Source organism: Muscardinus avellanarius, assembly GCF_963383645.1.
Source record: "Muscardinus avellanarius genome assembly, chromosome: 2".
Lineage (NCBI taxonomy): Eukaryota > Metazoa > Chordata > Mammalia > Rodentia > Gliridae > Muscardinus > Muscardinus avellanarius.
In genome coordinates, this window is record NC_137787.1 from 111,679,038 (window position 1) to 111,749,226 (window position 70,189).

At 53.3% G+C, this 70,189-nt stretch overlaps 1 protein-coding gene across 15 annotated transcripts; it reads left to right on the top strand.

The window, feature by feature from the left end:
* Window positions 1-2,525: 2,525 nt before the first annotated feature.
* Window positions 2,526-54,332, top strand: BIN1 (bridging integrator 1; the record flags this gene model as incomplete). 15 transcript variants are annotated; one of them, XM_080688875.1, is made up of 19 exons in its annotated part: window positions 2,526-2,609; window positions 27,603-27,683; window positions 33,949-34,003; window positions 34,098-34,192; window positions 34,473-34,568; window positions 35,372-35,479; window positions 36,000-36,092; window positions 38,201-38,286; window positions 38,460-38,535; window positions 40,343-40,425; window positions 45,252-45,396; window positions 46,548-46,676; window positions 49,567-49,674; window positions 49,979-50,002; window positions 51,247-51,354; window positions 52,099-52,188; window positions 52,434-52,544; window positions 52,777-52,878; window positions 53,998-54,332. In XM_080688875.1, 19 exons carry the CDS (start codon window positions 2,526-2,528, stop codon window positions 54,103-54,105), a joined length of 1,782 nt encoding a protein of 593 aa, XP_080545001.1. In that variant the 3' UTR covers window positions 54,106-54,332. The 15 variants fall into 15 exon arrangements, with proteins under 15 accessions (XP_080545001.1, XP_080545009.1, XP_080545010.1 ...); XM_080688883.1 differs by lacking the exon at window positions 51,247-51,354; XM_080688884.1 differs by lacking the exon at window positions 46,548-46,676.
* Between the last annotated feature and the right edge of the window lie 15,857 nt (window positions 54,333-70,189).

Here is a 70,189-nt window from a genome sequence, read left to right on the forward strand (position 1 = left end):
TGGTTGACAATCATAAACTGATGAGAAAAGAGACCAGGAGCTGGAAGCCTCTCTAGGAATCCATAGGTTTAGGGTATGTTTTGGGGAATCATGAATGGAGTGTGTGTTTATGTCCCCACTTAGTACTGCGGATTGAACCCAGGGGGTCCTACCACTGAGCTATACTCCCCACACTTTTTATTTGGAAGCAGAGTTCTATTAAGTTGCCACGTGCTGGCCTGAAACCTGTGCCCTTCAGTACAGCCTGCGCAGCACTGGCACTGGAGAGCGCGTCTATAAAGACGTGTGTCTTTTGGAAGTGTTCTACTCAGCGGTTGGTGCTTTGGGGGGCTGGATCTGTGCTTGTCCTTTGCTGTGTGACTTTCTGCAGTGTTGCCGGGGGCCAGAGAGCTTGCAGGAGGCCCCTCAGGGGTGATATGCACCTGAACTAGTACCGGTGGAATCTTCATTCCTGGGGCCTCAGTTTCTCCACTATGCAAGGCTTTGGCACGAGGTCTGCAAGAGCCCTTCCCATTCCTCCAGGAACCTGCTGGAGTCCTGCGAGCCTCCACGTCGGGCCATCTCTGTGCCTCTGTGATGTGGACAGATGTGCCCTGTCCTTGCTTTGGACATATCTAGCTTCCTGAGCAGCGCTCCTTTCTGTTCAGTTCAGTGCACCGTGGGAAGCTTTCAGGGTGGCAGAGAGCCCCAGCACCCTTCACACCTCCTGCTATGTTTTGTGGGTATCAGCAGACTACACATATGTATTATAGTTGGTCCTCAGTTTCTGTGGGTTCTGCATCCCAGGATCGAAATATTCAAGAGGAAAATAGCATCTGTACTGAAGATGTACAGACTTTTTTCCTTGTCATTATTTTTGAAACAATTCATTATAATGACTATTTTCATAGCATTTGCATGTGTTGGGTATTATAAGTCACCTAGAGATGATTTAAAGTGCACAGAAGGCCAGGCGCGGTGGTTCATGCTTGTAAGCCCAGCATTTGGGAGGCGGAAACCAGAGGATGTTCAAGGCCAGCCTCAGCTACTTAGTGAGGCCCTTTGCAACTCAGTGAGACCCTGTTTCAAAAATAAAGAATAGCCGGGCATGGTGGCGCACGCTTGTAATCCCCGCGCTTGGGAGGCGGAGACAGGAGGATCGCGCAGGTTCAAAGCCAGCCGTGCTGGCGTAAGAGACCCTGTTTCAAAAATATAAAATAGGTCTGGGAGTGTAGCCCGGAGGAAGAAGGGCTTCCAGGAACCCCAGTACCACCAAAAAATAAAAAAAATAAAAATTAAAAAAAAAGAATAAAAAATAAGACTGGGGGTGTAGCTCAGAGGTAGAACGCCCCTGGGTTTCATCCCCAGTATATATATAGGATGTGTATAGGTTACACACAAATACCATGCCATTATATCTGTGGGACTTTAGCGTCTCCAGACTTTTATATTAGCTAGGTTCCTGGGACCAATTCCCTTCTGACATCGAGTGACTCTAGTTTATGATAGCTGTCACTGGTCTATTGCAAAGCTGGTCAACAATCACCTCATATTCTTCATAAAAAATGATCTGTTATCTCATTTTTCTCTTTGGAAGGAATCAGGAAGAAACTTAGCAGCCTGGGGTGTGGTGGTAAGTCTCGAGCCTGGCATTTTAGTGTGTCCTTGGTAAAATGGGAATGATAACACCTACTTGATAGGGCTGTCTGGAGACTGAAGGAGATGATGCTTGTCAACAGCTCAGCACTGTGCCAGGCACGGGGTCATTGCTAAGATAGAGATCACTGGCAAACTGGAAAGATCAAACGCTTAGCACAGGGCTAGGCGCGGGTGTGTGTGAGTGTGTGCATGTGTGAGCCTGTGTGTGAGCGTGTGAGTGAGTGTGTGTGTGAGTGTGCGCGCGCGCTGGGGGAGACAAGCAGGGAGGAGGTGGAGCCTTGGGGTGGGGGACAGTGCTCCTCTACCAGGTCAGGCCCCTGGATTGGAAGGCCAGCACCAGTTACAGCACATTATGTTTTTTTTTTTTTTTTTTTGTGGTATAGGGGATTGAACCCAGGGACATTTTACCTCCAAGAGAGGCCCCTAGCCTTTTGTATTTTTTGTTTTGAAACAGGTCTCAAAAGGTTGCTGGGAGCTTTGCTTATTTGCGAGGCTTAGCCTCGAACCTGCGATCCTTGTATCTCAGCCTCCGGAGTACTGGAATTTCAGGTTTGCGCCATCAAGCCCGGCTAGCCCAGCATCTCTGATTTTCGAAAGCACCGCGTCCCGGGGCCTCCTTCTGGGTTGCCGGCGGTGACCCCGCGGAGGGGGCGGCGCGGCGGCGGGGCGGGCCGTCCCCGCCCCGGGGCGGAGCCTGAGAGGTCGGGAGTCCCTCGGCGCGGCCGGCGCCCTGGCCGGGCTCCCTGCTGGCGGCCGCGCGGTGCGGGCGAGGGGGCGCTGTAAAGGGCGGGGCCGGCGGGCGCTGACCACCGCCCCCGGCGCGGCGGCTGCGAGCGCGGCGGCCGGCGGAGCGCAGGGTCCGCGCCCGGCGGGCAGCCGGCGCCGCGATGGCCGAGATGGGCAGCAAGGGGGTGACGGCGGGGAAGATCGCCAGCAACGTGCAGAAGAAGCTCACGCGCGCGCAGGAGAAGGTGAGGCCGCCGCCCGCGCCTCTGCGGAGGGGCCCGCGCCGCGGAGAGGCAGGGAGGCCGGGAGCGGGAGGAGGCCGCGGCCTCTGCGCCCCGGGGCCTCCGAGCGCCCAGACGCCCGGGCGCCGTCCCGCAGCGCGCTCCCCGCCGCCGGCCGGGGGGGTGGGGGGGTCGGGTTTCCTCGCGAGCGCTGCCCGCGGCCTGGACGCTCCGGGGCGCAGAGCCCCGCGCAGCCCGCCCGAGCCCGGCTGGGCGCTCCCCGCGGGCAGCGGGCTGGGGGCTGGAGGCAGCGGGCAGCGGGCAGCGGGCAGCGGGCTGGGGACCACGGCCGGCGGCCGGCGGGTCCAGGGGAGCGCGTGGACGGCGCCGCGGGAAACCCGACCCCTCTTCGCCCCGAGAGCCTCCCGGGCGGAGTGGGGGATGGGCCGGGGATCCCGCGGCCGCTGACTGCAGGAAATGCAGGGGGGGCGGGGGTCCTCGCTCCGTCAGCTTTTATCCCAAGCCATCTCTGGTTTATTACATAGGATCACGCCAGCCGCTGACGCCACTTCCCCTGCCGATTCCGCCTCTGAAATCTGAGATTGCAGAATCCATGTTTCTGCCAGGGTAGCCCCCCAGTGCTCCGTGGCGCCCGGGTGGGGACCCGGGGACAGGCCTGCCTACCCCCCTGCGGCCTTGTAGCTGTTTATAAACAATGACTTTTGCAGCTGAGACCTGCAGCTCCCTGAGGATGCAGCCACGTGATGGGGGAGCGGGTTTCCCTGCCTCCCCAAGAGCCCTGCTGCTCACCGTTGTGGTCCCTGGAAGGGTCTGGGCCAAGCTCCAGTTCTCCGGCCCCAGCTCCTACCCCCACCCCAGCCCAGGAGGAGGAGGAGAGCCCAGCTGGCTGGGGGCTGGGGAGGCTTTGACAGCCCAGGTTGGTGGGGTAGCAGCAGATGCAGCCCCTTCCCCCAGGACTCCCCAGCAGGCAGCCCTGGGCTGAGCTGGCTTCCTGCTCCTGGGGGTGGAGGGAGACAACTTGAACTAGTGCTGGCCAGCATAAACCCTGCCCCCATCCATGGATGTCCTGCATTTCACAGCAGCAGCAGCAGCAGCAGCAGCAGCATCTCATCCTGTTTAAGGAGAGTAGTCCCATGTCCCCTTCTGGTAGGTGTCACTGAGCTACCATCCCTCCCCCTCAGGTCCTGTTCTGTGCCTCTGGCATTTGGCTGACAGCTGGGGGCTGTGATCCCGCCCTGCCTGAGCCAGGCAGCACAGGGCTGCAGTGCTTGGTGCCACAGCTGCTCTCCAGCCCACCGCAGGGCGCTGGTTAGGGACTCTTATTCTTTTAGAAGCCAAGACAGCTTGACAGAATCCTGGCTGTCTCTGAAAGTAGCAGTTCTTCCATCCCCTCCTTTCTTGGCCCAGTGCTGGTGTCAGGGCCCCTCTAACTCCCTTTGCCAAGGAGACCTTGCTCCTACTCTCCTATGGGCACTACGAGCAGCCCCACCACTGTCAGTCAAATCAGCCAGCAGTGGGAATCCCTATTTCCCTATTATCACAGGAGGGCATTTTCTTCTTCTTCTTCTTGTTTTATTTATTTATTTTTGGTACTGGGAATTGAACCCAGTGATGCTCTATCTCTGAACTACACACCCAGCCCTTTTTATTTTTAGTTGGAAACAGGGTCTTCAAAGTTGCTGAGAGTCTAGCTAAATTGTTGAGGTTGACCTCAAACCTGCTGTCCTCCTATTTCAGCTTCTCAGGTGCTGGGATTGCAGGCGTGCACCCCGCACCCTGCTCAGGAAGGTATTTTCTGACCAAGTACAGCAGGAGCTCTCCTTGGTGGAAGGGCTGGGGAGTACTCATGCAGGAAGAACTCCATCATTCAACCTCTCTTCTCCCCAGTCTTCCCATGTCCCCTCTTACCCTGAAGAGCCACTGAGACTTGGACGATGACAGTGTGGCCAAGGGCAGCCTGCCCTCTGGTGTCCATGGATCCTTTGGTGTCATGGCGCCAGCTCCCCTCTGTCCCTCCATGGAAACATTGATGCACTTGCTTTGACCACTGGTCTGGGCAGATGAGAGTGTGTATGTCTGGCCCCTTAAGGGCTTAGTAAAGAGCTATGAACAGGCGAGGGCATTTGAGGGCATGGCTTGGGAGACCCGACAGGGGCCTGTGGGTGGGTCGTTTTGTGCTCTGGGCTACTTTGCTGTTCCTTTGTCATCAGATCTTGCCTCAGTGTGATCCAAGCACCTTGTGTTGGGCTGAGCCCTGGATGCTGTCTCTGGTGGGGGCCTGGTACTCAGGCCTGTGTGGAGTTTCTTCTTGTGAAGTCTCTTAACTGCCATCGCTGGACTCTCAGCTGTCGGTGGTGAGCCTGGAGCCCAGGCCTGTGTACCATGAGATCATCTTCCCATTGCGTTTGGATTGTCGGACCCTCTATAAATGACTGTGTCCATTTTTGGGCCTCAGAAGGGTGGCTGGGTGAACCCAGTTTAGGGTGGGGCCTGGGTCAGATGACAGAGGATTAGAGGTTGGCAGGCTGAGCAGGAGGACAGCTGGGGTGGGGGTGGGGTCTGATCTGCTGGCTCCCAAAGGTCCATGGTCTGGGAGACTTCATGCAGTGTGTGCTAGGGAGGCCAGGCCTGCTGCAGGGGAGCTGGGCTGGTAATGGCAGGGTGGGAGCCTGCGCACTGTCCCTCCCACTGGCATTCTCTAAGTGTGCTGAGGGGTCCACGGATCGCGGGCTGGACAGTGTGAAGCAGCAGCTGGGAGGGGTGGGCCTAGGGCCCTCTGTGCATGGCGCTGCACTGGCACACCGAGCAGATGGTCGCTAAAGGAAGAGGCCACGGTGGTTATTTATAGAACCCTGACACCTGGCCACCAATCGCACCGTGTTCCTCTGAGCAGTCAAGGTCTCCCTATGTGGTCAGCCTCCTCAGTAGGACTCAGGCCCGTACACCACGCCTGTCTATGCTTGCAGCTGCCTTAAGTGTAGCTGGTGATGCCTAAGAACAGGTGCATGGCTACAGGGATTGAACCCAGAGGCTTTCTACCTCCAGCTATATGCCCAGCCCTGTTTTCGGATTTTTGGAGCGGGTGTGGTGTCCCATGCTTGTAATCCCTTGTGGCACGTGGCTTCTTGAACTGGAGAGCCTCAACTGCTGTTGGAGTCTCACAGCCTGGACAAAGCTCAGAGCCGGCCTGAGCTGCTGATTCTGCAGGCGCTTTTCCCCTTCTCAGGCCCCAGTCCAGCATCCCTGTCTCCCCACCTTGGCGTCCACTCCGTCCTGAGTGTCTGAGGCCCTTTCCATGTCTCCTCTCTGCCCCTGGGCTGTCGGCCCTTTTCCTCTGCCCTGCTCTGGGCCTTGCCCCTCCGAGCCTGCCTAGGCTTGTGTTGCACCTTTCATCCTTCCCCGAACTCAAGTTATTTCTGTAAATGGCTCATCACCTGCTGGAGGAAGGGCTTTGTAGCTGGCATTGTCTATGGGGTGTGTATGGGGCGCTGTGGGGGGTTGGAGTCATGGTCTGTGGCTGGCTTTTGGCAGGGCAGAAGTCAGGCAAAGCTCTTCTCTCCTGGAGAGGGGCAGGCAAAGGAGAATTTGCTGCTGAGGTACAGGGAAGAAGGGGTCCAGGAGACGCAGGTGTGGGCTGAAGTGGTGTGTGTGTGTGTGTGTGTGTGTGTGTGTGTGTGTGTGTGTGTTATACCTCTTGGAGAGAAGGGGTGGCTGGGTGGCAGAGTCTTGAATGCTGGGGAAGCACACCCCAGGGACTTAGGGACCAGGCTTGGCCACTCCTCCTTCCTCATGCTAACTTGGGGCTCCCTCTCATCTTTATTGGCTGGCATCTGTCCAGGCCTTTGCTCCCTTAATCCAAGGCTTGGCCTCTCCTGGTTCTTTTTATGTGTGTATCGTGATATTGGGGATTGAATGCAAGGGTGTTCTATTTTCAAGCTCTACCCTCAGACCTAGTTTTATTTTTATTTTGAAATAGGGTCTCATTAGGTTGTTGATGAGACTCACTAGGTTGATGAGAGTTTCACTATTTGCTGAGGTGCTCCTCGAATGTGTGATCCTCCTGTCCCAGCCATCCAAGTGCTGAGATTACAAGCATGTGCCACCACGCCTGGCTCACACGGTTCTTTTTGCCATGAGGTTCTAGACTCCTGGATTCCCATCTTCTGCTTTAGGCCTCTGACCCATGCATCACCCTGTACGTGATACAGACAGCAGGCAAGCTCTGGGTTCCCACCTGGCTGCAGGTTGTATACAGGTTGCAGGACCTTCCTAGGCCTTCATGTATGAACTGGGGGTAAAGATGGTTTGTCTTCAGGTATGTGTCACAGCAGGTGCTGGGCACATAGCAAATGCTCACTAAATGCCAGCTTCCTGGTGGGCACCCAGCACTGCCAGGCGCCCCCGAGAGCCCTCCCTCCCCACACAGCCCTCCACCTGGGAGTGTCCATTACAGGCCTCTGTAGACAGCTAATCCCTCCTGAGCCCTTAGCTGATCGGGGCTTAGGATGTCGTCCCTGCCCCCAGGCTGTGTGTGTGTGTGTGTGTGTGTGTGTGTGTGTGTTACAAGGCACCCTGTGGCAGGTGCAAGGCTTGGACTCAAGAATCAGACTGCTTGGGAGTGACTCTGGACTCTTACACATACATTCTGTGACTCTGTGGACATTTCCCACTCTCTGGTCCTTTCTGGAGCCTGCATATTCATTCATTTATTCTCACAGCAAGTATTCAGTACTCACTACATGCTGAGCACTCTTCCAGGAAGTGGGGACTCAAGGATAAGCAAACCAAGCCTCTGCCCTGGTGGAGAAGGCTGGGGACAGACCTAGGTATAGGAGCTTGATGGGAACATAAAGGAGTCTCTAAAGGACCAGAAGGAAGGTGCCAAAGATGGCTGGACCAGGGAGGGCCACTTGGTAAGACTTACACACCAGGCAGTGACTGGCTTGGTGCAACGACACAGCCTTCAGTAGAAGGGGGACTGAATCTCTTCCCATGTATTATTATTATTATTATTATTATTATTATTATTATTATTTTTCAGTACTGGGGATTGAACCCAGGGGCACTCTACCTCTGAGCTACACCCCCAGCCCTATTTTTTATTCTTTATTTTGAAACAGGGTCTCACTAATTTGTGGAGGGCCTCATAAGTTGCTGAGGCTGGCAGTGAACCTGTGATCTTCCTGTCTCAGCCTCCCAAGTACTGGGATTCCAAACGTGTGCCACCACATCTGGCTTCTCATGTATTTTTACCCTTAGAAAAACTGTGCCAACCTCTTTGATCCTCAGTTTCCTAGTTTATAATAAGGTAGTAGTTTCTGTCACCAGGACCGTTGGAAGATGAAATAGAAACATGCAGGGGAGGCTGATAGTCTAGGGTAGGGCCCTAGAGCCACTAGGAGGATTCAGAGTCTCTGTTGTTGTGTCATGGGCATACTTTGTGGGGAACCCTGGCACCTGGGCTTCTGCACAGTCCCCCCCCAGGCTGCACCTTCCAACAAGCAAGGCCACCGGCTGCGTGCTTGCAGGCAGGGGTCAGGGCTGAGGAATGAAGAGGAAGGCAGGGTCTACCTGCCCAAGGGAAGCTTAGTCAGATATTAACTTCATAATAATAGCTGTGGGTGACTACATACCTGCCCGGTGCCACAATCCCTGCAAACAGGTGCGGACAGTAGGAGTCCCATTCAGCAAAGGAAGAAATAGAGGCTTGGCCCAATGATGTGATTCCCCAATGGCTGCCTGTGCCCGCCATCTGGCTTACCATTTCTCTGGTGGTGAGTAGAGGGGTTCTGCTTGGGGCAGGCCTTGGGGACATGTGGATGAACTGAGATCCCCAGCCTGGGACTCTATCTGCTCCCCCTTCCAGCCCACCTGGAGTCCAGGTTCAGACTTTCGAGTGTGTAGTGGACTTTGGGGTGATGAGGAGTGGGAAGATCCAGGGTTTCCAGAAGCAAGTCCAGAGACAGGGGTTCATTCATGCACATGAGACAAGTCAGTGTGTGTGTGTGTGTGTGTGTGTGTGTGTGTGTGTGTGTGTTACCAAATTACAAAAGCTATATTCAGTGAATCCATCTAAAGGAACATGCTTCATTCTGAAATTGTATCTTGTATATAGGCTACAATTGTATTATATACTTTTGTTTTTGTCATTGCTACAATGTGTCTTTGATGGAATGCTAGTGACACTAGTCATTTGTAAATGTGCATGGGAGGAGATAGGAGTGAGGTTGCTGACTACACATGGACACACTGAGATTTTCCCTGGGGTGGGACCCCTGCTCAGGGGCCCTGTGTCCTGGGTCCTGGCTGGAGGCTCTTGAGGGCAGAGCCCTGCCTCCTGCAGTCTCAGTGACATCCACACCCCCAGCATGGCATACAGTAGGTTTTTTGGGCATCCAGTTTTCCCTTGATATCCTTGGGTGGTAGACTCTAGGGCCTCTACTTTGTGGTACCAAAATATTCTTCTCCCCAGGTCTCTTACATAAAATGATATACTACTTGGATATTACCTGTGCTCATTCTCCTTTAAACTTTCAACCATCTCCAGATTACTTACAATGCCTAATACAATGTAAATATGGTGTAAACAGTTGTCATGCTACATTGTGTAGGAAACGATGTTGATAAAAATAGCCTGTACATGTTCAGTATGGACACAGTTTTTTCTTTTGAATATTTTCACTGCGTGGTAGGTTAGATCTGTGGGTGCAGATGGAGAGGGCTGATTGTATTTCTTCCATGGATGCGTGGCATCTTCAGGCAGCAGGAGACAGGCTGATGGCTGGCAGAGACCCCCATGGCCGCCTGGGTTTCAGGGTGCAGAGCTGGAAGCAGGGAGGGATGCTGAGCTGGAAGCAGGGAGGGATGCTGTGCCACAGGATTTGGGCTGGGCTTGGAGGTGCCTCTCCACCCTGCCTCTACCACCCTGGTGATGCAGGCCTTCCTCCTGACCACCTCACTTGTGTTTGGATGACGTGATGATGAGTAGAATGCCCAGGTCCTTGGTGGGACCCAGCCTGAGACAGTAGCTGGAGTATTTGGTGCCTGGTTTTAGTCCAAAAGATTGGCTTGGCTTCTGTCTTCTGAAGATGGATGTTCATAAAAGAAAGGCTACAGATGACAGAGGTGCTGAGCTTTAGTGGTGAGAGGCCATTGTGCTTTGCTATGACTCTGTTCGGATCTACAGATAGGGCTCTTGGGTGAGCCTCCTGGACTGGCACCTCTGCTGACTCCCTGACCCAGATCCTGAGAGCTGGAGCAGATGCGGGGGATTGGGGTCATAGCATAGGATGGGGGAGGGGTCAGACCTGGCAGCCCGCAGGGACAGGGCTTTGGGCTACTGAAGATGGTGCAGCAGTGTCCCTGGGAGTGGGCATTCATGTCCCTATACTGTGCCTGACCCCTACAGCTGCCCCTGTCCCTTTGGAAAGGCCATGAGCTGAGGACACCTCACCTCTGTAGTGTGAGCCCCTGATTGTCATGGGGATGGCAGAGTAGGTGGCCACAGGCGGCAGCAGTGGCAGGACTGAGCTGGGTAGCATTCTTGTCTGCCAGGGCCCTGGGCCACTCTCAGGCCGTTTGTCCTCTGTGGTCCCCAGGCACCTTGGCAGGAGTGGCCCACTGCGTCAACTTTTTATCCTGGATCAGATCTCACTGCAGCTCACCTGGGCACAGAGGTGGGGGTGCTCAGTGTACACATCCTGTTTGTCATTCTTTGTGTCCTGGGGGTTGAGGTGCTGGAGTGCTGGTGATGGCACCCTGGATGGGGGCCAGGCAGGGTGCTGGAGCCCTGGGAAGGCCCCACAGAGGAGGCAGGCCCGAGCTGAATCCCAGGGCAGACGGGCAGGTGGCGGGGGCAGGGCTGGTGGGAGCCGCACTTTCAAGCCTTTTGGGGTGGCTGGTCTGGGTGTGAGTGGGTTGGGGTAGGACCAGCCTGAGTGTGAAAGGAAATGACCTAGGCCGGGGTTGGGCTCAGCGGCTTTCTTCCTCAGGATCTGTCTGGACCATTCCTTCCTCTTCTGGTCTGGGCTCAACCAAAGACATACTGTCCAGAGCACTGGGAGCCTCTGGCTCTCTGAGGAACCTTTCTTCTGAGGCCCAGGGAAAGGTGGTGAGCCCTGGGTCCCTGGAGGGAGGGGGCCCCAGCCAGAGTTGGAGTCCAGCCATTTGCAGGAAGGCCCAGGGCCAGCACAGGCTTGTGGCCATGCTCTGGGAGTCCACCTGAGAGGGCTGGTGGACAGCATCTTGTACGGCTGTGTCACACGCATGCCTGCTTCTGTCTGCTTCAGGGCCCAGGGTGACATGAAGAGGGTGTGACACTGCTGGGCCCGAGGGCAAGTCAGGAGGGCTGCTCCCTGTGCCCTGTGCTCTGCCTGGACTCAGCTTCCCTGGCTCCTGGGTTGGTGCAGGCCTGCCAGCTGTAAGGACCCCAGCTGCAGTCCTGGGTGGGGAGTGGGCACGGGGACCTTGCTATGGGGGTGGAGGCTCGAGGGCAGAGACTGGCTGGTGATGTGGGTTGGGGCTTTCAGTGGCCACAGGAGCGACTGGAAGGGGGATGGGAGGATGGGAGAGTCATTGCCAGCCCAGCTCCTTTTTCCAACAGCTGCAGCTGCTTTCTTTGGACCCTGGGCTCAACTTATCCTGTCCCTGGGGCTCCAGCCAAGATGCCTAAGCCCTGGGTGAGCCTGGGCTGGCCATGGGGCCCTAGGGACTGACCTGGCACTGAGAGGTCCAGGCCAAGACAGGAGGTCTCTTAAGAGGATCCTCGCTTCCCATCTGCTTAGCAACCCCCCCCCCCCATGGCTTCTTTGTTTCTCTGGCCCAAGGTGGCACCCAGCTGTCTTATTATCTGTGGTCTAGTCCATGGACAGCTACTTTGGGGGGCTAGATAAAGGCTATGGGGGTGGGATGCTGACTGCTTATTTGGATCCAGGATACCTTGTAGGTGGGCAAGGGTCAGAGAAGATTGAAAAGGGATGGGGAAAATTCAAGGGCATGTTGGGGAAATTAAGAGGCTGTAACCTATAGAGAGACCAGGGAATTTGTCCTGGGCCCTGGAGCCAGTTGTCTGTCTGTCTGTCTGTCTCATGCACTATAGTGAGGCTCAAGGGGATACAGACATACGTGCACACACGGCACTTGGTGTGTTTCCCTCCAGATTCTCCTCTCTCCCCTCCCCACACGCATTGGTGAGATAGGCATTTCATTTAAGGACACGTTGGTTGGATTGCTTCCTTCATCAGCCCTCCTCCTCTTCCTCTTCAGCTTCCCCAGGCCCCTCTCACTAGTCCACTGGTCTCTCTTTTCTTTTATCTGAAGTCCCTTTGTTTTCTATTTTCTCTCCAGCTTCCACATATGAAAGAAAAGATATGACCCTTGAATTTCTGAGACTGGCTGATCTTACTTAAATAATCTCTAGTTCTTTATGGCCGAGTAAAATTCCATTGTATGTATATACCACATTATCTTTATGTGTTAACCTGTTGATGGACACCTAGGTTGATTTCATAATATGGCTATTGTGAATTGTGCTGTTTAAATAAATGAGATTCCATTAAATCAAAAGCTTCTATGCAACAAAGGAAACAAGAGTCCAAAGAGAAAGCCTACAATTTGGGAGAAAATCTCTGCCAGTGACTCCTTTGGTAGAGGACTAATGCCTAGAATATACAGACAGCTTAAAAAACAACACTAAAGCTGGGCGTGGTGGCACACGCTTGTAATCCCCGCGCTTGGGAGGCTGAGTCAGGAGCATCGCACAGGTTCAAAGCCAGCCGCAGCTGCTTAGTGAGGCTCTCAGCAACTTAGTGAGACCCTGTTTCCAAGCAAAATATAAAATAGGTCTGGGAGTACAGATCAGAGGCAGAAAGCCCCTGGGTTCCACCCCCAGTACCACAAAAAATAACAAACAAACAAACAAACAAAAAACCCCAAAAAACTTAACACTAAAAAATCCCAAATATACCAAGTGCTGTGTGCATGTATATTTGTATCACTTTGAGTCTCACTATGATATACAATAAAACCAATAAAATATGAAAAAGCAATAAAATGGGTGATTGAATGGAATAGACACTTCTCAAGAGATACAGATGGCCAACAAATATGTGAAAAAATGTTCAACATCATTAGCAATCAGGGAAATGTGAATCAGAACCATAGCTAGCCCTCTCACAGCCTGTTCTTCTAGAAGTAGGGCAGTTGGAGGCCCTGCCCCCAGGGGCGCCGCAGGGAGATCTTAGGGACGCTGCTGACAGGAGCTCCCCTCTGTGGCTTTAGTGTTTTGTCTGTGCTTAAAATTGCACTGCAATCCCTTAATTTTTTTCTTTTTTCCTGTAGAGTCTGAATTCAGAGCTAAATTCAGAGGTGGTGGCTTCGCTTCTCCAGGGAATGAAGTTAGAGCTCCCCCAACCTAGACCCTGATGGAAGCAGGGCCAAGGGTGTGTGGTTGCAGGTGGGGCTGTAGGTGAATGAGGCCAGAGGAGGTGCACTTAGTCATTCATTCATTCATTCATTCATTCATTCATCCATTCATTCACTGGGGGAGCCTGATGTGCAGAAGAGCTTGAGGACCCTGGCACAGAGCTCAGTGTGCCCATCTGGGTGGTCTCTGGCTTCTCTAAGGGCTAATGGCAGCGGCGGAGTTCCTGCGGGCTCTACTGGGTCTGGACGCTCAGTTGGACAGGACTACCTTAGCATCTCTGTTGAAGTTTCTAAGTTACTAAGAGTCATCACACCCTAAGCCTGCCATGCACTTCTCTGCCCTGTTGAGGTAAGCAGAATTGACATGTAACATTGGGCCAGTGAGAACCTGGGATTGGGGAGACCCTGGACTTTCCTCCTTCCTGGGCCTCAGGCTGGGCCCCAGAATGGCTTTTCCCACCTGCTGTGCCCATTTGCAGTCCAGGAGTAAGAGGCTTGAGGATTTCCTGGCACTTGTTTGGTGGTTGGGGCGCCCTCTATTGCCCAGGAGGCGGGCAAACCAGAGGAGAAGGTGCCACTAGAGAGCTCGGCCTCTCACTGTTGGGAATTCTGCAAGGCCCTGGGACCCCAGCAGTATCCCCCATGAAGAAGGCAGGTACAGGGGACCCGGAGGCCTGCAGGAACCAAGGGGCCCTGGAGGCTCAGGGCTGTACTTGAACAAAGCTAAGAAACTGTGCTTTCTGAGTCCCATACTTGCCACTCTCATGAAGAGAGAGTTGGGGAGCTTGGGGGACATAAGCAGCCCAGGAGGCCACTTCAGGACAAGATAATAGCCAGGTGTATGAGCTGAATCTTGTTCTAAACTGAGAAACAGAATCCACAATTAATTGGAGGCATTTGCCAGACTTGGGTGTCTCCTTGTCTCTCTAAGGACTCAGTGGAACCTGTGTCGTGGAAGTGGGCCTGGTCAAGCTACAATATCCTGCTTTTCCCCAGCCTGGGGGCCAGCTGGGCCTGGCTTGGAGGGCCATGGAGAAGGCCCGGGCTGGCGAATGCTCTCGGCTTTCTCTGAGGACACGGGGCTGCACTGCCCTGGTCCTGGTGGGCCCTGTGAGGTTGATCTAGGCTTGTCTGGGGAACAGTGCGGGAGCTTCCTGAGACGTGGGTGCAGGGCTGGCTTGGGGAGCTGAGTCAGCGCTTGGGAAACCACGCTCAGCGTGAAGACAGAATCGCTGCACTGAGGGTCACCCTGCCGCTGTGCTGCGCTGCGCTGTGCTGTGGGGACCTGGGAGGCTGTTGGAGCACTGTGGTGTGGAGCAGTGACTGGAGCTGCCTGCTTTGCCAAAGCCCCATTGCTCCTCCATAAAGCAAGGTAACAATGCTACTGCTTGCTGGAACCCCCTCTTCAAGAGTAGCATCCTACTGTGCACCTGAGCACATAGTAGGCACTCAATAAACCGGAGTGTGGGGCTCCAGGGCATAGGATGGGGAAGGCTTTGCAGAGTGTGACAAAATGAAAGATGGTGACGTTTTGCACCTCTGAGGTGAGGTTCTAATCCTAGCTCTGCTGTCCTAAGCCCTTTGCCCTCGGGCAGTTTCTTTGACTTCCATGGGCCCCGGTCACCCCATTTGTAGAATAGGGGTGATTATCCTCTGCCAGGAGGATGAAACAGGACAGTGGGCATCTCCATTGCACATTTGAGGACTCTGAAGGCCCCGGTGGGTCTAGCCCTGCTCCAGGGTGGGGGTGGGCCTTAGATTGCTGGGGTGGGCTGGGCACACTGAGCCTTCTGTGTGTGACCATGAGTTGTCATGGCTGAGTCAGGCCTCCAGGAGCAGTGAAGTCCAGGCCTGCTGTGGGGTCTAGATGTCAGGGTCTGAGGGCTCAGAGGGGAGGAAGAGGGGGCCTCAGCTTGGCCCCTGTCTGCGAGGGCAGCCCTGTGCGGGGTCCCCAGGGGCTAGCCTCTGGGGCCTGAGGGGTGGATGTCCACCCCGGCCTTGCTCCCTGTGCCCCTGTTCCTGTGCTTGGCGGCTCTGACTGGCTTCTTGGGGCCCTGATACTGCAGAGCTGTGTCAGTCCTGGTGAAGAGGGCCTCTGGGAGGGACAGTCAGGCTGAGCCCAGGGCGGCAGGCACACAGGGCAGCTGGCTTCTGGTGGCCTCTGTCCTGCCTTCTAGGTGGGTCCCTGCTGCCCAATTCCTGGGGCCTTTATAGAAGTCCTGGGTCACACCCCTGGGCACCATCTCAGATAGTGAGACTTCACACGCATCCTGAAAGGTTGGAGTCTGGGGACCTGCCCAGGGTGGTAGGGTAGTGACAGTGCTCTGCTCCCCTCTGCCCTGTCCCCCTGAACCCCGAGCTCACGGCAGTGCCAGGGACTTGGGAAGAAGGCACACAGGCACTCAGTCAGAGGGCGGGCAGTGGGCAGCCTCCCTGAGCCCCTTGGCTTCTGTTGCCTTCCTTGGAAGCCAGCAGGGCCGAGACTCTGGGCTGGCACCTGCTGAAGTCACACAGCCTGTCAGAGCGGGGCGTGGCAGCCTCCTTTCCCTCTGTCTCACTGTGTGCAGACCCCCCATGCTGGGTGGAAGGGGGGGCATGCCTCACCCTGGCCTCTTTGCTCCAACTTCAGCCTCCCCTTGCCCACCACATCCCTAATACCATTCCTTCTCAGAACCAGCAGTGGGAGGCCTGGAAAAGCCCCTCCTTGGCCCTGAGCACTGCCAAGAGTTGGCACAGTCGGGGACAGGTGGAGGCGGCGCGTACCACCTCCCTCCTCCGAGTGCGCCTCCAGCCGTCCCTCCTGTGGGTCTGCCTGCTGCCTCGCCTCACTCCCTTGCAGCCTCCCCCACTGAATTCTAGAGGAGGGCAGGCCTGAGCCTGCCTTTTATTGTATTTATTTTATTTTTGGTTTTGGGGATTGAACCCAGGGTTATTCTACCTCCGAGTCACACCCCAGCCCTTGTTATTATTTTTATTTTAATGTGCTTTTATTGCGGCGTTATAGTCTCCCAGCATAATATAAATCACGTTGACAGTGCTCGCAGCACTGGGTGGGCCCTGCTTCCCCCTCCCCCCTCCCTGTATAGAGTACTGAGACTGACATCGGTATATTCACATACATACACGGAGTTGATGCTACTATTGTTGTTAACGATCCTCAGTCCTTCTCCCCTTCCTTTAGACCTCCTCTCTGGCTTATTTTTATTTTTTAATTTATTTTTGGCACCGGGGATTGCACTTAGGAGTGTTCTACCTCTGAACTACATACCCCAGCCCTATTTATTTATTTATTTATTTATTTATTTATTTATTTTGAAAATATGAAATGTTAAGTTGCTGAGAGCCTCACTAGGTTGTGGAAGCCGGCTCTGAACCTGTGATCCTCCTATCTCAGCCTCTCAAGCACTGGGATTACAAAGCATACTCCACCATGCCTAGCTTATTTTTTATTTTGAAATAGTGTTTTGCTAAGTTGTTTAGGATTTTGCCAAGTTGCTGAGGCTGGCCTCAAACCTTCAGTTCTCCTGTCCCAGCCTTCCAAGTACTGAGATTCTAGTAGGGTGCTACCATGCCCTGCTATTTAAAGTGGACTCTGGGCTTTCAGTCATTTGAATACCAAAAATAGCAACAGTAATATTTAAAATAATAATAGCAGAGTGTTTGAGGTACACAGGTATTTCATCTCTGTGAGGTTCTGCTGAGTAGTTTCAGGGTCTGGGATGTGGTATCCACTCTGAGTGATGAGCGGATAACCTGGTGGCTCAGCCAAGGGCCAAGGGACATGTGAGCCTGTGTGCAGGGGATGAGTTTGGGAGGCTGCCTGGAGGAGGTGACCTGAGGGCCTGGGTGGCCTGGCATCTTCTGGAGGCAGTGGCAAGATGGTGGGGACAGTTCCAGGCAAGTATGTTCCCCTGTGCTCCAGAGTTAAGGGCCCCTCTGCTTGTCAGGCTCCTCCTTGGTTCCCCCGAGCTGGTCAGAGGGGCAAGTCCTATCCCTGGATGGCCCGTGTCCTGCCCAGTCTGAGAATAGCACCAGGGCTGTGTGGGGCACCGGTGGGGCGCTGTGCTGACATCTCGGGACAGATGGGCCCATGGCGGCGGCCAAGGGTGGGTGCATGCCTGTGGGGACAGTCTGTCTCCAGTGGCCTCACCCAGCAGTACAGAAGGAGGTCGCCCTGTGTCACATGTGCCTTGGGCTGGGCGTTGGGGTGCAGCATTGATGCCCTGTGGTCCTACAAGGCTATCCCCCAGAAGGGAAGCCAGCTCCTGTGAGTTGGTGATTGGCCTGTCTTCACTGCAGGTGTACCCTTCTATCCTTATAAAAAGGGGGCCAGAGTAACAGGGTGGGGCTTGCAGGGTGTCTGCGGAGGGTAGGGGCTTCAGAAGCGAGTTTGGTCCTGGAGGCCAGGGGTGGGCTGGTGTTTGCTGTCCTGAGGAATGCCGAGCTTCAGTGAGTCACAGGGGCAGGTGCACGGGAATGGTGCTCTAAGAGGAGAGCGTGGGCTGGGTGTGGAGGAGCTGAGCAGGGTGGGGACTAGGCACTCACACTTTCTGTCCTGGGTGAGGAATCCCAGGTCAAGACAGGAACAAGGGACGGGAGAGGAAACCAGTCCCACTCTGTGCCAGGCCTCTTGTCTCAGCGGTCCCCTCCAAAGGCGTGCACATGGCCGCGTCTTTCTCCCTTGTCTGCCCAGATGTCGCTTACCCAAGGTCTCCTAAGGGCAGGACCCTGCTCCCCCAACCCCCACATCCTGTAGGATTTTTGTTCAGAGATTTCTATCCTTCAACACACTTCTCCGCAGAGCCTGTAGACCGGGGCTGGGCACACTGGGGAGCATTGGCAGTTTCCAGCCACTGGGCCCTACAGCCAGCGGGTCACATCCAGGGCCAGGAGGGGGACTCCTGTGGAGGGATGGTGCAGGGTGAGGCCACGTGGGGGTGGGGTGGGGGGTGGGCTGGCAGGATCACATCAGAGCCGTGTTTGGGGAGCCCAGGGCCACGTGTAACTTGCTGCTTGCCTAACCACTGAATCTCGGTTTCTTCATCCGTGACCACCTCTCTGATGATTTTGAGAACTCTCGGTACCTCTCAGTGCTTTGATTCTGCCCAACCGGTCACATTTCAAGGCACCCTTGTAGGACTGATGTAGATGGCTAAGATTTCCTATTTTTGGTACTGGGAATTGAACTTAGGGGTGTTTTATCTCTGAACTACAACCCCAGACCTTTTTTATTTTTTTGACACAGGGTCTCCCTAAGTTGCTGAGTCTCACTGAGAGGCTGGCCTTGAACATGTGATCCTCCTGTCTCAGCCTCCCAAGTTCCTGGCTGGAAGCCATGTTTTTATTTAGTCAATTGAAGACCTGAAAAAGAAACCAAGTATTGCTTTTCACCCCCCAGCAGCATTTCACTGAGGAAAGGGAAAGTCACTCAAAAGAGGAAGGCGGTGGTCATTCTGGAGTGAAGCAGCGACACTCAGCTTCCTCGGTCAGCTGTCCTGAGCTGGGTCTAGAAACGCAAGACAGACTTTTGGGGCCGGTGGCAGAGCTGGTCATCTCTCCAGCACACCCTGTGGGCGGAGACAGGCTGGGCGCCTCAGTGGGCCAGCAGGGACCCAAACACAGAAATGCTTGCAGATTTCACATTCTGACTCATGGCCTGTCTGTGTTGGCTCTGCCTTCTTTACTAGTTAAGTCCTTGGAGTGTGGCAACGTGGAGTGCGCTTCTCAGGCAGTAAAGCTGTGGGTGCCGCCTGCACGGCCAGGCCTCTGTGGTGACGGAATTGGGCTGTAGAGTCAAGCAGACCTGGATCCTGGCTCTGCTTCTTGTTAACTGAGTAGCTCTTGGTCTCAGTTTCATGATCTACGAAATGGGCCTGACAGTGGCCACCTCAGGGTGACCCAGCACTGTGCACCCACTGTGGGGTGTGGGGTAGTGGTGCCTGACGGTGTGCTGGGGCTGAGGTGCCGGTCCTTCTGGCGTGCACCCCAGCTTTGCATGCTGGCCTCACGGTTGGCTCTCTTTCCCTTCTTTCTCTCCAGCTTGTCTTCCTCTTTCTGGGTTCTTCTTCCCCTGGCCCCTCTTCACCTTGCCTGGTGGTTCCTGCCACCTTCCTGTGTCCAGAGGTGGCTGGAGGGCCAAGGGCAGGGACCCCTGCCAGGGAGGGTATGTGAGCACTCTCCTGGGGAGCTTGCATGCCTGGGTTGGGGTGCTAGGGCTGGGAGTGTTCTTCCTCCTGGAGAGGGACCAAAGACCTGGCTCTTGTCCAAGGCCAGCGTCTTAATGCTTGTCTTATTTTATTTTATTTTTGTGGTACTGGGGATTGAACCCAGGGGAATTGTACCTCTGAGCTATATCCCCAGCCCTTTTTATTTGGAAATAGGGTCTCACTAAGTGGCTAAGAGTCTTGCTAAATTGCTGAGTTTGACCTTGAACCTGAGATCCTCCTATCTAAGTACTAGGATTACAGGCATGTGCCACCACTCTTGGCCTCTGTATCTTTCTTGAAAAGTCATCTTGCCTTTGGAAGGTGGAAGCCACTGTCTCCTGGATGGCCAGTCCCATGCTGCAGGAGCCCACAGGGTCTGTCCTCTGTGTGTTCTGGACGTAATCTCCATGTCTGAACTCCTGGGGCTGGAGCAGGGCAAAGGGCCCCATGGACTGCTGCTTTCCCAGGGAGGCTGGGCCCTTTTTGGAGCCCCTCTTTCCTTGGTCACCCTTCCTTCCCAACTCAGGGCACAGTGACAGCTCTGGGTCTGCGCTCTAGGCCTAAACTGTCACCTGTAGGACTGGCAGCTCCGGGGTTGAGCACTTCCATGAACAGCAGACACCACCCATTCCAGTCCCTTGGGCCCCACAGAGGGACAGGCCGAGCTTGCCTGCACTAGAAGAGACTGGGAAACTGTCCCTTGGGCAGCCACCAGCTGGGGACAGAAGCCGCACCTGTGAGCGGCCTGGCCCAGGTCACTCAGCATCTGTGTCTCTATCTCCTCCCTCACAAAGTGGGACTTGCCATATGCCCATTTCTCACCAAAAAGAAGGAGAAGGAGAGAGAGACTGGTTGGAAGAGACTCAGACTGAGTTCAGCCCCGAGAAAGGGTCCTACGGCCACTGGGTGCCCCTGAGTCCAGCTGCCCTGCTGGGGCCTCACCACACTCCTGTTGTGGCATAGATGCAAACTGGAAAAGAATTCTTGCTACAGTCAGGCTTACCTAGGAAAGCAAGAAATACTTATCCAAGGAGAGTGCTGGTCCTCTCGAGGGAGGAGTCTGGCCCCTTGGCGTGTGCATGGCTGTCTTCTATAGGAAACTTTGTAAATGGTGAGCAAATAAACCCTGTGCGTGTGGGGCCGTGTCAGTTGACTTCCTCTGATTTCGGAGCACAGAACGAGGGTAGTGGTCTACCTGGTTTCTCAGAATCTTCAGGCTGACATTCTCTGGTTGACCAATAGCACTTAGAACCTTCAGGTTGACATTATCTAATTGATGAGTCACTCTAAAAATAGATTTTGTAAGCAAACAAAATGTAAAGGTACCAATTTACTGGGACTTACAGTACTCTAAGATTTACTGAGCCTTTTAAGAATTTAGCTTGGAGGAAAACAGGCCTTTAGAGCGAAGGGGACCATGGAGTTTTTGCACTTAAAGCTACACTAAAATTCCTTTTCTTAACAATCCCTTTTTCTCCCTGTTTGTCTCTTTTCTACCTATTTCTTTTATTTCTTCTGTCTGATCTCATCCCCTCCCCATATATGACACACAGTTCTCCCCTTCCATGCCTAGGCGAGGCACTCCGCCCCCTTCCTGGCTGGAGCAGCCTGCAGGCACCGAGCGAGCGGGGGCTTTAGGGGTCCTGTCCTCGATCTGTCTCACTTCCTGCAGGAAGACAGAATTGAGCAGCACTGGGTCTGGCTGCCACTGAATCTCAACTGTGCTCCTGTTTATCAGCGTGGCCAAGCCCTTTGGTGTCTTTTCCTTTCTTGTCTCTAAAGTGGGAGTAAGATCTGTAGCTCCAGGCGTGGTATGAAGACTAAGTACATGGGAGTTGCAGTAAGCCTACTTCCCCACTAAAGGAAACCAGGGTCCTCAGAGAAGTGGCTGGCTGTAGGGCTGAGGCAGAAGAGGTGCAGGCTGAGCCCGGGGCATTCAGTAGTGCCAGAGAGGAAGGAAGTGCCGGAAGATGAATGGGGGCGTGTGCAGAGACTCCTGCTGTCCACCTTTGGGGCATTTAGACCATCACAAAGAATAATGATGGGGATAAATTTGTAACCCACTGAATGCAAAACAAAGGTGTGAGTTCATAGTGAGCTCCTTACTACCTTTTCTGTAAAAGGGAATCTCTTCTCTGGAATGTCAAGACAGGTGGGGGAGGTAGTTGGCAAAGATGGCAACACAGTGCTTCTCACGTCCATGTGCTTGCGACACAGCAGGGGACTTGTTACAGTGGGAACTGATTTGGCAGGTCAGGGAAGAGCTTGGGATTCTTGATCTCTGCCAGCCTCTAAGAGGAGTAGTTTTGAGTGGCTAAGTGACTAATGGATACTGAAGGTGCTGGGCAGAAAGTTGTTATCTCTGGGCATTCACATGTTGACAGTGATCACCTGTAGATGAGTGGTTATCAAGAGGAGTTACTCCCGAGCGGTCAGGGTAGCAGGCGGGGCCGGCCTGGGCAGTGTTTGGGAGAGCATCCCATGGAGTACTCTGGTCAAAGCAGTGTTTAACCTGCGTGGACTCACAGGGGAATAACAGAATCCAGAGTGTGAGCCAGTGTGCGTACTCTTAAAAATTGTCTAGATCAGCCAGGCATGGTGGAGCGCACTTCTAGTACTTGGGAGACTAAGACTGGAGAATAGCAGGTTCGGGAGGCCAGCCTCAGGCAATTTATTATGGCCCTTTGCAACTTAATGAGACCCTCTTTCAAAATAAAGAATAAAATGGGGCTGAGGGTGTATCTCAGAGATAGAATGCTCCTGGGTTTAATCCCCAGTAACACACACACACACACACACACACAAAAAAAAAAAAATTGCTGGGTGGCTCAGAAGTAGACTCCAGCTTCGTCACAGGCTTGTCCTCTGATGTCCTTGTCCCATAAGGCCTCAGAGCTTGTGCAGGGCAAGACCTGCAGCTGCCCTTCTAGCCTGTGTCTTCCTGGCAGGTGTGTGTGTGTGTGTGTGTGTGTGTGTGTGTGTGTCCAAGAAGGAGAGATTCACAAGAGAAGACATGTGATGTCAGGCGCCTGAACCTGGGGCCCCTGCATAGGTGGCATTGCTTTTGCCTCAGCGGGGTGTCACCCAAGCTGTTGTCCAGAGGAAGCCTGGCTGTGGCCTCTCTCCTGCCATCTCATCTAGCTGCCTGCTGCGAGGGTGCAGAGCCGTGCATCCTGTCTGTGGTCCCTAGCCACAGGTGCTTCTGGGAGGAAGTTGGGGCTCACACCCTGCCGCTGGCCGGGCTCATTCCGTGAGAGCCTTTTGGAGGCTGCAGCTGGGCCAGCCTGGGACATGATGAGGAAGGTGAAGGCCCGGGCCTTTATTGGGTCTCGGCAGCAGGCGGTGAGTGCCTTGGAGGGGACGTGGGTCCGTGTGTGTGTGTGTGTGTGTGTGTGTGTGTGTGTGTGTGTGTGTGTAGAGTGGGTGGGCCTCAACTCTCTACTGACAACAGGTGGGTAAGGGCTGGCCCAAATGGCAAAGGCACCGTCTGCTTCCTGCCTGCCTGGAACATGGGACTGGGGCTTCTGGCTTGGCTCTTCTCTCCAGCCCTGTCTTCTGGAAAGTGCTTGTTCCTGTCCCCGCCTTGCCATTTGGACCATTGGCCTTTTTATCCCATAAGTGTTGTACAACGGGCAGAGCTCCGGGAGGGGACAGTGCCCTCCAGTCCTGCCTCGCCCTGCTCCTGGTTTGCCTGAACCCACCTGCTCTTTGTCGCACGGAGGTGAGGACCAAGTCTTGGTCTCTCTGGGAGGAAGTGCTTGGTGTCTTGGGGTGCATGGGGATGGGAGGCAGGAAGACCTGGGGTCTTCTCCGCTCTGGGTTTGGTGGCCTTGCACTGGTGGTGTGGGGGCCTAACTGTCTCCCTGCTGTGGGGAGACAGTTACCACCCATGCTGGGTGGTAACATGGCCGTACTGGAGCGGGTGGGTGGACCTTTCCTCCCTGAGGCATGCCAGCCCCGCTGGCCCTGGCACTAGGACCTGAGCCACATTTGAGACCCTCCTGGCCCTCCCAGGGGAGTAGCAGGGCCCTGGGAATATTTAGAAGGTTCTGGAGTCTGGCCGGGGGACAGGAGGTAATGTTGAATGGCTCTGTCTGTGGCTGGCCGTCCTTTGTCCTTGGCACCACCCGGGCTTCTGTGTTCACACCAGGTACAGCCGCCTGGGCCTCATCCTGCCCCGTGACAAGGCTCCTCTTGGTGTATTACAAAGTGAAACCTGTGGTAAGTGCTGGTTGAATGTAAATGGCACTGATGACATTGTGGCCTCTCCCTGGCCCTACATGTAACACTGGACAGAGCATGAGCCTGGACCTGTGCCTGCAGGCCTTCCTCCTCCTCCAACTCCTGCTCATCCTTCAGAGCCCAGCGGGGTTGGCCCATATCCCCTGAGCCTCTGCTAGACCAGGCCCTTCCTCTCTAGGGCCTGGTTCCTGGGGCAGGAAGGCCCTTCCTCTCTAGTGGTCTAGCTGTGAGCCCGGCACAGGTGTCCCCATTTACAGTGTGTCAAGTGGGTGGCCTGGAGGGGCCGCTCAGTGAGTATAGGGCTCTGCAAGTGCATGTGCAAGCCAGTGATCTCCTGAGGGAAGGGGCCAGTGGACAGAGAGCCTCACCCCGGGGCGGGGATGGCCCGCACGGTCCAGCACTCTGAGGTGCAGGAACCCTTGAGCCTCAGAGAATAGGGCTCCCTTTCCCAAGGGTCTCTTACGGCTCATGCCTGTCTGTCTCCCCGGGGCTCCTGCCATGTGAATAGGGGAACCAAGCCAGGTGTGTGTCCACATGTGCTGCTTAAGGTCCGGCCATGTGTACGTGGCCTCGCCCCCCTGCCCTGATGGACAGCTGGGTCCTGCCTCTCCCTCGTGGCCCAAGCTGAGCTCTGCATGCTCTTTCCTCTCTGGTGGGCCATTTCCTTTGTTGGAGGGGTGGGACCATGCTGGCTGGAGGGGCGGTCGAGCTGGGCCTGGTCCCTCCTCCACTCCCCTCCCTTTCTGGAGACCTGGCTAGATATGGATGCCGAGGGGGGCAGGGGAGCCCATGGATGGCTCCTAGTGTTTGTGCCCTTGCTAATGGAGGCTCTGCTTTGCCTTTCGTCTCTCTCCCGGCATCAGCCCTGGAGTCCAGTCGCCCTGCCCAAGGGCCTGTGTCATGACTGTTGTGGAGCTGTGGGAAGCTGCTCCTCAGAGCCATCTCCCTCCTGCTCTGCGCCCTCTCCTCCATCCTCTGTGACCTCTCTCTGAGCTTCCGCTGCCCCCAGGAAGCCCTCTGGACTGCCCTCGCTCCCACAGCCCTGTCCCTTTCCTCTGTCTCAGGATTCTCAGGATTGGGACTCCTATTCTGGGGGATGGGGGTCCTTCCTGCAGCCCTGGCTGCACAGGGCAATGCTTGGGGGAGAGGCGGCCCACAGCAGCTGGCCTTTTTGTGGTTCCTGGGGCAGGAAGGCCCTGCAAGGACCAGCCATGGGTGCAGAGTGGCCCATCTCAGGGGCTTCAAAGGGTTGATGTGTCTGAGGGCCTGCGGTGTGTCCCGCTGGTCTCTGGGGGCCATGAGCTGGCTTCCTGTCCCGCCCTCATGGAGGACTCGAGTTGGGGGAGCAGAGCCCAAGGAGGGAGGATGTCAGGGAGGACCTGCTGGACCCCAGTCTTTCCCACCTCCTGCTCTTGGTTTTCCCTCTTTGCCTTTATCTATTAGGTCCCCATCCTCCCCTTCCTCTCCCAACACAGCTTGGGAGGGGGCAGCTAGCTGGATTGTGAGAGCTGGCGCCTTCTGGGTTTCCAGTTGGAAGTAGAGCCTGAGGCTGTGTGTGTATATGAATCCGTGGGTGCAGTCACAAGGCGGCCCAGCATCATCTGCTGTGCTGTGGGGGAGGAAGTGGGTAGCACCTAACAATCCAGCTGGGCGGGGTGCTGACTCCAGGCATGCTACAGCCCCTACCCTCGCTGCCTCCTCAGTCTGGGGCCGTCCCCTGCCAGCTCCGGGCCTGCTCTTTGTCTCCCTGTGACAGCTGTGGGCCTGGAGGCCAGGCCATGGAGTCCCTGCCGGCCTTCCTGCTCAGCTTACTTTTAGGCACTAGAGTGGGCTGGTGTTCTGCGAGCCCAGTGTGTGATCAGCCAGGAGGGCACTCTGTCCCTGTCCCTGTCCCAGTGCTGACTCTGAAGCCCTCCTCATTTCTGCAGCCATCCTGTACTGAGACTCCTGGCCAGTGGTTGTTCCCTGGTAGGAGGTTGGGAGGTGACCAGGCCCAAGGGACTCAGTGTTGGTTGGTATCTTTCTCTGTTTTGTGCTGCTATAACATAATGCCTCAGGCTAGGCAATTTATATTATTAGAAATGTACATATACACATATACATATACATATACATACACATATATATATACACACGTGTGTGTGTGTGTGTGTGTGTGTGTGTGTGTGTGTGTATTGTCTTGGGGATGAACCCAGGGGCATTCTACCTCTGAGCTATACCTTCAGCTCTACTTTATATTTTATTTTGGAATAGGGTCTTGCTAAGTTGCTGAGACTGGCTATGAACCTGTGATCCTACTGTCTCATCCTCCCAAGTATGAAATGAAAACACAGATATGTACGCATAATAAATATTATAAAAATATCGTTTTGATCTCTAATACATCAATTATGTATTCATTTCCACTACATGTTTTAGGGATTTTTTTCCTGACCTGTTCATTCAATGTAATAAAGGATTAATTATCTATTTGTGTGTATATGTATATAAGAATAATATACTTGTAATGGGTCAAATATAGATGTTCTTCTTTCCTAGACTTGTAATAAGTGTAAATTAAGTTGCTGAAAACTCTTAAAAAAAGGAAAGAATATGTGTTTGTCAGTTTTCTAGTGCTATAACAAATACCCGAGATAATCAACTTAAGAAGAGGAAAGGTTTATGCTGGTTCATAGTTGTGCTCAGTTGGCCCGCTGTTTTTGGGCCCGGGGTAAGGCAGCAGATTCTGGCAGTGGTGCACATGGAAGAGCAGTCTCCTCCCCTATGGCAGCAGAGAAGCAAAGAGAGAAAACAGAAGGGACTGGGGTTCCAGGCTCCCTTTCGAGGGCTCTCCCCTCAAGACTTCAACTAGGCCCCACCTCCTAAAAGTTCTGCGCCTCGCAGTAATGCCACTGGCTGAGGACTGAGCCTTCAACATGTGGTTGGGAATGCTATCTGAACCACTGCAGACAGGAAATATTTCTTACAGTCTGGAGGTTAGCAAGCATAAGATCAAGAAACCACACCCCAGTTCCTTAGAAGTTGGGGATTTGGAAGAGGGAGGGTGTTTTGGTTTTTGGATTGTCTCCTGTGTCCTTCCTCCCTTCCTTTTCGGGTACTGGGAATTGAACCCAGGAGCATTCTACCTCCAAGCTATACCCCCAGCCCTGAATTATTTTTATTTTGAAACAGAGTCTTGCTAAGTTGCTGGGGATCTTGCTGAATTGCTGAGGCTGGCCTTGAGCCTGCAGTCCTCTTGTCTCAGCCACCTGAGCACTGGGGTCACAGGCATGCATCACCATGCCTGGCTGCAAACTTGCTTTTGCAGTTTGTTCTCTGTATTCACATGTTCTGTTTCAACCAATTGTGAATTTAAAACATTTTGAGAAAAAATGTTCCAGAGAGTTTCAAAGAGCAAAACTTGAATTTGCCACGCATTGAGCACCACACAGAATTTGTGTGGTATGGGCACAGCCTGCTGTGGGCTCTGCCAACTCACAGATCCAGATCTCTGTCCAGCTCTTTTCTGAGCCTCGATCACCTTTCCTCTCGTGTCTCGTTCTTATCCAATGTAATGAGGTCTACAGCGGTGTGTCTGTCCTGAACAGACTTTTCAGTATGGCACAGATGTTTTTTTCTTGTCATCATTCTCTGAACAGTTAGGTAGAACAACTATTTACACAGCATCTGCAAGTATGGCGTGCTCTAAGTAGTCTAGAGATGATTTAAATCTACAGGCAGATATGTTAGGCTATATGCAAATATTAGGACAATTTCTATAAGAGGCTTGAGCCATCCACAAATTTGGGTCTCATAAGGATTCTGGAACCAGTTCTTCATGAATGTTGACAGCATCTCCACAACTATCCCAGTCTCTTGACATCAGTCCCTTCATGCAGAGGAGGCCTCAAGGCCCAGTCGCCTCCGCCAGGCCCAGCTTGCAGTGCTGCTGCACCAGGGAGTGTCCAGCACAGAACAGGAGCATGGGGACATGTTTGGCTCGCAGCCCCCGCCTCAGTGATCACAGCGGCTGGGAGACCTGGTACCTCCATGTCGGCTGGCCTGCAGTCTTGGTGCCTGAGCACCTTTGCTTCGGCCACTCTGCTTAACAAGGTGACACTCTTCCCTTCTCCCTGTGTTTCCGCAGGTCCTTCAGAAACTGGGGAAGGCGGATGAGACCAAGGATGAGCAGTTTGAACAGTGTGTCCAGAATTTCAATAAGCAGCTGGTGAGTGCGGAGCCTGTGACCCTGGGGATCCTGGGGGACTGGAGTGGAGCCTGGAGGGGGGATCGGCGTGGGTGTCAAGGCCACGCAGGTCTCCCTGGAGGGGTAAGCGCTGGAGCTGGCCAGGAGTGCTGGAAGAGCAGCTGGGGTGCTCCTGGGTCCCTGGCTAGACCTGGTGACAGGGAGGGTTGGGGGAGGGCTGGGGTGGGAGCTAGCCATGGATTCTGGCCAAGTTCTGTAGGAACTGTTGTGTTGAGGTCATGGGAGCCACAGACACTTCTGGCTAGGAAAGGGGCATGTGCAGGGAGCAGCATGAAGCAGAACAGGCTGGATTTGATTTGGCATTTGCTGGGTGTAATGGGTGTTGGGTTGCACAGTAGGCTCCAGGTCAGGCTCTTTGTAGAAGACTTGTGGATACCTCCAACAACCCCAGAGGCAGCCTGTACTCTAATTTCCTTCTGCAGAGGAGGTACTTCAGGCTCTGAGAAATGGAGTGACTGGCTAAGACCATCCAGCTCTGGAAGTGGGTCCAGATTAATACTCGACTAGTTCCAAAGCCTGGAAGGAACTTCTGGGGCACCTTACCAAGGCCCATTCCTGGCTAGGGACCAGCGACAGGAAGGGGCTTAATCACCTTGGCAGCATGGGCCGGTGGTTAGATACAAAGGGGGGGGGTCTTCTCTACTGAAGGGAAAACCCTGCCTACCCCAACTGGCCTATTTCTGAACTTTCCCCAGACATTGCTAAGCCAATTCTGGGCTGTGTTTGAGGACAGTGGAGGTTGGGGGATCACCCTGTCAAGTCTTCTCCCTTGGGGAATGCCAGGCTAGCAGGAAGGGCAGGAGAGTGGGATCATGGCTTCTATAGGCCAGCCCCAAGTCAGGGACAGATAGAGATTATGGTCAGAGAAGGAGGCCATGAAGACAGGGCTGGGTATGAGGAGTAAGATCAGTGTCTAGGCTCTGCTGGGACTGGAGTGAGAACCCTCACAGTTGGAGAACCCTGACAGCACAGCTGAGAACACCAGAGAACAGCTGGGAGAGGGCCAGGAGCATGGTGGGGGAGGGCTGGAAAGCATTTTGGGAGAGGGATGAGCATGCTGGGAGATGGGAGAGGGCCTGGAGTATACTGGGAGAAGGCCAGGGGAGCCTGGGGAGAATGCTGGGAGAGAGTGGAGAGCATTCTGGGAGAGGGCTGAGAGCATGCTGGGAGAAGGATGGGACATGCAGTGAGAGGCCACAGGCAAGCCACTCTGACCTGCCATCGAGGCTAAGCCCAAGAGGCTCTCGGAGCAGGGATGGGAGCTACTATATCTGCCTGCTTGTCTCTAGGTGTTTGGAGGCCCACTGAGGTCTTATAATAGGGCATCTACTGACTGATTTCCCTCACCTATAAAATGGAGGCTTGAATAAGAAATCTTCAGCCTCAGTTTCTTGGAAGCTTTCTGATGTGTTTCTTGCTCTGCTGGCTTTCTCAGGTTGTGGGCAGTTCTGAATCCTTTTAGGGATTGCTGTTACTTGGGTACTGTGCACTAGGTACTGCTGTATGCTTTACAGACATATCTTTGCAATCCGTGAAATAGGTGCTGACATTCTCCTTGTTTTGCACATGTTTGGCACTGAAGGCTATGAGAGAGGTTGAACAACTCTTCCAAGCCACACGGCTGGTTTGGGGCTTTGGGATTTAAATCCAGACCCTGGGCCCTTAAATTTCCTCTCAAGTTCCATCTCTGGAGCTGACTCCTGTTCTTGAGGGCCGCTGGCTGGGCTGGTGAGAAAGCTGCTGCCTGAAGGGGGATGGTGCAGTCTCCTAGAGCTGCTTGGAAAAGTACAGATAAGGAGCAGTGGTTTCCTGTGGCCCGGCCACGGAGTTGAAACCACATTGACTTTTCCCTCACAGTTACCTCTTTTGGGGGTCCCTGGCCATGAGCAAATACTCACTGATCCTTGGGTGGAGGCCCCGGCTAAAGATAGCCAGGACATGGAGTAGTCATCTGAGCTGGGGCTTTGTCTGGCTCCAGGTATGGTGGGGGATGGCTATTCAGGGATTAGAGGTAATAGCAGGAGTGGGCAGCTTTGAAGTCTCATCAAGTCTTGCGGTAACCCTCCTGTATTATCTCTTTGTCACTCTGACAGAAAAACCTGAGGAGAACAACTTAGAGGAAAGGCTTGCTTGGGCTCATGGTTTCAGAGGTCTGTCCATGGTTGATGAACTTCGTTGCTTTGGGCCTGAGGTGAAACAGCATTGTGGTGATTGTGGCAGAAGGGCATAGCGGAGGGAAGCTGCTCAGCTCATGGCAGCTGGGAAGTGGGGGGAGAGAGAGAGAGAGAAAGAGAGAGAGAGAGAGAGAGCGAGACAGACAGACAGACACAAGGGTCTGGGGTTGAGATGTTGTTTCCAAGGGCTCATGCCCAGTGGCCCACTTCCTCTGTTCTGTCCATCTGCCTACAGTTTGAAGATACACTATTCTGCTGTATTCTTTCTTCCCCTAGTAGTCCATTTGGCTATCAGTGGACTAATGCGTGGGTGAGGTTAGAGCCTCCTGATCCAATCTCTTTCCCAAAGCCCTAGGACGCTGCTGCACTGGGACCAAGCCTTCAACGCATGAGCCTTTAGAGACCTTCCAGGTCCCAAACTAATATCTCCCCTGGAGGTTTGGTTCTGAATTTGACTGGAGCGAGGAGTGAGTGTTGCAATTGGTAAGGGCATGAGGATCTCTGTTCTTGAGGGAAGGAATTTAGGCCTTAGCCAGTCCCCAGGGCTCAGGGAACTTGGTGAAGGAGAGATGGAGATAGGGAGCCTGGGAAGCCCAGAGTCCTGCATCTCTACCTGTGAGCTCCCAGTGTCCCAGGCCTGGTAGCTGGGCAGGGCCAAGGGTGACAGGGAGTTTAGTCTTTAGGGATGCGAATCTCCCACACCTTCCTTTGAGGGTGGACTTCAAGGCAGGGTGCAGGGCACCCTGCTGTGACCCAGGTGCATAGTCCCTGTTGGGCCTCTTGGAGCGAGTCACAGTTTCTTGCCTTTTGCCCCTGAAGAGTAACCTGAGAGGCTTGGCATGCTGCACATCCAGCTCAGGCCTCTGGGAAGCCATCTTCCATCTTGCTGGTTGGCCAAGACCTCCCTATGGCTTGCAGGGCCCTCAAGCTTGCTGGGGTGGGTCTGAGTCATTCTTTTCCTCAGGGCTCACCCAGGGCTCTGCGTTCAGTAGCTATCCCTGGATGCTGAGTGAGGACTGGACTCCAGCATTGACTGCTGAGGGCAGGGTCGGAGCTGGAGCCACAGGGTGTTTCTGTAGGAGGGCGTGTCCTTGCCCCCTAGACTGTCTAGGAAGATGGGGACTTGTGTCTGCAGGCTACCAGTGGGGACTGATGTTGAGCAGGTCCATCAGGGATATGAAGTGGCCACACCGGGTCCTTACTGACCCCCAAGTGGCTCTAGAGTCTTCCCTGCCCCCAGCCAGGCTCTGCCAAGAGTGTAGTTAGAATCCCAGGTACTTCCAGAGACTTGTTTTCCAGACATCCTGCTTAGGGGTTTAGGGGGCCACCTAGAAGAAGCTCTGTACTAGACTGGACTGGTGCTGCCCTGCAGGGGCAGCTGGATGAAGCCCTAGGCAGGGGAGGGGGGAAGGGGTCACTCTAGGGATTGGCTGGGGAGTGTGGCTGGGACCTAGCCGCAGTGGGCATGGGGAGGCAAAGCTCTGGGCGCCCTATACACGTCTGCTTGCTCCCCGGTGTCTGGGAAGCACAGGGGACCCTGGCACAGCCTACAGCCCAGTCAGTGTGGCTGTCCACCCATGGGAGACCCCTTTGTTGGGTGCAGTGCAGTGGTAGCATTGAGAGAGGGAGGCGTGGGGTAGAGATGGGGCCAGGACAGGAGAAGCTTTGCATGAGAGAAGCTGGGTCCACAAGAGTCTATGACACCAAATGATAAAACAGCATCACATCAGAACACACTTGAATCCTCCTATCAACCAACAGAACATTTCCTTGCTAGATTAGGGGGCTGTGTCAAGAGTGGACAGATCCCTCCTCCTGTTCCAGCCTTGCAGGGTCTAATTCCCATCCCTGACTAGAATTCCAGAGAGGTCTGAATGCTTGTGGATTGGCTTTTTGTTTCTTTTAATCTTCAATCAGGAGCCCCAAATGTGGGTGTTGCTAGGCCTCTGTTTGACAGGGTTATGTACCAGGCCGTTGACACTCCACAGCTGCATGTTCTGAATCTATAGATTAAACCACCTGCAGGTTGAAAATATTTGGGAAAAAAACAATTATAAATAATAATCACAAAAACAATAAAATGGAAAGCAATATAGTTTAACAACTATTTACATAGCATTTAGATGCTATTATGAGTGATCTAGAGATGATTTAAAGTTTATGGGAAGCTGGGCGTGGTGGCGCACACTTGTAATCCCCGCACTTGGGAGGCGGAGATAGGAGGATTGTGCAGGTTCGAAGCCAGCGCTGGCTTAAGAGACCCTGTTTCCAAATAAAAATATATTAAAAAAAATAGGTCTGGGAATGTAGCCCAGAGGTAGAAGGGTTTCCAGGAACCCCATAACCACCAAACATAAATAAATAAATAAATAAATAAATAAATAAATAAATAAAGTTTATGGGAAGATATATGTGGGCTATATATGCAGATATTATGCCTATTATGCCATTTTATTTATTTTTATTTCATTTTTTTTTTGGCACTGGAGATTGAACCCAGAGGTGTTCTACCTCCGAGCTACACACCCCCAGCCTTTTTTTTTTTTTTTTTTTTTTTGGTACTGAGGATGGAACCCAGGGGTATTTTACCTCTGAGTGACACACCTAGCCCTATTTTTATAATTTTTTATTTTGAAACAGGTTCTCACCGTGTTGCAGAGGGCCTCGATAAGTAGCTGAGGCTGTCTGCGAACTGCGATCCTCCTGTCTCAACCTCCCAAATGCTGGGATTACGAGTGTGTGCCACCACACCCAGCTCTCAGCCCTATTTTTCATTCTTTATTTTGAAAAAAAAAAGTCTCACTAAGTTGCAGAGGACTTCACTAAGTAGCTGAGGCAGGCTACAAACTGCAACCTTCCTATCTCAGCCTCCCAAGAACTGGGATTACAGGTGTGCACTCCCACGTCTGGTTCCCCAGCCATTTTTATTTTTATTTTATTTTGAAACAGGGTCTAGCTATGTTACTAAAGTCCTTGCTAAATTGCTGAGGCAATCTTTCTATTTCAGCCTCCCAAGTACTGGGATTATAGGCATGTGCCATATTATTCCATTTTATGTAAGAGACTTGAGCATCTGTGGATTTGGGTATCTGCAAGAGTGTCAGGGACCGAATTTCCCATGCATTCTGGAAGATGAATATTTTTTATGGGAAATCAAGGGATTTTAGAGAGGGCTTTTGTTCTTTACAGCCACCCTCACTTTTATTATACAGCAGCTTCTGTACTGTACTAACCCCTACCTCCTGCTGGGTGTGCTTACTGTAAAGTAGAATAGGCAGACAGTGGGTGTGATGGTACACACCTGTAATACCAGCTACTCGAGAGGCGGAGGCAGGAGGGTCACAAGTTCAAGTCCAGCCTGGACAATTTAGCAAGACCCTGTCTCAAAATAAAAAATAAAAAGGCTGGGGATGGAGCTTAGTGGTATAGTGCTTGCCTAGCATATTTGAAGCCCTGTATTTGATCTCCAGAACTACAAAGTAATAAACAGACAGATCTGTGGGTTCTCTGGGACCACATTTTTACCAGTTACCCACTCAGCTAACTGTGGCCCAAGTCCCTTGGCCTGGGGGGGCCGGGGTCCCCCGGCTTCCCTGGTCTCCTAGACTGGCCTTGAGGGCTCCATGGCCTGGTGTTCTTTGCAGCTGCTCTTGAGGCATGCTAGGCAGCTCCAGGGAGACCCTCTGCATGGCCCCAGAACTGTGCACACTTCCCCTTCCCACAGGGCTTCTGGAACTTTTTACATCTCATAGGGTGCAGTCTCAGAGTTCTCACCTGTTGTTCATCCCTCCTGTCCTGGCCCCTGACTCCTGTGGTGTTGAGGGCCCAGAAAGATGCAGGGCCTCAGTTCTGCCCTCTCTGCGGCCTTGCCATCTCACACACTCCCTCCCTCCAGCCTTGCCTGCGTGCACCATGTACCTGCCAGACTCCCTTCAGCCGGGCAGGTGTCCTGGTGTCCTGGACCCGCACCACACTTTTGTGCCCCTGCTGATACCATCCCTTCTGGAACTCTCTTCAGCCTGCCCTGACTTGGTTCTTGTCTTTCTCTGCAGACCGAGGGCACCCGGCTGCAGAAGGACCTCCGGACCTACCTGGCCTCAGTTAAAGGTGAGGGGCAGGAGGCACAGGCTGGGCTGGTGAGGGGTGGCAGACCCAGGGCCCAGGGCTGTCGGCGGGAGGCACACCTGTACTCTGCCCACAGCCATGCACGAGGCCTCCAAGAAGCTGAATGAGTGTCTGCAGGAGGTGTATGAGCCCGACTGGCCTGGCAGGGACGAGGTGAACAAGATTGCAGAGGTAAGCCAGTGGGCTGCCCACTCTTCACAGTGCTGTGTGCCCTCGGGCAGGCGCCTTGCCCCTCAGGGTCGTTCTCATGACACACCTGCATGTGGCTCACACAGCCCCTCATGGACTCCATCAGTCCTGAGTGTATCTGAATCGCACCATCATCCCTTGAGAGGCCAGAGGGCAGGGTTGTTGCTCCCCACTTTACGGATAGGGAAACTGAGGCTCTGGGTCCAACTCCCAGTGGTGGGTGTGGCCCAGCCCCTAGAGCCTCTCTCCTCGGCCCATTTAGAATGATGATCTGCTGTGGATGGATTACCACCAGAAGCTGGTGGACCAGGCTCTGCTGACCATGGACACCTACCTGGGCCAGTTCCCCGACATCAAGGTAAGAGACCTCCTGGAGGATCGCCTCGTGGGCCCCGGTGGCCTGTGGGAAACGTTGGAGAGAGGGGAGGGCCTGGAGTGCGGCTTGGGCATGCCTGCCTCGCCCGGCATCCCATCCCTCTGGGGCCAGCCTGCCAGCCCCCTGCTCCCCAGCACGGGACTCCCTGTGCCTGTGGGTTTGAGGACTATGGGAAGGGCCCCTGTTGTGCTGGGTGTGTGGCCACGTCACTGTGGAGTGAACTGTGATATGAGGTGTGCAGAGGTGTGTATGGCCTGGGCATGTGTGCCCAGAGGCCCCCGTGTGCACACATGTGCTTGGATTGGTGTGTACAGCTGTGTGTGTAGCCTGCTACCTGGGCCTGTGTGTCTGGGTGATTTGTGTGATCCTGTGTCTGCCTCGGTTGGGCTAAAGGTGCTCAGCATGCCAGGGCCCTTCTGAGGCAGATGCCCTGGTGCTGTGTCCAGGCTCTGGCGCCTGGAGCCTAGAAGGTGACCCTTGTGCTGGCCTTGGTTCCTGGGTATGCTGGTGTCGTGTTCATGCCCCCACGAGCTGCCAGTGCAGATGCCCCAGGCTCCCTGCCTGGTAAGGAAGAGTGACCCAGAGGTGTCTTCATCAGAAGAACCTTGTTCTGCCTAATACTGGGCCTGTGAGGAAACCTTTTTACGCAGAGGGGCAGGCTGCCTGGAGGAGGCAGGCGCCAGTGTGCCACAGATGGGCTTCTGAGCCCAGTCTCCTGACCCAGCCTGGTGGAACATCTCAGTCGGGTGCCAGCCCTGCTCAGCCCCTCCCCCGTCTGTCTCCAGTCACGCATTGCCAAGCGGGGCAGGAAGCTGGTGGACTATGACAGTGCCCGGCACCACTATGAGTCCCTTCAGACGGCCAAGAAGAAGGACGAAGTTAAGATAGCCAAGGTAAGGGGTGCGCAGGGACGAGGTGTATGGTGGCGATTGGTCCCAGGTTCCTGGTTGTAGGGGGTGGCAGACCCTTCTTGGTGCCCGGGCGGGGCTCCCTCTGACCACTTTTCAGGGTGAGCATGGACTTGGCTTGGGTTTCATTGGGATGGCGCTGCCCTGCCTGGCGCGCTGGGTGGAATTCTGTCATGGGATCTGAGGTGATCCTGGTTTGGCTGGACCCAACTGGTGGGCTGGTCACACTGGCCATGTGGTGAGGCCAGGCTGGGGTCTCCACGGGGTCTCCACCTGGGGCCGGCCTCTCTTGCTGAGCCTGTCTCCTGGCTAAGATTCTCACACACTCCCTTCCATACCCTTGGGTGGGCGCCCCTTAACCCTCTCAGCCTCAGGGGCCTTTCTTTGCCGTGGGACAGTCTTGTCTTCTCTGCATTTGGAGCTTGTGGCTTGGTGTTTAATCTCTGTGTTTCTCTCTCCCCACCTCCCTCCTCTCCATTCTCCTTGCCTCGACCCCCCACCCCAGCCTGTCTCGCTGCTTGAGAAAGCCGCCCCCCAGTGGTGCCAAGGCAAACTTCAGGCTCATCTCGTAGCTCAAACTAACCTGCTCCGAAATCAGGTGACATTGGCTTCTAACCTTGCACGTGCTGGCGCCTTTCGGTCTGTGTCTTGTCTTGCTGGGCATGTCTGCCCGGCGGCCCCATGCTTCTCTGGGCTGGGAAGGGCTCAGTGTCTTTCTGGGCCCGGGAGGCAGGCAGAGCTTGCCTCAGGGCTGCAGCTGGGCAGGGGACTTTCAGATTCCTCTGCTGGGTGGTTCCTGTATTGGAGGAGACCTGAGACCAAATGTCCCAGGTGGATAGAGGCCTAGAAACTGCAGTTGTCCTGGGATGGAGGGCCAGGGCTTGGGTAGGGAGGGATGATATTAAGGCCCCTGTCTAGGAATAGACTGCCTGTTAAGTCTCCTAGAACTCTAAGGCTATCCTGACTTGACCAAGGAGACAAATATGCCTAGATATTTCTCTTGCCCAGGACTCCAGAGTCAGTAAGTGGCAGAGCTGGGGCCTGTGTGCCTGGAGCTACTGGGCTGTTGACCTGGCCCCTTCCTGGAACTGGGAGGGTTCCTGAGGTAACTCTGCAGGGAGCACTGGGAGAGTGCTCCAGTCTGGCTGGGACCCAGAGGGAGGGACCAGGGTCCTGGATGGTCAGCCCTTGAGAGGTTTCGTGAGGACAAATGCTCAGCACACCAGTGTCCTGGGGGGCTTCCTGGAGCATGCCACCACCCTGGCCATAAACACTGCACTGCACTCTTTCCAAAGCCATGTGCTTGGAATGGGGCTTGGGACCACTGGAGACAGTGCCCACCTGATTCTCTCTTCAGAGAAACCTCACTGTGTTTTGGGTCAGTGCAGACGCAGCATGGATGTGACTTTGCCACCCTTCATAGTGTGTGGAGTGGGGATGGCCACAGGCCTGACCCAAGAGGTTGGGTTTCTCTCTGGGCAGCTGCCCTACTTTTCCTGGGCCGTATCCTGATTTCATCATCTGCAACCCACATGTGTCCAGTGTCCAAGACACGGGAGCTCTGGCTTGGCCTGGCTCACTGTCCAGTTTCTTACCTGACCCGTTGCCTGATTTCTTTCAGGGCTGGGGGCTGGCAGGCTTTGGAGGCCCTGAGGGTTGACAGCCTCATCCTCAGGTTGGGGTCTGGCTAACCCTGGCTTCTCAGGGCCTTTGAGGTGGCCTGGGGGTCTTTAGGCTCTGTGGGGAAGTGGAGGGGTGATGGAGGGACTGGAAGGGAATGGGGTCTCACCTAGACCCAGGGATACATAATATTTCCTGAAACAGGTGAAATGGTTTCATTTGGTGGGAGAAACCCCTAGGAAGCTGTGGGGCCAGGGATGGGACCCACGTGCTGCATCTGGACTCCTGGGCTGGCTGCTGTTGGGGGCCCTGTGGGAAGAACCCTATACCTCACCCTAGGGGAGCAGCAGGGGAGGCCGAGGCACATGGTCACAGCTTTAAATGTGAGGATGATGTTTCATTTCTTGGCCAAATTGGCCTTCCCACCTGGACCAACTTCCATTTGGGTACATCTTCCTTGTCCCCTGTCTGTGTGGAAGCAGGAGGGACCCTGCGTTGGCCGTGAGCTGGGGCCTGGGGCTGAAGGCTGGGAGGGACAGCTGGCCGGTTGGGGAAATTGTGTCTTTGCAAAGCCAGAGTCTGGCGTGTTCCTCCGCCCATCACATGCCTGGGCTGTGACTCAGACCCTGACTCACCCCCTGAGTCACTGTCCCCAGCAGCAGGCCCTTCCCTGCCCTGGCCAGGGTGCCACGCCCCCACTCCAGCTGGATGGTAGCACCTGAGTGTCTCCTTGTGGTCAGTGTGAGCAACCCGGAGGGAGGGCAGAGGCTGTCCTGGATGGTGCTGGGCCAAGGTGGATGCCTGCTAGCAGCCCAGCTCCCTCCTCTCTGCTTCTACTGCTCTTTGTCAGCCCTGGAGGACCCTGAGTGGCTGCCCTAGGCCTCTGGTTGGGAGAACAGACAGACAAGAGAGGAGGTGGTGGTGAAGGCTGCCCTTGTGAGGTATAGGGAGGCAAGTGGCTGAGGCTGAGCTGCAGACCAGCCTCTGAGGGGTCAGCAATAGCAGTGGTCCAGGGGCCCATGGTGTTTCATTTGGAATGAGCAGGGGCCGAGGCCCAGGCAGGGAATGACCCATCTTGCCCACCAGGCTGAAGAAGAGCTCATCAAAGCCCAGAAGGTGTTTGAGGAGATGAATGTGGACCTTCAGGAGGAGCTGCCCTCCCTGTGGAACAGGTGAGGCTGCAGGGCCCTGTGTGTCTGCCTGGACTCCCAGCCCACATGGCTGTCTGAGGTGCTCTGCCCTCTCTGGGTTTGTGTCTCTCTCCAGGGCACGAGGGGTCGCACGAGTGCTTGTGGGTTCCCCAGGGCTGCCTGCTCACCTCATCTGCCTTCCCTCCCTCTGGCAGCCGTGTAGGTTTCTATGTTAACACGTTCCAGAGCATTGCGGGCCTGGAGGAGAACTTCCACAAGGAGATGAGTAAGGTAGGCTGGGTCCCTGTGGCCTCAGGTGGCGCTTCGTCCTGGCCAAGGCTCAGAGGCTTGGGCACAGAAGTGTGGCTGAGCTCCCTCTGGCCTGCTGGGGCTGGGCACATGAGTGACCCCAGTACCTTCTCGGGACTCTGTGTGTAGGCACCTGGCTAGCACCTGCCCTCAAGGAGCTGCCTCTTCTGGGGAGGCTGTGAGCCTGTCCCTGGGCCGCACCTGTCCTGTTCTCCTTGCCTGGAGACAGACCTGCTAGGAAATATGGACTCTGGGTGGTCAGCATTAGGAAAAGGTGATGTGGCTGGGCGTGGTAGTGCATACCTGTAATCCCAGTACTTGAGGGGCTGGAACAGGAGGATCACAGGTTGGAGACCAGCCTCAGCAACTTAGCAAGACCCGGTTTAAAAATAAAAAAATAAAACAGCTGGGTGTGGTGGCGCACGCTTGTAATGCTAGTACTTCAGAGGCTGAGACAGGAGGATCGCGGTTCTCGGACAGCCTCAGCTACTTAGTGAGGCCCTCTGCAACTTAGTGAGACCCAGTTTCAAAATAAAGAATACAAAATAGGGCTGGGGGTGTAGCTTGGAGGTAGAATGCCCTTGGGTTCAATCCCTAGTACTGCAAAAAACCAAAAAACAAAAACAAAAACCACCACCACACCAAACAGCAACAACAACAACAACAACAGGGCTGGAGGCTGGAGGTGTACCTCAGAGGCAGAATGCCCCTGGCTCAATCTCTAGTAACAACAACAAAAATTGTGCTGTTTTCCAATTTGTGGGAAAAGAAAAAAGAAGCTACTAGAGTTTCCTCAAGTGAAAATTTTCCTCCGGTGTTTCGAAGGCACTGAACTGGGCCTGACTGATCTGCTGACGGTAGAAGAGGTCCGATCAGCTCCCATCCCTGCATGATAGAGCTGCTTGTGTTTGCAGCAGGACAAAGCTGCCCGGGCAGTGGTGCAGTGGGTGGTCTGGTTTTGCCTCTTGGACCTGGAGGAAAGAAGTGATGATGGTGGATTCCGGGCCTGGGGCGGGGGGACGGAAAGCCTGACTCAGTGCCGAAGAGGGTTCCCGGCCTTTGAGAGCTGTCTCTGGCACAGACCCCCACACCTTTTGTTACACTCCCAAGATGTGTTTAGTTGCTTCTCCCGAGTCTGGGGTTTCCTCCCATCCTTGAGGAACTCTGCCTTTCTTTAAAAATGTAAAAAAAAAAAAAAAAGGCCCTTTCCCCTGACGCTCCTGGTTTTCTTTACAACCAAAGATACATTTTTAAAATTGGATATCTTTCCCACTACTGGTCTATTAATACATTTTGAAGCCTCTTCCCAATACTGGTACACCTCCTACTGGACAAAGAGGGAAATATTGTTAGTAATGAGGAGCATGGTATGCAGGATAAACTTCCTCTCTTTCTTTGATGCTTTTGCTGAAATATCTGGCAGCTGTGGTTGGTCTGAAGACATCTGGGCAAAATGACCTTAACAGTTAGGGTCAACAGTGACTCTGCAAAGACAAAGCAAGTAAAGACAGTGCAGGGTCGATGTAGAATTTTAGAATATCCCTTTAAGTAGCAAGAAGAGAAAGGCTGGTCCCAGACATGATGGCTGTTAGTAATGCAGCCCTCTGGCCCTGTTATCTTGCCCTTGGTGTTTGGGGTTTGGTGTGCGAGTTCATAGCACTCACTGATAGGGCAGGATGGCTTGATCCTGGTAGGGGCAGGGGCTGGAGAGGGAGAAACAGAGCTACCGGGGAGGGTTTGGTTCTCTGACTGCCACCGAGGCCCCCACTTTTTGCTGTTCTTCCCACAGCTCAACCAAAACCTCAATGACGTGCTGGTCAGTCTGGAGAAGCAGCGCGGCAGTGACGCCTTCATTGTCAAGGCCCAGCCCAGGTGTGTGTGCATGCATGTGTGGCGGGGCACCTCCAGTCAGCCTGGTGGTCTCCTGACCCCTGTGGGTTTGGCCCTGGGGCTCTGAGAACCTCCCTGGCCTGCCTCCGTCCTCAGACACCCCTGCCTTTCCAGTGTTCCGGGAGGAAGGGGCATCCCTGGGAACTTCCCTCTCCTCTGGAGCAGGAGTAGTCTGGGTGGCGGGGAGCCCCTGATCAGCTTTAGGGGGCAGGGTGGGTGATTCCTGGGGGTGCAGCCCTCTGGAGAGCAAGATGGACTCCATGGCAGGGAAGTGGCACTCCCTCCCCAGAGGGCCAGGCCCTGAGGTGCTGGGTTCAGAGGGGACCACGGAGAGGGAGCAAGCTCCTGGGCCCAGGCTTGTAGAGGGGAGAGCAGGGCTGCATTTCCCTTGCTTTCTAGGTGCGAGAGAGTGGGTGTGAAAAAGCATGAGAGTGCATTGTGTGTTTATAGGTGCATTAAAGTGAGTGGGTGAGCCTGAGTACAAGTGAGCGTATGAGTGTGTGGATGTATGTGCGTGTGTTGGTGTTTATGGACTGTGAGTACCTGTGAGTGTGTATGTGAAAGCGTGAATGCATATGGGTATGTGTGTACACTGATATTGTGAGTGTGAGTGTGTTATGGTGTGAGTGAATTTGAGTGAGTGTATGTATGTGTGTACCAGTGTGTTTGTGAGTGCATATGGGTTGTGTGTGAGCATGAGTGTGTATGTATGGACTGTGTGGTGTATGAGTGTGAGTGTGTGAGTGTATCTGGACTGTGTATGAGGGTGTGTACGGATTGTGTGTGGTGTATATGAGTGTGTAAGGGTTGTGTGAATGTGTGGTGTGTGGGTGCGCGTGTGCACGCGCACCTCACAGCACAGTGCAGACGGCACTGGGGGCCTCTCTTTCCTGTGTAGAGTAGGGTGTCATGCCTGATCTCGGGGGTGAGGAGTGCCATCCAGGGGCATGGGGTGTCAGTGAATGTCACTGCTCCTCTTGCTCCCCTGAAATCCACCAGGTGCAGGAAGGCAGCACAGGAGGGGAAGCCAGGTGTGGGGAGAGGGGACAGGTGGGCAGGCCAGGTGCAGGGAGGGGGGAGGACGACCCCTGGGGAAGGGGTGGAGGGAGGGAGAGGGGAGGGAGGCTGGAGAGCCTGCTTTCCACTCGGCTCTCCTCCCCCGGCCACGCCCTGAGCCCTCCCAGCACTCTCCTGCAGCAGCCCTCCGCTCACCTGGAAGTTGCTGAGGTCAGGGTGGTGGCAGGCACCAGGGCCCTCCTGGCCTCAGGGCGGAGGGGAAGTTTTGGCCAAGAGAGGAGAGGATAGGGCCTCGCTCCGCACCTGTCCTTTCCTCCAAATGAAGGCCTCTGCGTCCGCCCTGTCCGTCCCCACAGAAAGAAAACTAAACTCTTCTCCCGGCTGCGCAGAAAGAAGAACAGGTACCAGCGGAGTGAGGTGTGGGGCGTGGAGCCGGCGCCCGCCCGTTGCGCATGCGCCTCGTGCCTGCCGCGGTGCCACTAACCTCTAACCTGCTGATGTGCGCTCCGCCTCGGGACTGGGCTGTGCCCTGCGTGTTTTGGGGGCCACCAAGGACCCAGGGGCTGGACTGGGTTGTTCCCTGTATGTTGGGAACAGAGTGAGGGGCTATGGGGGCGGGGTCTGGTTCAGCAAGGCAGTGCACTGCAAGTGCAGTGTCTTAGGCTGTGGGCCCCAAAGGCGAAGTGTTTACAGGTAGAAAGGTTGCAAAGAGCAGGCCCAAGGGCTTGCGTCTGAAATCCCAAAGACTCCACAGGCTCGGGCCGGGGCCGTCGCAAATTTGGGGCAGCATAGGCAACTTAGCAGGACCCTGTCATGAAATAAAGATAAAAAGGGCTGAGGGTATAGCTTAGAGGTAGAGTGCCTCTGGGTTCCATCCCCTGTAATGCAAGGAAAAATAAAGTAGCAAAGGACTTAGGAAGGGGATGCATAGCAGTGTGTGTGTGTGTGTGTGTGTGTGTGTGTGTGTGTGTGTGTTTAATTACACTGTGTATGCTATATCTTATATTGTTACATATTTTTAAGGAGGCAGATACATTCTGGTAGAACACAGATTGTAAAGACAGGCCAGTACCAGTGGTGTCTTTCATTCAGACCAACCTACCAGGCAACCCGGTCCCCAGTTTCTGTTGTGTGAATGTGTGGTGTGTGGGTGCATGTGTGCACCCACACACGCATCCACAGTGCAGCCCTTTTGGCCTGCACTGGCCAAAACAGTAGCTAGTTGTATTGTGGATCTCTTGAGCACTTGGGATGTGGCTGGTGTGACCCAAGAGCTAGGCTTGTAATGTTGATTAATTTACATTAAATAACCCCCTAGGGATAATGGCCTTTGCGTGAGACTTATGTTCTAGAACTGTCTGTGCAAGCCCAGGTGGACAGCGCCTTTGCACCCAGTGGCTGTTATCTGTTATGAACACCTGCCCGCCCTCTCCTGTCTCATGTGGACACACTACCCAGGACCTCTCCCTCCTCTTCCAGTGTCCACTCCTCTGCAGGGAGGGACGCCATGCTGCTGTTCACCTGGGCCCTGCCCTGGGCCTCCAGTGGTCCACATGCCCCTGGGCCTGGCAGATGGGGAGGCCTGCTAGGCTGCAGGATGCAGGGTAGAAGGTCTGGAGGCCGTGGGGTGGTGTGATGGACTGCGGTCCCATCTGTGTGGGGCCGAGGGGTCAGCCTGGAGCCTGGGGATGGGGCAGGTCAGGGTGCGGGCTGAATGGAGGGACTGCTGTGTACTGTGGGGAGACTCACCTTGCCCCTACAATGTCTGGCTTGCTCATGCTGTGGATCTTGGGCAGGCTAGGAGCCCAGTGAGACTTGCAGGGTGGTGGGCAGGTCCCAGGAAACTCCTGTGTCCCTGGGGACCAGAGGGCTTCCAGCCTGTGGTCCTGCTGCTGCCATCCGGCCCTCAAGGCAGGCCATTGTAGGTGCATGCAGGTGCATGCCCAGGTCCCTCCCTCACACCTGTTCTTACATGGACCCAGGGGATGAACATGCACACACACACACAGACCTAGGGTAATACACATGCACTTCCACACTTAGATCTGTAGGGAAATACACACACAACCTTACACCTGGTCCATGGGGATGCACACACTCGATTTTACATGCAAATCTACAGTTGTACAGGGACAAGTGCACATGTAACTGCACATTCAGGTCTGTGGAGCTACACATGTACACACAGCATTGCACACAGATTCATGAGAATGTACATGTGCATACAGTGTCACAAATGGATCCAGGGGGACACACAGGTGCACACACAACATCACATCCATGAGGAGGCATATGTACACATACACACTCATGAGGATACATGGTGATGCACACATGTATACACACACATTCCTCTAGATCCATGGGGATGCACACATTCACACATGGACCCATGGGGATGCACATCACATGCATACTCATGTGGATCTATGGGAACTCACACACATGTATGCAAGGTCATATGTGTACCCACAGGGATGCACATCACACACAAATCCATATGGCTCCATGGGGACTCACACACATGTACACAAGGTGTATCCACAGGGATAGGCACACAATTTCCTATAGATCCATGGGGATACACAAGGTCACACATGGACCCACGGGATGCACATCACACACAAACTCATGTGGATCCCTGGGGACTCACACACATGCACGCAAGGTCACAGTGGACCCACAGGGATGCACATGGACTTGCACGCACACACTCATGTGGATCCATGGGGACTCACACACATGCACACAAGGTGATATGTGGATCCACGGCGATGCATATCACATATTCACTCATGTGGATCCATGGGGACTCACACACATGCACACAACGTCACACATGGATCCACAGGGATGCACATGCACACACACATGTGGGTCCATGAGGACTTGCACACATCCACACAAGTTACACATGGCCCTACAGGGCTATACATGCACACTCATGTGGATCCATGGGGACTCACACACATGCATACAGGTCATATGTGGATCCCCAGGAATGCATATCACACACACACATGTGGATCCCTGGGGACTCACACATGCACATAAGGTTACAGTGGACCCACAGGGATGCACCTGTACACACATATGTGGGTCCATGAGGACTCACATACATCCACACAAGGTCACACATGAGCCCACACGGATGCACATGCACACACATACTCATGTGGGTTTATGAGAATGTGCACACATGCACACAAGGTCACACGTGAACCCATGGGGATGCACATCACACACACACATGTGGGTCCATGATGACTCACATACATCCACACAAGGTCACACATGAACCCACAGGGATGCAAATGCACACACATACTCATGTGGGTTTATGAGAATGTGCACACATGCACACAAGGTCACACGTGAACCCATGGGGATGCACATCACACACACATGTGGGTCCATGAGGACTCATACACATCCACTCAAGGTTACACATGGACCCACAGGGATGCACACAAAGTCACAGGAGGACCTTTGGGGGTGCGCACACACGCATACACTCATGGATCCCTGGGGACACACACATGCACACACATCACATGTTGATCCATGGGAATGCACACATGCATGCACACACTCATGTGGGTCCATGGACACACACACACACACAGTGTCACACCTGATCTACAGGGATGTACACAATACACTCACATGGATCCATGGGGACACGCGCAATTCCCCACATCCTCAGGGCATACATGCATGTGCACTGTCCCTCACATCACTCATGCAGGGCTTCTCTACATCAGATTTCCTTTTTTGTCCTGCCTCCACAGTGACAACATCCCTGAGAAAGGGAACAAGAGCCCATCACCCCCACCAGATGGCTCCCCTGCCGCCACTCCTGAGATCAGAGTGAACCACGAGCCAGAACCGGCCGCCACCACGCCCGGGGCCTCCATCCCCAAGTCCCCGTCTCAGGTGGGTCCTCCCTTGTGTCTCTTTCATCCCCTGTCCTCCTCCCACTGTGGATCTGGCCAGTTTGGAGGCTGAGGCTTTGCCTGGGGATGGGGGAGCTGGGCCTGTTTTCCTTGGGCTCCACCCTGCCCAGGCTTGCTCAGTGGCCCTTGCCTACTTCAGGGGACATCTGTGACTGTCTGTCCCTCCGTAAGTGTTCCTGCACACCCTTCCTGCTCTCCCTGGCCTTTGATCTTTTGGCTGCTTGGGCCCTTTCTCCATCTTCCTGTCAGCTCTAGACAGGCACTCAGGGACTCTCAGCCCCCAGAACATCTGGAGCCTCTGGGTGGCTGCCTTCTGTTCCTGGCAGGGGGCTGGAAGAGGACCAACCAGGTGTCTGTGACTGCCAAAAGGAGGGGCTCGCTGGGCGAAGTAGTACACACTTGTAATCCCAGCATTTGGGAGGCTGAGACAGGAGGATCTGGGTTCACGGCCAGCCGCAGCTACTTAGTGAGGCCCTCTGCAACTTAGTGAGACCCTGTTTCAAAATAAAGAATAAAGAATAAAAAAATAAGGAATAAAAATACCCCTGAGCTGGGAGTATAGCTTGGAGATAAAATGCCCTTGGGTTCAATCCCCAGTATAAAAAAAAAGGGGGGAGCTCAGTATGGGTGTGTGGGAGGCCAAGGGGCCAGCCTCGGGCTTCTGGACTCTTCTGTTTCTGCTCTCACTCGGCCCTGCCAGGCAGAGCCCCTGGAAGCCGGAATCCATGTGGGGCTGAAGGGACAGGACCCTCCCCATGCCCCAGTTCTACCTGTTCCACAGTATTAGGATAATGGTGCTGAGAGCGGGGATGGGTACTGGTGCCAAACAGCACTGCCTTCGTGCCAAAACTTCCTTTCTTTTCATTCCATACAAACAGCTGCTCCCCCCACCCCCCTTGCCTTCCATTTCTTTTCGTCTTTCTGCACAGAGTTTCTGGGCCTTCTGCCTTGTGCTTCCCTCTGGGGCTGCAGGCATCCTGGTGTCAGGTCTGGGGCAGCAACTTCATCGCCTCCTTTCACTCAGCTGCCTGGGAGGGGCCGTGACCTGGGTGTGACTAACCATGTCTTTGTCTCTGTCTCCCCCTACTTGCTCTGCTTCCTGTGTGGCCCTCTCACCTGCGGAACCCACAGCTCCGGAAAGGGCCACCAGTCCCTCCGCCCCCCAAACACACCCCATCCAAGGAGATCAAGCAAGAGCAGATCCTCAGCCTGTTTGATGATGCGTTTGTCCCTGAGATCAGCGTGACCACCCCCTCCCAGGTCAGCCGTGGCCGCCACGGCCCGGTCTTCTCTTCTCGCTCTTGGAGCGTGCATGGCCTTCACCTTCATTCCATGGCCTGTGCTTCTGTCTTGAGAGCCAGGAGTCTGGCAGAGAGATTGGTCTGAGCCTTCCTCTTCCATCCATCCATCCATCCATCCATCCATCCATCCATCCATCCATCCACCCACCCATCCACCCATCCATCCATCCACCCACCCATCTATCCATCCATCCATCCATCCATCCATCCATCCATCCATCCATCCATCCATCCATCTATCCATCCATCCTTCTCACCCTCCATCACTCCTCCATCACCCATTGTCTATCTCAGAGCGTGCACTGCAGCCAGATGCAGAGACACGGATGAATGTGTCCTTTCGGCTTCTCAGCACTGTTGGTCTTCTCAGTGCTGTAACAAGGAGTATGGGGGTTGGGGGCAACCAGAGAAGAGTTCCTGGTAGCAGATAACATTTGCCTGGTGGCTCTTCCCAAAGATAGAGAGGCCAGTGATTTGCCTGGTGGCACCTTAGCTAGAGACACAGAGGCCAAGGTTGGTGAGATCTGGGCTCCTTTGGCCAGAACGCTGCAGGTAGGTGGTGTTGGGGGAGCTGGCCAGAGCACAGGCGTCCCTCCTGGAATGGCCCTGGAGCCCCAGAGGCCTGTAGTGCCCATCCACAGATGATGGGAGGGGGCGGATATGTATACCGTTAGAGGTGTCACCCATGCGGATGTGTCTACCGTTAACATCCAGTGGGCTGACACTGGGATCAGCTTAGGGGTTGATGGGCTTCCTGCACCTGCAGAGAGCATTCTGCTCGGGGAAGGCCCCGTTCTCGAAACATTCTCTTCAAGGCAGGACCAGGCTGTGGTGGGCTTGGCCTGAGTGCTGTGGGGACTCAGCCTCCAGCAGTCCAGGGGCCTGGAGGGGAGGGACCAGGTCAGAGGATGCCAGTGTGGGGAGGAGCATTTGGGAGCTGGGCCTGGTGGTCTCTGCTAGGAGGGGTTGAGGAGGGTGGGCTCCCATCCGCATAGAAGGAATTCAGCTCGGTGCCAAGGGACTTTAAACAGGAGGCTGCTGGCAGGGGGGTGGCTGTACAGAGGTCCCTGTGCATCTAGATGCAGGGATAGCGTGGGAATGGGCTGCTGCGTTCATGGAGGCTGCTGCTCAGGCCTCCCTGTTGAGCGTGCCTATGTCCTGGAGGTGCTTGGCCAAGGGACAAGATGGCGTGGGAGCTGGATGTGCTAAGCAGGGTATGCTGCCAACCACTTCCTGTACCACCTTATTTGGTTCTCAGATGCCCTCTGGGAGGGGACATTGCCTCACTTAACAGGTGAGGTGCCTGTGGGCCTGCCTAGTGGCCCTGTGCTAGGCAGGGCTGGGAGGTGACTAGATACTGCCCACCCCTGCACAACACGCATGCCTGTTCCATACCTGCCTGCTTCTACCACCCCCTCGTGCCCATCTCCAAGGAGCTGAGGCTGTCTGGTCCTGCCTAGGGAGGAGCATGTGCACCGCGGTGGCGGTGCTGCGTCTAGTGGCTCGGCCTCATCCGCGATGCGGGTGCTCACACTGCTTCTCTGTGCTGATGTGGTGAGCAGCCTGGTGCCCAGGAGGAAGGGATTGGTCACACAGATGAGGGGTTACCTGCGGGGGCAGTGAGAGTGGCTGGCGTGCTGCCGGCGGCTTCCCACTGGTGCGCAGGGCGTGGCTGTGTGGACTTGGCTGCTTCTCTGGGAAGGGAAGCGCCTTGGCAGGTGGGGCTGCTCAGGGAGAGATCTGGCCTCCTCGAGGCCATAGGTGAAGCAACCTCCCAGCCAGGCCCTTCAGTCAAGATGGGACCTGAAGCAGTCAGCTGCTGGAGTCAGGAGCAGCCCCTGGCCCGGGATAGATGCTATGGGGCGCCATTCTCAGGATTGCTAAGGCCCCTCTAGGGGAGCCCCTGTCCACACCCCCAGGTCTGAGGTCCTCGTGGAGGCTAAAGGTAGACATGGACCTTGAGGGTACCCCCCTCAGTGCTGGTACTGGTCAAGAGTAAGGGGAGCTGAGAAGCTGGCTGGTTTGAGCTTCCAGGGATGAGGAGTGCTGAACCCAAAGCCACACCCCTCTTTTGGTCTGAGCAAAGCCTTTTCTGGCCCTGAAAAGGAAGCCCTTAAATACAAGATGAAGGCTGCGGCCTAGTGAGCCCCTCCTCGGAAGCGGCTTGTTCCTGCCTGGGCCACTCTCTCAGCTTCAGAGGGCGGGTTGGAGCCAAGGCCCTTGCCTGGGGGGGGATTTGGGGAGACGTTTCCTCCAGTGGTGGTCTGGCCTAGTGCACAGGAGGGGATATGCCTGTTCCATGCACAGAGCCAGGCCCCTGAAAGGTGGCCTCTGGGGGTAACTGTGGGGTGGAGTCTGCAGCACTAATGCCAGTACCCTGGGGGGCTCTGAACCTGCTGGGAACCCCAGTTTGCATGTTGGCTGAGCCCTTTCCTCATCCTTGGAGCTGATTGCTGGGTGACTTGGCTGGGGTGCCCAGGGAAGATAGTATAAAACACCCAACTTCGGGACCTGCTAGTTGGGGAAACTGAGGGTGGTGGTGTCCTCCTGGGGCTGCTCTTGGTAGATTGGGGGCCTCTAGGGGGCAGCAGTGTAGCACAGGGGGCTACCGCAGCCTGTGGATGGCGATGGGGGGGGCTGGCACTGGTCTTGTGGGGTGGCAGGCCCATTGCTGGTGTCTGAGGTGGGCACCAGGTGTCCTCGTGCTGAGGATCGTGTGCCAGGGGTAGTGTGTGTGTGTGGGGGAGCTGGGCCTGGGCCTTGTGTCCATGTTCCCCTGCACCGTGTTTCTAAGGTGCTGGTTCTCAGTCTGCTACTAACTGCTTTCCTCTTCTGCTGCTGCCACCAAGTTTGAGGCCCCGGGGCCTTTCTCGGAGCAGGCCAGTCTGCTGGACCTGGACTTTGACCCTATCCCGCCTGTGGCGAGCCCCGTGAAGGCACCCACGCCCTCTGGTCAGGTTGGTTGCACCCACCACCTCCAGGGCCCGGGCCATGCTTGCCCACCACTCTGTGGCCTGGGCCAGCCAGAAGAGGGCTAGCCCAGTACTTCCTGCAGCTCCATCTCAGCGTCCCTCTGCTCCTGGCGCAACTCCCTGGCAAGAGGTCTGGCAGCCCCGGGGGAGGGGGTCCAGAACCTGGCCATATGCAGACCTCAGGACTCAGCCAGCTCTGGGCCACGCCCATGGGTGGGGGCCTGGACGACTTGCGGCCCTGTCTAGCCTTTGCACTAACTCTCTCCTCCTCCTTTACTGCTGCGTTCAGCCAATTCCCTGGGACCTCTGGGAGGTAAGCTGTGTTTGCTCTGTGCCAGGCCCGCCCCTGCTGCTCCACCTGCTCATTCACAGGTGCACATATGACCTGCGTGTGCACACGTAGGACATGAGTGCCTGCTCACACCCAGGCTCCCACCGGGGCTGCCTCCAGCTGCTTTCCCAGGCCTGTGTGGCTGGAGGGTCCCCTGTGATGTGGCAGGATCCTCAGAATCTGCGAGTGTTTACAAGTAGCCAGGTGGTAACCCAGGATAGACTGGTATTTAGTCCACTTTTCTGTTGGTGACCAAAATGCCTGCCATGAATAGCCTAGAAGAGGAGAGGGTCATTTAGTTTAGAGACACAGTCCGTAGTGGGCCAACTCCATGGCAGACAATCATGTGAAAGACAGCAGCTCCTCTCAGGGCACCTGGAAAACAGAGCCAGCGACAGGAAGCTACTAGAGAGAAATAGCCCCCAAGGCCACACCTCCAGTGACACACCTTCTTATCTGCCTGTTACTACTCCATTCAAATTGTTAATCCTTCAGTGGGCTTACCCACTGATGAGAGCAGAGCTCTGATTCAATTATTTCACCTCTGAATATTGTATTGCCAATACATGAACCTTTTGGGAGGGTGCCACATATGCAAACCCAAACAGCTGGTGTCCTCATGGTGGGCGGAGGTGTGTGAGGAGGGCCGGCCCAGCCTGGAGGGCTCTTTCTGGGATGCCTAGGTAGGGGAGGGAGGGATTCCTTGAGGGAGGCTATGGAGGCAGGGGGCAATGCCTGAGAGCAAGGCCTATGGGACACACCAGTTCATGCAAGACAGGTGCCACCCTCCCTGGACGGCTCAGGATGCTGAGGCGCAGGGGGCCCTCAGCATGGGCCTCCCTGGGTCTCCTGACTAAGGCCCAGTAGGGGCACCTGGGAGCGGCACACAGGTGCCCTGGGTGTACATCTGAGGAAGCTTCCTAAGAATATTTTACTCTGGAGGGAGCCAGAGGAAGCAAGCCTGGTGGGAGTTGGGTAGTCTTCACCAGTGGGTTTTGGGGGGACTGAGCTGCATGGGCAGCTGCAGCTGCCGTGGCAGAAATGCGAACGTGGGAGAGGTGACCCCACCGAGTTCCGGCCAGGCTGCCGCCTGGGCCCAGCAGACCTTGCTGAAACTGGCCACTCACAAAGTCTCCTCTTGTCTCGTGCCCCTGCCTGCCACTTTTCCACTTGGTTTCCCTCCTCCTCCCCCGCCCACCCCGTTCTCTCCTGGTGACTGTCACTAGCCCACAGAGGGGACCGCAGGCAGCCTGCCTCCTGGGGAGCCCAGTGCTGCCGAGGGTGCCTTTGCCGTGTCCTGGCCCAGCCACACAGCCGAGCCGGGGCCTGCCCAAGTAAGTGCCCGCCCACTCCATCTGGCTGGTCCCATCTCTGGGACTGTGGCATGGAGCAAGAGCCCAGAGGAGGGTGCGCAGATGCACCAGGCTCCTGTGGGCCTGAGGGCGAGGATGCCCTTCCCTCGAGTGGGGAGGGAGGAACATTTTAGAGCATCTGCTAGTTTATGTCAGGCACTTTCAAGAACTTTCTCACTTAATCCTCACCATAATCTTGTTAGCCAGATACTTCCTCCTTTTCTGGATGAGGAAGTGGGGGCTAAGAGGGTTGAGGAACTGGGTTCCAGTGCTTGGAAGTGGCTGAGTCCAAGTGTGGGCTCAGATCAGCCCAGCTGAGGCTCCCTGGCTGGGGTCTCGGAGAAGGGAGGTCCAGAGCTGGGCACAGGCTGCCTGGCCTGCCCTCAGCTGCAAGGGGCCAGCTGGGCTGGGCAGGGTAGGCAGGAGGAGGCTGGGGCTCAGTGATGTCTTGGGGTTCCGAGGGCAGGGCTCCTGGGGCGCAGCTGGGGGTGGCATCCCAGGGGCCTGTACTGGGCTTCTCCATCTGCACACATCACTTGTTACTTGGTACTCTGCTGGCCAGCACCTTCTCTTTAGCTCCCTCCTGTACCAGGGGCCCCGGATTGTCTTGGAGGCCAGTCAGGCCAATGCCTTCCCCTTGAACACTGCCCAGCTGTGGCCCATTTCCCCAGCCCTATTTGCAGCATCCCGCCCTGTGCCTGACCCTTGCCGGCATTTATGTTACAGCCAGCAGAGGACTCGGAGGTGGTGGGTGGGAGCCCACCTGCAGCGGGAGCCCAGGAGCCCGGGGACTCGGCAGCAAGTGAAGCAGCCTCCGTAAGACCGCAGGGACCAGAGCCCTGGCTTTGCTAACCCTGGTCTGGTCTGTCTGTCTGCCCGCCCCTCTGTCTGGCCGCGGCCCCTGTGTTACCTGCCCTGGGCTGTGCGGGCTGTGGTTCCGTGGAGCATCCTGGGAGCAGGCTGGTCTGGCTCCAGGCCCGGACACCTTCCCTCTACCCCCTCTGCAGTGCCCCCTCCCCTCCTACCCCACTGGCCACTGAGCTTCCTGTCCCTGTCCCCAGAGCTCTCTTCCCGCCGTGGTGGTGGAGACCTTCTCAGCAGCTGTGAACGGTACCGTGGAGGGCAGCGGTGGGGCTGGGCGCCTGGACCTGCCCCCAGGCTTCATGTTCAAGGTGAGCTCAGGCTAGCCGACTCCATGGCCACCATCCCGCGGGGCCCTGGGGGCTGGTCACCAAGGCCAGGGGGCTCTGAGACTTGCTGAGCCCCAAGTCTGTCACTCTTTCCCCCAGTGGCCTCTGAGCCCCATATTGCCACTTCCCTCCTTGCCAGGTCACCTTGCAGGGCCAGAGGGGGGAACTGCAGGGGCCCAACGTGCTCCCTGATGTGCACTCTCGCCCTCTGCAGGTGCAGGCCCAGCATGACTACACAGCCACCGACACAGACGAACTGCAGCTCAAGGCTGGTGATGTGGTGCTGGTGATACCCTTCCAGAACCCAGAGGAGCAGGTGGGCTGGACTGTCCCGGCCTGCCATGACAGGGGCTAGCCAGCAGGGGGCAGCAGAGGCCCACAGCTCTTCCTGGGCAGGCTCCATGTCTCCCTTTTCTGTCTTTGAATTCCTTCTCCCACCTCCCCTCTTTCCTGTGCCTTCCTCTTTCAGCACCCAGTGTCCTCTCTTTCTTCTTCAGTCTCTGCTTCTCCTATGTCCTCCTTTCCTCAGGCTCACCACTTTCTGCCTCTGAGTGTCTTTCTCCCCTCTTTCTTCCCTGGGTCCACCTCCAGCCCACCCTCCTCCCCACACAGGACCCCTCTGCCTGGGTCCCTGCCCACAGGTGCTCCTGCCTCACCCCCTGCTGGCCCTGTCCTGCCTGCTTGGGGCCATGGCTGCCCAGCTGTGTCTCCAGCTGTGTCTCCTTTGATGCTTTCTAGACCCTTCTGCTGCAGAAGCTTTGCTGTGTTAGTTCATCTTGAAGGGAGGCCCCTGCAGAGTTTGGGCCGGCCCTAAGCATGTCCCACGAGGACTCGCCGTCCATTCGGGTGCTCGGCAGCCCTGAGTGTGAGCCTGTGGTGAGGTTTTAAGGAGCAGAATCCCGGCTTAGGGTAGCCGCAAGGGCCTCAGATAGTTCAGCAGGATCTTGTCAAGGTTGATGTTAACCTGTAAAGAAAGCACAAGGACCCCGGGCGATGGCCAACAGTGGTGGGGGCATGGCACTGCAGCTCCTGGGAGGAGACCCTGCCGGGGGCAACTCATGAGGCAAAGGGCAAGTTGGAGGTGGGGGTGTGGTAGGGCAAATGTGGGACCTTCTAGAAGCTTCTAACTGGTCAGTGCTTCCTGGGGTCTCTGGCACTGTTTCTAGAAGCCAGGAGCTTGGAGGGATGGCTAACGTCTGCCCAGGGACGTGTCCTCTGCAGGACATGTTTAAACCAGTGCAGTTGTGAGGCTGCAGTTTCTGAGTGAGACCGGCAGGCAATACAGTTTATCCAACCCTACCCGCTGAGGGCAGACTGGCTTCTGAGAAGCTGAGAGGAAAGGGAGGGTGGGAAGGGACCCTCTTCCCAGCACAGCTCTGCCTGCTCTCTGCCCTCCGTCCCCCGTCCCACGTGACCGGTGCTCTGCTTGCCCCAGGATGAAGGCTGGCTCATGGGTGTGAAGGAGAGTGACTGGAACCAGCACAAGGAGCTGGAGAAATGCCGGGGCGTCTTCCCTGAGAACTTCACGGAGCGGGTGCAGTGACACGGAGCCCCTGCAGCCCTCCGGGTGTGTGAAGAACACCTTTTCCTCCCAACAATGTGTGTTTGTTTTTTTCTTTTTTCTCTTTTCCGTTTTTGTTTTTAAACTTTTGAAATGTAAAGGAAAATCGAGAGAGGAGAGACCCAAGACCTAAGCCGAGAGGTGTTCTCCTAAAGATTATTGTTTCCCAAAGAGCCCGGTTCTGGCCAGTCCAGTGGAATTCACCAGTGTTCTGGAGCTGCCGTGTCCCCTAGTTGAGTCCTGGTGCCCCTGCCCATGCCCGCATGTGTGCCCGGCTCAGGGTGGGCTGGGGCCGCTGAGCCACCGCCACGCTTGCCTGAAGCTTCGGCCGCGCCACCCAGGCAAGGGTCCTCTTCCTGGCAGCTGCTGTGGGTGGGCCCGGACACCAACCCCACCCGGCCCTGCCCGGCAGACCATCTGTGTGCTGTTTGAAAATAAACCTTAGTGTTCAAACAACAAAACAAAAAAACCTGACAAAAACACCCAGAAAACACGTGTCTGTTTATTTTGTCCCTGTTGTCTTGTCTGCAAGTGGAACGGGCACCACAGCCATCTGTGGCTTCTATTCTGAGACTGGTCCCCCACAGGCCCTCTGTCCCTGGAGGTCCTGGTGGGTGCTGCCTCTTCCTCCAGGCCTAGAGCTGTCCATCGCTGGGGGTTTCCATTTTCTTCATTTTCTCTTACTTTCTTTTCCCCTCTCACTTTCTTTCCCTGGGTATTGAACCCAGGGGTGCTTTGCAACTTAGCTCCATCCCCAGTCCTTTTTATTTTTGAAACAGGTTCTCGCTAAGTTGCTTAGGGCTTTGCTGAGTTTTCTTCAGGCTGAGATCCTCCTGTCTCAGCCTCCCAAGCACTGGGGTTACTGAGGGCGCCACCACGCTGGCTTCCTCTGGTGTTTTCATCAGTTGGTTAGCTCAGGTGGTATGCTCCAGTTGATGGGGCTCAGAGCGAGCTGGGTGCTGAGAACTCCCCGGGTTTTCAGGATCTCCTAAGAGACCTTATTTAACACATGTGGAAACTTGGGATCAGGTATCAGGACTAAACAGATTAAAAAAAATGAGTTCCAAGGATGGTGAGATTGCTGGTGGAACTGGGGTGGGAGTCTCGGCGCTTGGTCCCAGACCATGGGTTACTCCTTAGTCTGGCGGGATTAGGAGGGCTCAGGTCATGACTCTCTTGCAGCCCCCACTGAATGCAGTCCTCGCTCCTCAGAATCGGCGACTCATGCTCTCTGAGCAGCTCATGACACAGGGTAGTGGCCTGGCCCTTCCAGGAGCTGGGTAGTTGTGCTGGAGGGCCCGGAGTGCCTGGACTTGCAGGTGGAAGGCACTTACCTCTCTAAGAGTCTGCATGGATAGTAGACACTGGTGACTGAGTTGAATGTCGGAATCGCTTTGTTTTAGAGTAAAATTCCTGGGCCTTGCTTTAGGGCAGGTCTGTGCTTGCTGCTGGCCCTGGCTTACCTGTGGGCGGCAGACGGTATGGCTCTCAGGCACAGCTTCCATGAGCAGTAGAAGTTCTGGCTATGGGGAGCAGAGAGCATGTTTCTAGCTGCCCCTCCTCTGAGGGCTTTGATTTTCTCTCCTTCCCTGCCTCCTTCCCTCCTTCCATGTCTACAGCTTCTTTCCTGTGGTGGAGCGGCTTTGGAGCTCAGTGTGCCACTGAGCCCGGCTCTGATTACTTACTTTTGACTTCTCTACTTGGTAGGAACCAATTTGATTTTGGAAAACAGGATTTCAGGTCTGGGGACTTTGCAGCTTCAACCCTAACACACATACTTTATCAGTGTGAATGGCCATACCTGCCCCAGGCCGCAGGCCCAAAGGTCTACACAGCCACTGGGGAGTCTGGAAAGTCTCTGCTCCAGCTCAGGGAGTTGCCCTGGCCTCTCTGCCCTCCTGCCAGCACTTAGGCGGTCACAGCTGCAGGCTTGGCCTCTCGCTTCCGGTCTCTGGTTAGATTTGGTAACTGTGCTAATGCTGCTTCTTGATTCTCCTTACCTGGACACCTTCTGCCCTATCTCTGGGAATTTAAGTATCCACACCCCTGGCCTCACCCATCCCCCCAAACCAGGCTCCATGCAGGGATATCATGGGAGGGGGCAAATATTGGTCATTTGCTAGTAAATGGCTAGGTGTCCTTGGTGCCAGGTGGTGGGCATCTCAGCTTCCTGTCCTCGAGGCACCAGCTTTATCTTTGGGCTGGTTTCTCTGTGGTTCTGCTGCACACATCTTTCCCAGCGTCCCCAGCATATCCTGTTTGTGTTGCTGGCCTGACCTTGATCAGGTCGCCAGTCCTGAACCAACTGCTGTCGCCAGAGGTGGGATCTGCTGATGGGCCCAAGGCAGATGCAGCCTGGAGCTGCAGGTGGGTGACCTGGTGAGGAAGGGGTGGATCCCTAAGCAAACTTGGGGTGAGGCTTCCAGGGTGAAGGGGTGCTGGATTCTAGACACATGCATGTCCACTACACATTAGCTTCCAGAAAGGGTCAGGAAGCCAGAAAACTTAACTGGACATAAACTGTTGAGCCAGGGACTCTCTGGGTTAGGCCCAGGCAGGGAAGTGTTGGCTCTGGATCCATAGTTTACTTCAGTTTTTTGTCTCCAAGAGCCGAAAGAAGAACTTTCTACCTCCAAGCTACACCTCCAGCCTTATTTTTGAAAGATATTGCGGGTCCCCCTGGTGCACAGATACACGCAGAGATCCATTATAGATGATATGAATGCCTTTATTCGTGGGAAGTCGGCCGCCAGCCCCCGCGTGCCCGCGAGGGCTGGTGGGGGAGAGTGTGTCTCTCTGTGTCTCTCTTTCGGGCCTCCCTCTGAACTCTGAACTCGCTTCTTCCTGACCGGGAGGCGTGGTCCCCTCTCGGAATCACCGGGCTCTGCCTCCTAGTTTCTGGCCCTGCCCCCTGCGGGGCAGGGGCGGCTCGAACCTTTCACTCTGACCTTTTTGACTAAGGGGGGAGGAGGGACAATGATTGGCTCTTCTAGCGACTTTCAGCTGTGAAGGGGCGTCATCAGTCAGGGCCCCAGGTCGGGAGAAATGGGAATCTGAGCTGCCGGAAGGGAGCAGGTGGCTGTGGTCGCAGCGAGAGTTGGAGGTTACCCTGGAGAGCTCGGTGACTGGTTTGCTTTGAGGAGACTAACAGGCAAGGTGCTATTAAAGAAAAAGAAAATTGTGAGAGTGGAACCCAGCCTGGGCAGGAGCCCCTTTTAGATACAAGGCAGATTGTCACTAGATCTATTAATACAAATAGCACTCCCTGAGGGAGACGTGTGCCGCCCCTTTTGCAGTTTTTCATTAGACCAGAGTTATTAATAGCAGCAACTCCCGAAGAGGACCCCACACCACTCTTTTCAGCATTGAGTGGGTATGGATTTGTCTGGTCAAACACCTGTTACTGCATCAGTAGCCTCAGCATCAGTTACCCATTTTAGAAGTTTAACACTTAGGCAATATGGCATCCGAGGAAGGAGAGCACCGTAGTATGTAAACAAGTGGACCTGCTAAAATATAAACATCAAAGAGAGTTATGTCGAAAGAAACAAAGTTTAGTGAGTCCCAACACCGTGCAAGAGAATTTGTCCTGGAGCTGTTGTAATGGAGCCCTTTTAGATATGGCATAACCTGTGGGCAGAGGCCGGAGCGCTTGCCATCATCACCCTGGACCGAGATTGGGGAAGAAGACTAAGGCCTGAAAGATTGGGCAGGCCAAAGAGGAGACTGGCTTACCCTGTACCAGTAGAGTAACCCTGGGCCAGCAGCAGGGACGATGGAGGATGGAGGACGAGGGGAAAAAGGAACATGAACCCCGACCACACCTTCTATACCAGCCATCTCACAAAGTGGGGCCAGGAGAGAGGGAGATGGGGCCTGTGACCCTGGCATCCACGTTTCATCACAAAATGGCGGCCATGAGCCTGCAGAATTATAGGCCTGTGGCCCAGAAGGACCACCAGGTGGCGCCTGTGAGTCGCCAGGGGGTGTCCAAGATGGCGGCTGTGGCCCATGGGAATCCCCAGCCAGCATGACTTGGGCAGCAGGGCTGGGAGGGGAGGAAAACAGAAAATGCAGACGCCAGAATGGCTGTAAATACGACAGGTCAGACCATTTCACAGATCGTGTGCAAAATTCACTGAGAGCCATTAACATCCTAGGATTTAACATACCCATTGCAGGTCATTGAAGATTATTAGTTAAATCATATGTCGGCCAAACCTTAGTACAGAGAGAAATGAGCCTCTCAGGGGACAGTTCCCCGAGAAACCCAAAGCCTGGAGATTAGCCAGAACACGGCCCAGTGCAGACTGGGAATCAATCTTAATCTTAGATGGCTGATTTCCCCCCATGACTGATAAGCAGGCAAGAATGGAGGCAGAACTCCAGCGTCCTAGGGTTCCACCCTTCGTTCGGAAACAGATTGGTGTGCCAGAGAGAAGACGTCTCTTTTTCTCTGTACACACCTGCAGCTCGGCCCGGCCGGCTGGAGGAGACTCAGATACCAAACGTTCGGATTTTTTAACAGCCAGAAACCTGAGTCCGGAGGGGGGCTAAAAGCCGGAACCCGTTTATACAAATTAAGGGGAAGCTTACCGCAGAGTTAGCGCAGAGAGGTTGTAGAGCCAGGCCCACGCTGTGGAGATGTGTGTTGAAATAGTGGCTGTGAATGGTATTTAAAATGGCTGCGAAAAGTTTTTTAAAAATGGCCGCCGACTCCTAGGATTGGTTAGGAGTGGAAAGTGGGAAGGATTAAAGATGGCGAGGCCTCCAGTGAGGCCATGAGGTGGGAGGGTTAAGGATGGCGAGGCCTCCAGTGAGGCCATGAGAGAGGTGGGAGGGGGTTAAAGATGGCGGCCCCCCAGTGATTACACGTGGGGGCAAAGATGGCGGGCCAAAGCTGGCGCCCCCCCACCCCCCGTGGAATGGAAATGTGGCTGCTTACCGGAATGCCTGGGCCCAGGCAGTGGGGGTGGGCGGGCAAAGGGTGAAGGCCGCCAGAGCGCGAGTCCGAGTGGAGGAACCAGCTGGAGCGCAGGCTGGAGTTGGCGGGCCAGGGGCTGTTTAGCAGAGTGGCGGCCGCCTATAGGCGCGCGGCGTGGTCTGCGGTCTGGGGGCAGCGCGGGGCGGCGCGGTCTGCGGGCAGCAGAAGTGGCACATGCCGGCGGCGCGGGGCGGGCAGCATGGGCCCGTCCCAGTGGCGCCGCGTATCTTCTTTTAGCTTTTGCAGAAGCCGGCGGGGCGGGCGGACGCGTAGAGAAGGGATGGAGCCAGAGTGGCCTGTGCCCTTGTGTAAAGTCCGAGCATGGAGTCCAATAAGCGCAGATCCAAGCCAGGTCCCATAAGTCCGATAACGGCTTTTGGCACCAACTGAAAGATATTGCGGGTCCCCCTGGCGCACAGATACACGTGGAGATCCATTATAGATGATATGAATGCCTTTATTCGTGGGAAGTCGGCCGCCAGCCCCCGCGTGCCCGCGAGGGCTGGTGAGGGAGAGCGTGTCTCTCTTTCGGGCCTCCCTCTGAACTCTGAACTCGCTTCTTCCTGACCGGGAGGCGTGGTCCCCTCTCAGAATCACGTGGCTCGAACCTTTCAATTTTATTTTGAAACAGGATCGTAAGTTGATCAGGGGACCCAGGAGTCAGGAAACAGTGTTTATTAGAAGGAGACAGAAAAAGGCAGCAGGGTTTCCATGAGGAGAGGGGTCTCGAAATGGGCACTGTGCCTGGTGCTCACACTGCACCTTTGCACCCTGGCTGTCACATGCTGTTGACGCTCTGCAGCTGCAAATACTGCTTTCTACACCCCCAGTCCTAGTTTTGAAACAGGGTCTCACTGAATTGCAAAAGACCTCACTAAGTAGCCAAGGCTGAACTGCGATGCAACACCACCCCGGCTAAATGTTATTTTTGTTGTTGCTGGTGTATGGCTCTGCAGGATTGTCCAGCCCTTTTCTTCCTGTTGGTAGCCACCGCTCTGCTAAGGAGGCTGGTTGTATAGCCCTGAAACTCCTTTGATTGGTCTTTAGAGCTGGACCCTGATTGGTCCTTAGATCCAGGCCCTGATTGGTCCTTAGATCTGATTGGTTTGTTTCCAATCCCTCTTTGGAATTTCTAATTAGTCTTTACCTAGAAGTCAGGGATAGCTGCTGGCCCAGCCCTCACCCCAGCTCACCACCCTTCATCATTATGAATAGGTATATGTTTCAGCACATGTGTGTGTGTGACATTCAGGGAATCCTTGTTTTAGTCACTGTCTGTTGGTCAGTGTGTGACTGAAGAATGCAACCCATGGAGGTTTGTTTCTTCATCTTCTGGGAATACTCATCGTTGGATCCAGTGTGGCCAGCACGTGGCTCTCCTCAGCCACTAGGAGACTTGCATTGCTGTGGACTCGTGACTATACACCAGTCTCTTGGTTCTCATCTGTGCAGTTACTCACCGTTTCTCTCTGGGACACTGAAATTACAGAGGAGATTAAAACATGGTTTTTGCCACTGGTTGCCCATTGTTATGGGGAAAGAAGAAAAGTAAGCACAGGAGGGCCTCAGCAGGGGTTCAAGGTCCTGCCTGGTCCCTGAGGTAACAGGCTTGAGAGGAGGTGGGGCATTTCAGGGGTCTGTCCTCATGGAAGATTAGTGCTGTTCTCTGGGGAGAGGGAGTTCTTACCTGGAAGGGATGGTTAAGGGGTGGTTATCACCATTTGGCTGCTGGGGCTCTTTCTCTCCCTTTTTCACTGGGTCACCTCTTCCACCACGTTGGAAAACGACTCCAGGGTACCAGACCAAGCAGATGCTAGTGCCTTGCTCACGAACATCCCAGCCTGCAGAGCCAAGAGCCAAAACAAACCTCTGTTCTTTACAAACCACACAGTCCCAGGTGTTTGTTACACTATAGGCACTGGACACGGGCGGGAATTCCAGGGCTGGGGCAGGGGATCATTCTCAGGAAAGGAGCAGCATATGCAAGAGAAGAGGGTGGTGAAATGGAGAAGCTGTGCCAACTGAGCTCTCTCTGTAGAGCCTGGAGCTCAGGAGAGAGATGGGGAGCTCAGAGACAGGAGGAGGGCTCAGGGATGAGCCAGGGGAGGACATGCCTTTCATCTAGTACCTAGCAGGCTGAGACAAGAGGATAGCAAGTTCAAGACCAGCCTCCAAAACTTACTGAGGTCCTGTTTCAAAATAAAAAAAGGAAGAAAAAATATAAAAGATGGGGATGGTATTTTGAGGGCATGTTTTGCTGAGTAACTGCTGAATTTTTTCTTTTTAGAAAGAGTTTCTTCCTCAAAAGTTATTGATGTGGATGCAGCTCAGAGAAATGGTGGCCCAGAAACCCTTTTTATTGTTGCCTGTTGGACTGTAGTGTCTTTTAAACTGAAGAATAGCCTTGAACCTTTCCTCTGGTCATATTTTACCTGGTTAACTTTGACCCATCGCTTGAGTCTCATCAGCTCTCTGAATCCTCAGAGTCAGCCATGATAGATTTTCCTTTTAGCCCCTGTCCTAACGTGCGCTAAGCCAGACTGAGCCCAGGACAATGAATAAGTGAGCGACCAGGGAACAAGTCCTTACTGTCCTTAGAAGACATCTCTAGCAGCTGAGATCAAGCTCTGGAACCCTGCTTCTCCATAGTTAACCAAAAAATTTGGACCACATGTAATACAGTTGCTAATGTAATATGTAATATGTACCACATGTAATATGTTGTAATATAGTTGCTAAACTCTTGCCTGCAGAGCCCCTGAGCACAGCACCGCAGACTCATTCATGGTCTTTCAGATACTTGGGGCATCTGCTTCCCCAATTTTGGTTCCTTCTAATTTTTCCCTAATGCTAATCTTCTCTATTTTGTTCACAATAATTTTATGAGAAACTATGAGATCCTGCAGTTAGTGTTAACATTTTAGGAAGTAGGTCTTAGGAGTTTTTGAGCCAACAAAAAGCATTCATCCTAATGAACATTTATCTTTCAAAATGATGTGTTGTGTGTGTCCTTATTCTAACAGAAGGCTGCAGTTGTTCAGCACATTCTAGAATCTCCTGCCTGGGATATATTTCCAGGTCCTGTGGCAGCAGTGTTGCTCGACTGCCATCTATACTTAGAAATTGTCATCTTCTGTCAGGGGATTTGATTTTAAGGTCCTAGGAAGAAAATAATTTCTACTTGAAAGTTACCTACCATTTAAAGTTGGGATGGATTGGACTAGGTGGAAGCAAAAACCTCCTGTAATGGAAAGGAAATGTCATTTGCTGGGAAAAACACCGCCTTTAAATAGCAGGTTTGGTTCTGAAAGCACATCCTGCCCCTGCGCTGTGTCCTGGCTAGGAGAAGCCAGAGGAGACTGCTTTGTGTGAAGAAAGAAACTCTGCCTCTGCCTCTGCCCAGAATGAGGGGCTGGGGAATGAGGAGGATCTGCAAAGATGGAGGTCCCGGCTAGGTGGCCACAGGCTGTGTCTGCAGCAGTGGGACCTATGGGGCTCTTACAGAAGGAAAGAATTTGGCTCAGGAGACACAGGAACCAGGATACAATGTTAAATAGGAGGCAGGGCAGTACAGCAGGGCTCCTGCACTGGGGAAGGATCCCAGGTCCATGCCCTGGTGCTCACACCGGGCTTGGTGCTGCTGCTGAGGAGGTGATATCAGATCCAGGCTGCTGTAGCTGCTCTTGCTCCTGTGCCTGCTCGCTGCTGCAGCTGCATGTGTTGCTGTTTTGCTTCTGTTAGTGGTGCGGTTCTGGGGCTGCAAACGGCCTGCTCTTGCTGGCTGCTGCTGCTTTGCTTTTCTGGGGTTACAGCCTTGCAAACAATACTAGTCTGTTCCTGCTCTTGCAAGACATGCTTATTGTATAGCCTGACAACTCTACGGTTGGTCCTTAGATCTGGGCCCAAATTGGTCCATTTTCAATCCCTTAGATTTGAGCCCAGATTGATCCATTTTCAATCCCTTAGATCCGAGTCCTGATTGGTTCATTTTATTTGGAATCCCGGGGCAGTATTGACCTAGAAGTAAGAGAGGGCTGGCGCACGATATCACCATTTATCAGCAAATTTGGCAGCAAACACTGCCGAGTGTGTGGGACATAGGGACTAAGACTTGTGGAGGCTGGCTGTAGTCACTGGGCTAAAAAAAATCCCATCCTTCATTGTAAACCCTGAGTACATCGATGTGGCCTTGCAGAAATCAGGAGAAGAGACGAATCCCATGTTGGGGCTGACACTGAGCAGAGTGGGGCTATGAGGGTGTGCTGGGAACAAATGGACTTGTCACTGCCTCCCAGCTCCTGGCTTGGCATGGCTCCTAGGAGGTCCTGGGGGCAGGTACTGAAATCTTCACAGCATGGCAAGAACATGGAGCTTGGGGACATAGGGTCAATGACAAGGCAGATATTTGGGTTATATGCACCTGGGAGCACATGTTGGCTGCTTAGCAGCTGGGCTCAGGAGTGACAGGCATCAAGATCTGAGGTAAGAGAGAAGAAATAAACTAAGTAGGTAGAAAGGAGACATACAGAGAAAACAAGGAAATGTATTGTCAATATGAGAGCCTGTGACAAGGCCTGTTACACCCCAAAATTTCCATCGACTGCTCTCAGGAAGGTGTCTGCTGATCAGAAGTCACAGGTGGAGGACTCTCCTTGGGCACCACACAAGAGAGCAGTCTCAGCTGCTGTTGGCCATCCTTGAACAGGCAAATTGGATACCTGAGAATAAGACAGGACCAAGACAGGGAAGGTCAGGACTTGGATGATCACTAGGGCACCCTAAATCACCCGTGGCTACAGGACTTAGGTCGTGGGATTGGTTGCCTTCTCCTGCCCATTCCTCAAGGTCCCCCATAAAAGAAGATCCCTGTACTCCAAAGGACCTCTTTCATTTTTGAGGTGGCTTGCCTTCTCCCTTGAATGTGCATTTCTTGCTTTCCTAAATAAATCTCTCGGGGAGTGGTGAGTTAGCTCAGGCCATACCCCCCCCCCATGCCATTTTGGCATGGGCCTGTAACTATTTTCTGTATTTCTATTTTCTATATTTCTATCTTTTAATAAACTTCTTTAAATCTTCAAAAAAAAAACTAAAACCAAAAACAAACAAACAAAAAAAAATAAATCTCTGTCTCTGACTAGCGAGTGCTGAAATTCTTTTTCTCCAAGTAATCCAAGGTCCTGCCTATCAACCTTTCCCCGGTGGCAGAACTGCTGTGCAACATCGCCTTGCCCTAGCTCCATTTTCTATGGATTGGTGATGACAATGTTGCTTTTGTAATAAACATCACAGTATGATTTTAAAAGGTAATATATTATAAATATATTATAAAGGTAACATATATTACATGTACATGCATATATCTCATTAAAATAGAAAAACCATATTCTGTTTCTTTTGGGTACTGAAGATTGAACCTAGGACCTTGTGCATGCCATGCACATGTTGCACCACTGAGTTACAACCCTAGCCCTAAGCTTCACACTTTTTATATCTAATTAATGGGACACTGGTAAGCGCTGTAGACAGTTTAAAGGAGAACTGGATTTACAGAAGTTTGCGTTCTCTATGGGACAGGATTCATGTACACTAAGGGAATTATATGAGGACAGGAATTATATGCATCACCTGGAAAAGAAAGTGCCTTCAATCCCAGGAGCCCTACAGGAATTATTCCTACAGGAATTATACAGTATACTGGCCTAGAGAGAAGCCCAGCCCCAGGAAAAGGCTGAAAGTGAATGGCTGAGACAAGAAGATCACAGGCTCAAGGTCAACCTCAGCAACTTTGTGAGACTTTATTTATTTATTTATTTATTTAATTTATTTATTGTTTAGGGGCATTCTACCTCTGAGCTACACCCCCAGTCCTATTTCTTATTCTTTACTTTGAAATAGGGTTTCACTGATGTGCAAAGGGCCTCACTAAGTAGCTTAGGCTGTCCGTGAATTGAGATTCTTCTGTCTCAGCCTCCAAAATGCTGGGGTTACAAGTGTGTGCTACCATACCCAGCTTTATTATTTATTTTGAAACAGGGTCTCACTAAGTTGTGGAGGGCCTTGCTAAGGTTCTGAGGCTGGCCATGAACCTGCTATCCTCCTGTCTCAGCCTCCCAAGTACTAGGATGACAAGCATGTACCACCATGCTGGCAGTAAGACTCTATCTAAAAATAAATAAAATTTTAAAAATGATGTGGGTGGCTGGGGATGTTATTCAACCCAGGTGGAATGTTCCTGGTTCAACCTACAGTATCAAACAAAATAAAAACATTCAGATCTAGCCTGCTGTTTATAGCAGAGTTTGCTCAGCAGAGAAATGCAAAATAATAAAATAACCCATAGATGGAAGAACTATGGTTAAATCATGACAGCAAGCAATAACATGAATATGCAGGAGAGTGAAATTCTCTACTGGGAAATAGCCATTTCATGAGTTCTGATCACTGTTTTCTCAAGGGTAAAACAACTTAGCGTTTGCAGGCCATAGGCAGCCTTCCCTTCCAGTCCTCGTCAGGAATCACATGATGTCAGAAATGTTTATACAAATGGTGTTTTCCTGATACAAACTTAACCTAGGGGAGGCTGAGCGTTTCTTTGAGGTGACAACTGTTCCCATGCAGTCCAGATGAAGAAATAACAAATATAACTTATTTTAGCACCCCACTTTCTCCTTGTTTTAGGTAAAGATAAAAGTTTTTTTTTCTTACTATTTCTGGATTCAAGATGTCATCTAAGGAAGGAAAAATAAAAATGATCAGGACAGGTGAGTTGGCACGTACCTGTAATAACTGACTTGGGAGGCTGAGGCAGGAGGATTGCAAATGGAGGCTAGCTTGGATAGCCTAGTGAGGCTGTGTCTTGAAATAAAAAATGTAAAGGGCTGGAGGGTATAGTTCAATGGTAGATCACTTGCTTAGCATACATGATGAGTCCTTGGGTTCAGTCCACAGCACCAACACACACACACACACACACACACACACACACACACACACACACCCAAAAATAAAAGAAACTTTGCTTTCCCAAGTGAGGGTTTGTGTACATTTTTAATTTATTTTTATGTGGATCATACTGAAAATGGCGTACATTCAGACTGTGCTGGGTTCCTTCTCCCTCCCCCGCTTCCCTTCCTCCCCCAACAATGAGTGTCCAGGTTGACCATGCTTCATTCATACTTTTACATATATTTGAATGTAGCTCCTCCATTAATCAACCTCAGCCTCTTCCTCTCTACCCTTCCATTCTACCTTTGCTGAGTTTCCCCTCCATTATCTGGATTCCTCTCATATTCCCAATACTCCCTAGTTTGGGCATATTAGAGAAAACACATGTCCCTTCTCTTTCTGTGCTTGGCTGATCTCACTTAACATAATGTTCTCCATCTTCTTGTGAATGACGTGACTTCGTTCTTCTTTATAGCTGAGTAAAATTCCACTGTGTATTTCCCATAATTTTGCAATTCATTCATTTGTTGATGGAGACCTAGGCTGCTTCTGTATTTTGGCTATTATGAATTGTGCTGCTATCAACATGAGTATGCATATGTTACTGTAGTTCTCTGATTTCAACTCCTTTGGAAAGCTACCCAGGAGTGGTATAGCCGGATCATATGGTGGATCCATTCCCAGTTTTCTAAGGAATCTCTACAGTGATCTCCATAGTGGCTGAACTAGTTTGCACTCCCACCAACAGTGTAAAAGAGTTCTTTCCCCACATCCTTGCCAGCATTTTCTGTTATTTGACTTCTTTATGCTTGCCACTCTGGTTGGGGTTAGATGGAATCTCAGCGTAGTTTTTTTTTTTTTCTTTTGGTGGTACTGGGGATGGAACCCCTCTACCTCCGGGCTACACTCCCAGACCTATTCTATATTTTATTTGGAAAGAGGGTCTCTTAAGCCAGCAAGGCTGGCCCCGAACCTGTGCGATCCTCCTGTCTTCACCTCCTAAGCACGGTGATTACAAGCGTGCACCACCATGCCTGGAGAATCTCAGCATGGTTTTGATTTTCATTTCCCTGATGGCTAATGATGTTGAACATCTTTTCATGTATCTATTAGCCATTTGTATCTCTTGTGAAGTATCTATTCAATTCAGTTGCCCATTTCTTGATTTGGTTGTTTGTTTTGCTAGTATGGAATCTTTTGAGCCTTTTCTATATTCTGGATATTAACCCTCTATCAGAGTGGTGGCTGGTAAAGATATTCTCCCATTCTGTGGGCTTTCTCTTTAGGTTTTTGATGGTTTCCTTTGATGAGCAGAAACTTTTTAGTTTAGTGCCATCCCTCTTGTTAACTCTTGCTTTAATTTCCTGCACTTTGGAGGTCTTGTTGAGAAAGTTACTGCCTGTGCCTATATGTTGTAGTGTTGAGCCTATGCCCTCCTCTAATAACTTCACAGTCTCTGGTCTAATTTCTAAGTCTTTGATCCGTCTTGAGTTGATTCCTGTGCATGGTGAGAGAAGAATTTAGTTCCATCTTTCTACAAATGGATAGCCAGTTCTCCCAGCACCATTTGTTGAAAAGGATTTTTAATAACCAAAGATATAATAAAATTGGTATAAAGTATAGAAATTTCTCTGATGAGATCCAGACTATCTGCTGTCTGGGAAAACTTCATGGATGGTAAAGAATGATCTTTTATACTGTGGACCAAGGCTGTAATCTGTAAGCCAGGGCAGCAAACCCATTAAAAGTAAATAAACTTTGCCAAAATCATATCATATCATATGTTTTCTTTTCAGATACAAGTTTCAAAATAAAAAAATAAATGGGGTTGGGGGTATAATTCTGAAGTAGAATGCCTCTGGGTTCAGTCCCCAGTTCCCACCTCCCAACACACAAATAAAAAAAACAAGGCAAAGAAAATTCATATTTTCTTTCTCCCTCCCTTCATCACACTTTCTCATATTCTGGAACAAAACTATACTTGCCCTATAAAACAGAAACCTCACCCTGGAGTGGTAGTGCATGCCTGTAATCCCAGTACTTTGGAGTGTGAGACAGGAAGATTTCAGGATTGCAGGTTCTAGCTCAGCCTCAGCAGGTAGTGAGACTGTCATAAATATAGAGAGATTCTATTTCAAAATAAAAAATTTAATAGGCCTTGGGGTGTAGCTCAGAGGTAGAATGCCCCCAAGTTCAATCCCGGGTACCAAAAAGCCCCCAGTTTTCCCATAGAAGACCAAACCAAACACTTGTACATGATTGTGTTTCTCTGTATTGCTTTGTGTAATAGAATCAACCATCTCTAAGTTATCCGAAAGAAAAGAAACAGAAACTTTTGTCAATTTCAAGTTCAAAGAGTGTTCTTTTTCCCAGAAGGCACTGAATTCTTTTTTTTTAAATCAGTGCATTGAGCCGGGTGTGGTGGCGCACGCTTGTAATCCCCACGCTTGGGAGGCTGAGACAGGAGGATCGCACAGGTTCGAAGCCAGCCTCAGCTACTTAGTGAGGCTCTCAGCAACTTCGTGAGACCCTGTTTCCAAATGAAAATATAAAATAGGTCTGGGAGTGTAGCCCAGAGGTAGAAGGCCTCTGGGTTCCACCCCCAGTACCACCAAAAAAAAAAAAAAAAAAAAAAAAAAAAATCAGTGCATTGTAGTCATACAATTTAAAGGGGTACAAGATGGTAGAGGCATATATGCACACATTACCCAATTATCCCTTACCCAGTTCTAAACCCATTCCCTCCCCCTTCCTCCTTCTCATGTTTGGCTTAGTGATTGACTATGATTTTTTTGTGAATGTTCATCATGTATCTTAGGGAATTTCCCCCTTTCCCCCCAAATCCCCTCAGTTAAATTGCCGTATATGCTCATCTATGATTTCTCCTTCTTCGTCTAGAGTTCCTCCTATGACCCATTTCCCCCCCTTGCTTCTGCATATTAGGGAGAACATCTGATGTTTTACTCTTTGTGACTGACTTATCTCACTTAGCATAATGTTCTCCAGTTCCATCCATTTTTCTGCAAATGACACAATTTTGTCCTTTATGGCGGAGTAAAATTCCATTGTGTACATATCCCATAGTTTTGTCATCATTTCATCTGTTGATGGATATCTTGGCTGATTCCATAGTTTGACAATGGTGAATTTTGCAGCTATGAACATAGATATGCATGCATTAGTTTGGTAGTTTGGTTTCCATTCTTTTGGGCAGATACTTAGAGGTGATATTGCTGAATCATATGGTGAGTTCATTCCCATTCTTCTGAGGATCCTCCATACTGTTTTCCAAAGTGGTTGCATGTATTTGCAATCCCACCAACAATGTATTAAAGTACTCACTTCTCCACATCCTCGCCAGCATTTGTTGTTGTGTTTGAATGATTGGCATTCTAATGGAGTTAGGTGAAATCTCAGGGTAGTTTTGATTTGCATCTCTCTGATTGCTAATGATGTTGAGCATTGTTTCATACATTTATTGGCCATTTGAGTTTCTTCTTTTGTGAAGTGTCTATTTTGTTCACTTGTCCATTTTTTATTGGGTTGTTTTCTTAACAGTGAGTTTCATGAGTTCTCTGTATATTCTAGATATTAGTCCTCTATCAGAGGAGTAGTTGACAAAAAATTTTTTCCCATTCTGTCAGCTCTCTGCTGAGGTCCTTGATAGTTTCCTTTGTTGTACAGAAGCTCTTCAGTTTCATGCAGTTCCACATATTGATCCTCCTTTTAATTTTTTGTGTCTTGGGGTCTTGTTGAGAAAGCTTTTACCTGTGTATATGTGATGCAGTGTTGGACCTATGCCTTCTTCAAGAAGCAACATGGTCTCTGGTCTGATTTCCAAGTCTTTGGTCTATCTTGAATTGACTCTTGTGCAGGGTGAGAAAGTGGGGTTTATTTCCATTTTTCTTGTTCCTGATTTTAGGGGGAATTCTCTCGATTTATGCCCTTTTAATATGATGTTGGTTGTGGGCTATTGTGTATTGCCTTTATGATGCTGAGGTATATTCCTTCTATTCCAATTCTCTACAGTGCTTTTTAGCATAAATGAGTGTTGGATTTTGTTGATTTTAGTTTCCCTAAAACCATATTGAAAGGTTTGAGCTGCTGCCCCGCAGGGGGCGGGGCCGGAAGCTAGGA